At 37.1% G+C, this 65,849-nt stretch overlaps 2 protein-coding genes across 2 annotated transcripts; one reads left to right on the forward strand and one right to left on the reverse strand.

Moving 5' to 3' along the window:
• Window positions 1-11,680: 11,680 nt before the first annotated feature.
• Window positions 11,681-14,906, reverse strand: Znf214 (zinc finger protein 214). The gene is given in 4 exon segments (XM_074084856.1): window positions 11,681-12,366; window positions 12,369-13,295; window positions 14,632-14,757; window positions 14,894-14,906. Coding segments are annotated over 4 exon segments (1,752 nt in total).
• A 20,046-nt stretch (window positions 14,907-34,952) lies between these two features.
• Window positions 34,953-60,433, forward strand: Nlrp14 (NLR family pyrin domain containing 14). The gene is made up of 11 exons (XM_074066989.1): window positions 34,953-35,344; window positions 36,002-36,079; window positions 38,274-39,867; window positions 41,355-41,525; window positions 44,005-44,172; window positions 48,391-48,561; window positions 49,027-49,197; window positions 51,014-51,184; window positions 53,446-53,616; window positions 59,479-59,649; window positions 60,250-60,433. The coding sequence occupies exons 1-11, from the start codon at window positions 35,053-35,055 to the stop codon at window positions 60,383-60,385; spliced, it is 3,294 nt and encodes a 1,097-aa protein (XP_073923090.1). The 5' UTR covers window positions 34,953-35,052; the 3' UTR covers window positions 60,386-60,433.
• Window positions 60,434-65,849: the final 5,416 nt, after the last annotated feature.

Consider the following 65,849-nt stretch of genomic DNA (forward strand, 5'->3'; position numbering starts at 1 on the left):
ACTTTCAAACTTTTTAAGAATGTTATCTTTATATATGAACAGCTACATGGGTGGCTGTTACCTATATTAAAAGGAAGAATCCTTACATTAAATTATGTGAGCAATTCAAAACAAAACAAAACAAAAACAATTTAAGAGATCAGAATCAGCCCTCAGAACCATTCAAAGGGCTCCCAGTCAACAAGGTGATCAGACAGTCTTTGCAGAAAAACAGAAGTGAAATGTGGAGACAGCTCATTTGATTACAGCTGAATTAGTTAAAATGTTTTCTACAATTAAGTAAAGCTCAAATGCTATAAATACTATTGGCTTGGTCTGTTTTGTGCAGGAGCCCAGTCCAAACAAATGGCCACCCACAAATTTTATTTAACACCTAATTTATCAAGTTCAGATCCCCAACACACACACATACACACACACACACAGGGTATTTTGAAAATGGATGTGTATTTACCCTTCCTGGTGTACATTCACAAGATAAAGCTACAATTATTTAACCTTTTGCAGATGATACATCTGCAGAAATTCAAAACACAAAAATATAAAACAAGTAACAATGATAACTTCTTACCAAAAAAAGAATAATGATTGGGAAAGTGGCTAAGCATGTGGGAAAAGGGGGAAATTAAATTAGCAACACATTTGATATCACATACCAAAATTAAAATCAAATTCACAGTTTAATTTGTAAAATTGATGCTGGTTTTTCTTTTTTAATTTATCTTAACTGGCAAGGTTCTAAACAAAAGAGCCAATAGAGTACACCCTGAGTTTTTTAAGTATTCAAAATTATTGATATTTTCAAGGAGTAAAATAAGTATGGTTAGAAAAGAGGATTATAGCAGAACTCAAGAGGCGATTCCTTGCCTGGCCCCAGACCTTTCTCCACAGTTCTGAGGACTGACTGAGGATGCCTTAGCTGGGTGCGCCCATGGATGCTGGGATTCTCCATGCCTAGGGGCAAGGAGAGCCTTCAAATTTGTTATCATTGGTAAAGATGTTAATAACGACATTCACATAACGACAATTCTATTGTTTAGTTGTGGTTACATTTTTCAAAACCTTTCCTGAATCTCACCAGGTAAGGAAAGTGGCTTCCATAAACAATACCCTAAGAATACCCAGGAGAAGGTGTCTAGCAGGTGGAAAAGGGCGCAGAATCGGGGCTCACTCCAGCAGCCTCGCAATAGTACAGCCTCACAATCCTACAGCCTCGCATTCTGCATCACTGCCCCTGCTCTGAGCAACGCACAACCCGGCAGGTCCCAGCGCCCACCTGCCTCCTTCCTAGGCCCCGCCCCCACGTGTGCGTGATCCTTGTCCATTACCGAACCCCTGATCCCAGCCAGCCCTTTACGGGGTCAAATGCTGCACCCACCATCTGCTGGACACAGCCCTTCCCTTCCCGGCTTACTTGGTTTCCTCCCTCACCCTGCGTCCCCCTCGGACCATCTGTCTACCTTTTATATGATGTTATTTCTCAAGCTTATTATTTGTTGCTTTTTTTTTTTTTTTCACTGATGATCCCAAACCCAGATATCTAAGTTCCAGACCTGGGAGCCACTTTGATTTGTGTGGCTCACAGGCTTTTCAACCTCAGTGCAGGGAAGGGCACTACAGTTCACGCAGTTGTCCAGACTAGAAAACATGCCTTCTCTCTCCTGCCACAATCTGTATCCCATTAGTGACTAAGACATTCTACTTGTTATTATTCAATTTACTAGTTTATTCATCCAGTTTTACTGTTACTGAATTTTAGTGGAGCACACAGTCATCTAACTTGAGATAATTTCTCCCTTTTACTAACTACTGACTAAAGGGCAATGGGCAAGAGTGATATGTCACTTCCAGGCCTTGCCCTTCAAACAGGCACTCAACTGTTCCATTTTCTTTGACATTTTCACTCCCCGTTAACCAAGAAATAAAAACTGTAGTAACTACGTTGGACCACAAGGGAGAGCCAGTGTGAAGGATGAAAAAATCTGCTAATTTTGGACGGTTTTTTTCACTTGCTAATGAGAATGAGAAACTTCAATCTTATATAAACTGCTGGGGGTTTTCCCCTTCAATTTCTTTGGTGCCACATGCTTGTGCCTTAATCAGTACATTCACTAAACCATAGTCTCTCCTACTTATCTGCATATATTTCCATCATTACACTTGTGAAAAATATATTTGAGGCAGGCTAGAAGTAGGGAAAGTTTGGGACTCACGAAGGTTACCAAGGGACGGCCCAAACCACCCTCACCTGGCCGGAACAGCCCATGCCCCTCCCTACTCATTGAATTCACCTGGTTCCTCCCTTCCCATAGATTAGCATAAATTTTTAAAGTACCTGAGAAAGAAAAGCTCTCTCTCTGCTGGCAGACTCTGCCTGCACCCACCGGGCTCCCCTTTGTATTTTCCTGTCCTAACTTTTAATAAACTCCCTTTACACCTATGTGTCCCACCATGGATTCTTCCCGGTGGGTCACAAAGAATTTGGAAGTCTTCTGATCAAACCGCACCTGTGTCGTTAACATTATTACTATTATTACTATAGTTGTGCCGATTGCACAACTGCACTTGCTGTAGTGACTCATCGTGTTCCAATTGAAATTTGAGGTGAGTTTTCTCTCGCTGAGTTAATTTTCATATAAAAAGGCACAGGAAATATTTCCTTATTTGACATCTACAAAAATATTAATGGATTCTTTGCTTCTAAGTTCCAAAACTATAATTTTTTTTCCCTCTAGGAATTTGAAATCACTTGAGGATGTGGTGAAGTTATGGAGACACCGTCTCTTCAATAGCATCCATCCTTTAAGCATTTAGAGTACATCCAGGCTGTGCTATAAGCTGGAGAGTCAGAGGAGGCCTGATCCAAGGAAGATAAAGGAGAGCTGGGACCCACCCTCTGGGGAACTGAAGAAACAACTTAGGTAGGATAGAGCAGGTTTAAACCCACCATACTCCCATCCAGTCTGGAGATAAAATGACTCCCAAAGCATTCCCACCAGCTCCCAGATAAAATCAGCTTACTGTTTGTGACCCCAGGAGGTGTGGGAAGTTCAAAAGTCTGAGCCCAAGAACTCAGCATGTACTAGATACACATTTCACAGCTTCAGTCCACTAATAAACAAAAACAAAGAAGGTCAAGCCTAACACCAATGGCCAAAAAAGAAATGGCAGGCTGGAAGTCTCAATTGCCAACAGCAAGAACAAAACAAGTGTCCTTCGGTAAGAAACCCCCACAGTTGGATACAGTGAAGGCTTGCTGCAGCCTAAGGCACCTCGGTGCCTGCCCAGGAGTGGGAGCTCCTGGCACCCATGTGCACATGCAGCGGGTATCATTGGCCTTGAGGTTCACCAGCTCTGTCTTGTCCACTTTGTGCATCAGAGAACCCACAAGCTTTCTAAAGAAAACTAAGTAACCTTTCTTTCTGGGCTCCCCTTTCCTCTACTGGAAATGTAAAGTAACCTCCTGTCCCCAATACTGTAAGAAGTGCTCAAGCTGCTTTTGCTGAAAAGCACTGATTCTTTACGTGGACCCACTAATTAACTAAAAGCAGGAAGAAAACATGGCAACTCCATCTTCATTTTGTATCTTCCTTTGCTCTAAGCCATTTTCTCTGCAGGAACATTGCAATCACCTTGGACACCAGGAAGGACAGAACTGATAACATCTTCATGACAAGGAACAGTAACTAACCCTAACAATAGAGCCTCCTCAGGATGGACCACCTGCCAGGCAGCAATGACTCTGGTTATCAATCTCCCTTGGAACTCCTGAACAATAAAAGCCCACACCTGTGATTGGGACTGTTTAACTATGCATAACTTTTGTCCCCTGCTCCCAGTTCTGTTTAAACCTATAGCTGCTGTCTGTACCCCAAAGTGCTTACTCTGCCTCTTCCCACAACTTGTAATCTCCTTTCTCTACCTTTCACTGTGTAGCTTTCTTTGGCATATAAGGGCGAGTGGACCTGGCATGTGGAACCCCAGGAATTTGGGTCCAAAACTCCAGTTCAATACCATTTATGTAAGACCCTTGGCATTTGGTACTTGAAGACCTGGGGAGATTCCCCACTGGGCCTGTCCACTTTGTGTCTTCTGCAAATTGCAAAACTTTCCTGGCCACTATTTCCACGACTAGACTGTACTTCATGACACCTTTCTTGAGGATTGTGAAATTAAAATAGCATTAAATTTTTGAGAACACTTTGCAGAATCAGTGTGCTGTGAAAATTGATACACTACTTTATTATGTGCAGGCACTAAATATGTAGGGTGCCACAGAACTCATTTCAAACTCTTATTTCTCAGCTGAGACTTCTCAGCCTAGAAAGGTCAAACGGTTATCCCAGTCCCATTCCAATAAAACACATCCTGGGCTACGGGTATGGCTCAGGTGGTAGAGTGCCTGCCTGGCAAATGTGAAGCCCTGAGTTCAGACTCCAGTACTGCCCCTGCCCCCCCACCCCATGCCCCAGAGTCTACCTTACATATTCATCATACTCAATATATATTCAGAATTTGGTAATTTCTCTCACTTCTGCTATTGACACAGTGTCAGTTTCTTTTAGGGATTGTTGCTATACTTCTGAATTGGAATCTCTGCTATTTCTAGTCCTTATTTTTAGTAAATTCTTAACACGGCTTTCAAAATGAACCTACTAAAATTTTAGGTTATATTATGTCACTCTAAACCCTCCAGTGCTTCTCATTTTACTCAAAGTAAAAAACAAACGTCCTTACAATGACTTATAGGCCTGCGTTACCTTTAATCTCATCCCCTATTTTCCTCTTCCCTTACTATGCTGTGTACTTTCTGGGAACTCTCTGCATGGAATTCTTTTTCCCTGGATAGCATCATGGCTCATTTGCTCCCCTCATTTATTTTAAGTCTTTCCAGAAATATATCCTACTGAAGCCATTCTTGACCACTTATCTAGAAAATCTGCAAACTTCCCACCATCTGGCACTTTATTTCCCTGTCTTTCTTTTTTGGGGGGAGTGGGTGGTGGGGTTTGAACTTGGGATCTCCTCCTTAACTGAGCCTTCTACTCCAAGAGTCATGCCCCCAAGCCCTGTTGTTTTGTTTTTAAACTTTGTTTTTGGAGCAGATCTCATGCTTTTGCCCAGGGCCACCTCAGAATCATGATCCTTTTACGTCTGCCTCCATGTAGCTGGAATTACAGGCAAGCCCACCATGCACGATCCCTGATCTGACACTTCCAATTCCATTTAACAGATATCCAATTAACATTTATTAAATGAATTATTGAAATGGGATCTTTGCCAAGGTTTTTGAGATGAAGATGATAACAAAGGAGACAAGCCCCTCTAAGTGATCTCAAGGAAGATTTCCAATTATTACCTTTTAATCACCAAGACTGATTTTGCAGACTAGAGAGGGAGGGGATCTTTCCCCACACCATTCCACGTGTCCTCATAAAGCTTGGAGAACATGATTTTCTCAAATTGAAAATCATTCTTGAATGTAAGCTACTCGGTGAGTTATATTCTCTTTCTGGAAAAGCTAGTACTGATGATGTCTGTGTAGGTAGAATCAAGAAGCTAAAGCCTGCACTGCATGATCTAAAAGATAGTAAAATCTCAAAACAAAACTTGTATGTTCAATGTTTCTGCAGATTGAGTAGGTGTTTTTTTATTGTTTATAAAGCAATCAAAGCAATGCCTGTAGCCTCTGACTTAGCTACCAGTCAACCAGATCCTTCCTGTTCTCATTCAGCTACCACAAAAATACTCTTTGTTGGCAATAATGGCACTGATATGTTTCAGTTCTTACTGCATCCTTAAGCTTCTGTTTTCTAGGGTCACGGTCCTGCCTCAAGTCTAGCTTGAATCCTCCTTCTGCCCCAACTTCCAATCAGCATGAACCATAAGATCCTAACCAATCCGATCATGCTGAGTCTCACTGAGGGGTATTTAAGCCCCTGTCTCTCTCTCTCTCTCTCTCTCTCTCTCTCTCTCTCTCCTCTCTCCACATGGTCACTTTGGGCCTACTTTTTCAACACTCTTCACTTTCTACATCTTTCTTCTTTCCTCTGTTCTTCCTTTGTAATAACAAAAGCTCTAAAGCCCTGGAGTGTGATCCAAGTACAATTTGAGAATTATCTCTATAATTTTTACATGTAATATTCTTTTTCAACATTTTCTGAACAACACTGCTGTATTGTTTTAAATCTCTCCCATTGTTTAATATACAGTGATGAGAAATATCTTGTATATACGCATATTTTCCTTGCTGTCCAAATAATTAAAAATTCCTTTTGGGGGTCAAATTTCCAATATTTTCTTTTTCTGTATTTTTGTGCTCAGAGACTGTAACAAAAAGCTTTAACTTCTGATGATCAGCGGTTTTCTCAGTGCTTTTATACAGGATCAGATTCTGGACTTGTCCATGAACACTTTAAGACTTTTCATATTACATGTGCAGTGCAAGTTTTGGAGTTTAGTCACCACTTAAACTATTGACTCAAATACAGCCACTACTAGTTATTGTAAAGCTGGAGAGATGAGTGGCTTTTTCCTTATTAAATGGTTAAAAAAAATTGAAAAAATATTTCAAGATTTGTAAAAATTACATGAAATTCAAAGGCCTGTAAGTTTTACTGGAATGCAGACATGCTTATTCACATATATATTCTCTACAGCTGTTTTCACTCTACAATAGCAAAGTTGAGTTGTTGCTACTGAACCTTAAGGTCCACAAAATTGTATTTAACTGTCTTGTTTTTAGCAGAAAGTTTGACTCTAGGTTTAAATCTCATATGACTTGGTCTCTCACAATCTCAACAATTACTTTCATGAGTTATCTATTTTCCTATCATTTACTCCTCACAATTGTTTTCATGTATTTTGCTATTACACTATGTGATATTTGAGATTTGATAGGTAATTTAAGCATATTTTTTTTGCAGTGGCACGGGCTGAACTCAGAGTCTCATGTACATTAGGTAAGCACTGTATCACTGAGCCACATCCCAATCCTAATTTGAACTTTTTTTGGCTATCCCAGGGTTTAAACTTGGGACCTTGCACTTGCTAGGCAGGCAAGTGGTCTGTCACTTCAGTCACAGCCCCAATCATTTTTTGTTTGGTTATGTTTTGGATAGGGTATCTTGTTTTTTGCACCCCCCCCAAAAAAAATCACTGAATAGAAGTTTACCTATTTTAGAACCACAGTCATGTCTCCCTGAAACTCAAGTATAATTACCTCATATAGTTGTAAAAACTTGCCTTTAGCAAGCTTAGACATTTGGTTGAAACAACTGGGTTCCAGATATAATTTCTGACTATGCCAACAGTGACATCTTGCTTCCTTGCAATAGGGAAAAATAATGTGTTCAGTTGCATTGCCATTGTCTAGTCTGTGGACATACACAGTCTGTCTTCTCTGGTGTTACAGGGTTCAGGACAGAGTAAGCATGGGAGGCCTGACCAGTGCTTGCCAAACCATCTGATGGTTCTTTACTCTTTGTACAAGTTAAGAGACCCAATTGTTTAGCATAATTGAATTGAAGGCCCTTGGATGGGTCACATACTGTCTACTCATCACATCTGCTTCCCCACATACACATACACTGTGTTTATCACATTTATGGGACATTCTGGCTACTGAAGGCATTTCAATTCATATTAACTGTAGTGCTGCAGAATCAATGAAGGGTTTTAAGCTAAGCATCCTTTTCCTATTTTTGCCTGACTTCCAATTTTTTGCCATAGTTATAAAATTCTCATGTCATCAACATGTCCATGGAACACAACTTGATTGGAAAGCACAATGTGTGCTTTAATCAACATGTGTTTTATTCTTATGTAGATCATGAGATGAAGGACTAATTTTGCTTTTCACCACAGTTAAATAATTATCTGAGTACCATCTACAGAACTATCATCCTTTTCATAGATCTTTATCATATGTGAAGTATTTAAGCATATGTACTAAATATATACACATATATAATCCATAGGCTGGTATGTTTCTAAGCTAGTTAGTGATTTAGAATCTTAAAACATACAATCATGTTCTCCATTGCTATTGCTTGCACATGGCATTTACTCTGTCAGGGCAGTCTCATCAATCATTTGGATAATTATTTTTGCTTTTCTCCAATGTTGATTTTTAAAACCCAGAATTTTAAGTTTAAAATCTTATTGAGATTTGAAATAAATCTATAAATTAACTTGTGAATATTTCCTGTAGGAATTAGACTTTTCCTGTTCAAATACATTAACATTCTTTTTTTTTCTTTTTGGTAGTGCTGGGGTTGAACCTAGGGCCCATGCATGCTATGTAAACAGTATTTCTGGGCTACATTTCCAGCCTAGTTAAAGTGTTTTGGGTTTTTTTTTTCAATATTTTCATTTTACATTTTTACTTGTTTCATTAAAAAAATTCTTTTTGAGACAAGATCGTATAATGTGGTCCATGCTGGCCTTGAATTTGCTAGACAACCTAGGCTGGCCTTGAACTAATGATCCTTCTTTCTTGGCCTCCTGAGTGCTGTAATTATCAGCATGTACCACCTTGCCTAGCTTTAAAAATATTTTAGTAGTACCAGGTGCTGGTGGCTCATGCCTGTAATCCTACCTACTTCAGGAGGATTGTGATTCAAAGCCAGTCTGGGCAAATAGCTCATGAGACCCTATCTTGAAAAAACCCATCACAAAAAAGGGCTGGCAGAGTGGCTCAAGGTGTAGGCCCTGAGTTCAAACCCCAGTACTGCAAAAAAAAAAAAAAAAAAAAAAAATTTACTGGCATTATCAATGATTTTCCCACTCATTACATTTTTGGGTTTTGCAAGAGTTTAGGAAACTATTGATTTTGTATTTTCACCTACCTTAATGAGTTTAATTAGTTGTATTTTTAAAATTAGCTTTAAAAAACACATTATAGGTACCCCTATATATTTGCCTAATAAGCCTTTATCTAATCTTTAATCAATATTTTATTTTTATATTTTCATTTGTAGTAGCATATAATTAAAATTTTAACCTAGTGTTTTCAAACTTTCTTTTTAGCCATCTTGGGATTTGAACTCAGGGCCTCATGATACTTGAGCCATGTATCCAAGCCCCCTTTGCTTTATAGTTTGTTTTTCAGATAGGGTCTGGGACTTTTGCCCTGTCCAGCCTCAGACTACAAGACGAGTACCACCACCAGCCTGGCTTGTTTCATGAGACAAGGTCTAATTTTTTGCCTGGGCTGACTTTGAACCATGATCCTCCTATCTGTCTCCCAAGTAGCTGAGACTGCAAGGGTAAGCCACCATGCCCACCTCAAAACTTTTTAATAAGGCTTTTGTTCATTTGGTTTTCATCTTCTTCCATGGTCTCTAATTTGCTTTTATGTTCTCTCCCATTATGCAATGTACATATAGTTATTTTTAGTTCAGTTAATTGAATTTCCTAAGTTTGTACAAAAAGTTAGACCTGTTTCCTAAATTGTTAAGATCAAGAAGAAAATGTTATGAGCTCTGCTACTTGAGATCAGAAAATAGCACCACTTTTTGCTTTCTTCAAAGGTTGCCAGACTTAGCAAACAAAACACAAGACACCTGTTTAAATTTGAATTTCAAATAAATTTTAGTATTGGACCCATAGAGCATTTGGGACACATTTAAAAATTATTTTTTGCTTATCTGAAATTCAAACTTAACTGAATGACCTGCATTTTACAACAATCTTACTCTTCCAACCAGATTTTCATACATAATCTGCATTTATATTCAGCATTTGTATATTTTGAAGTTTTGTAAACAAATTAACTATTGAGACTAATTTCAGTGCTCGCCGGTACATTTATACCATGGTCTCCAGATTCTTGACTCTCAAGGCACATATATGGTATGCTGTTTCTTGTTTATATTAAATGTTTACTTCCTGTGAATGTATATATTTTTAAAAATCATTGATTATAATGATAGCTGATACTCTGGTTGTAATCTCAGAATTCTGAAGGTGTTGCTGCATTGTCTTCTGAAAGTTACTATTGCAGAGGTCTTTATTTCTCCCTTTATGCTTTTGTAGTTCACTAGAATTTTTCTTCCTACATGCTTTCAATTTTTTTTTCCAAGCTAAAATTGCTTTTATTTTGCTTTTGCCTAAAACCTAGTGAGTGTATACTTTTTAACTCAGGAAAAAATTCATAATTTGATCATCAATTTGATTCCAAATGTTATTTTTTTGTTTCAAGACAGGGTCTGCTTGCTCAGGCTGACTTTGAATTTGGATTCCTCCGGCCTCACCCTCCCAAGTTGCTAGGATTACAGGTACATCACCACACCTAGCTCCCAAGTGTTCTTTTTATCTTCCTCTAGAAACTGTTAATTCCTACATTGGATCTCTGTTCCCTGCTCTTTATCTGTCTTTTCTTATTTTCCATCTCATTATTCTTTTTCTTATACATTTAAGGTGAGCTCATTTATTCTTGACAGTACATAATGCTCTACAATGTTAATTCAGTTCCCTCTTAACTTTTACTTTGATACTACACTTAAGAGTAATTTTCCTAAAGCCCTTCTCCATTGCATCTATTTCTCATTTTACTTTAGAGGCTCTTGTCTACTTATGGATTTCTACACCAGATCCTCTGGAGCCTGAAAGTGCTATTTCCAGGGCTGTACACATCTGAGGCTTCGGATGATATTCCTTTCTTTGGTATTATAATTCCCCTGTTTCCCTAAATAGATTCACTTAAAGTTTTTCCCCCTGGGAAGTGCTATCTAGACATACTTGTGTATCAACAATTAGAACCTGTATATTTCTAATTATTCCATTTTTGTATGGATTTCTTTAAAGGTGCTGGAGATCAAACCCAGGGCCCTGTGCATGCTAAGCAAGTACTGTACCACTGAGCTGTATCACCAACCAACTCCATTTTCATAATGGCCAAATTATTTTCTTACATAATTAGCTCGAGGGTGCATTGTTGTTGAGTTCAATTTTGTTCCTACAGGTATTTTTCTATTACTACCTTATTCTACTGAGATTACATAAAATTTCACTCCTTGGACCTCTGATTCTACACAAACAATTATGTTCAGCTTCTAACATTCACTGTTGTTAACTTTAATCCATCTCTTTCTTAAAGAATCTGTATCTGTTTCTTGTCATTTGATGTCTCAACCTATGAATAAATGTGGAATGAGAGTACACTGTGGTTACCTCAAAGTGCAGCACCCCTGCAACAGAAGTCTGGTTTCTGAGTTTCCTGATTGACAGAAAGAACATCTCTAATATATACTGACTTAGATACAAAGTCATATAGTGTTTTCCTATCTTTTACTTTTGTTACATAAGCAATTCAATTCCACTGGTCTTAGATGCTGTTTCAAAGACAGCTAGCCAGTTTCAATTCAACCCAAAACTTGAATGTTTTGAAGTCAATGGAAATACAATAATTGATTTCATGTCCATTAAAATATACTGAAAAAAGGAGTAGAATGAAACAGGATAAAGAGATTTTTTCCTTAATTTTTAATATTTTTATGATTATTATATTTATAGTAAAGAAAATACACTTTAATTTTAAATATATAGTAATCTTCCTCAGGCTCTCCTCTTGAAGGAGATTATTCTTAGTGGAGTTAGGGGAAACCGTAATTGCTGCTTGCTGTAATTTGTGTTACTTGCAGGATTTCTTTCCCAGCAGCACTTACTGAGTTTAAAGTTATAAGATTTGTAAGGTCTCTCTTCTGTGATTATTGTGAAGATGTGAATTCTGATCAAATCCCTTATCATACCCATGGCAATTAAAAATCTTCTCCTCCATGTGGACTCTTTGGTGAATTCAAAGAGCTGAGCTGTGACTGAAACGCTTATCACATTTTGCACACTGATAAGGCTTTTCTCCTGGATGGACCCTCTGGTGGATGTGAAGATTAGAACTGTGACTAAAGCCCTTTCCACACTCTTCACATTTATAAGGTTTCTCTACAGTATGTACTCTTTGATGAGTATGAAGCTTTGAACTTTTGCTGAAGCCCTTCCCACATTTATGACAAGTATAGGATTTCTCCCCTGTGTGGACTCTCTGGTGAATGCGAAGATCTGAGCTGTGACTGAAGTCTTTTCCACAGTCATCACATTTATAAGGCTTCTCTCCTCTGTGCACTCTCTGATGAATTTGAGGATTTGAGTGCTGGGTAAAGCCCTTATCACAGTCATCACACTTACAGAACTTCTTTCCTGTGTGGACTAACTGATGAATTTGAAGATTTGAGCTCTGACTGAAGCTCTTACCACACTCATCACACTTGTATGGTTTTTCTCCAGTGTGGATTCTCTGATGGACATGAAGTACTGAGCTCCGACTAAAACTCTTACCACACTGATTGCACTTAAAAGGTTTCTCTCTATGTGACATCTCTGGTGAATGTAAAGTAATGAATTTCTACTGAGGTCTTCATCACACTCAAATTTATAAAGTTTCTCTTCTTTGTGGACTCTTTGATGATTGTGAAGACAAGAGATTTGACTGAAACTCTTACCACATGCATTACAGATAGAAATCTCCCCTTTGTGAACTCTCTGGTAAGAGTGAATTCCCAAGCTCTGCCTGAAGTCACTGCCAATTTCATCACATTGGTACAGTTTCTTACCCATGTGGATTCCTGGATGTCTGTACAAATGTGGTCTTTGAGAGAAGCATGCTATGCTGATGGAATATTCACAGAGCTTTTCTCCAAGTTGATTTGTCTTATGGAGAACACCCTGTAAGTTCCAATAATAAGCTTCTCTACATTTATTACATCCACGGTATTTCTTTTCCAGGGAATCTTTCCATAGGTCATTTTGGCATACCTGTCCAATGTACTTTGGAAGCTCTTCCTCCACTGGGATGTAGGAATGCTGAACTATGAACTTCTGTTCTTTTTCCATAGAGAGATTTTTCCTGGACATGCCAACATGGCACCTGTTCCCTTGAAAACCACGTGAATCACACATGTAGACTTCTCTATTACATTCTTGAATATTTTTTGTTGCTGAGGACTGGCATGGTAAAATCTTTTTGCATTTTGAGCTCCTGGGGCTTTTACCTTCAAAACTTAGTTCACAGTTCCCATACTCTGGTACTTGTGTAGAGACCATTAACCATTCCTGACACAGGGAAAGGTCTCGTTGCTTTATGTCTTTGGAATCTACCCTTTGAACAAATTCCTTATAGTTCTGATTCTCATATATCTGAGGACCAGTGTCCTTCCAGGTTTTCCAGCAGGAAAAATTTTCATATTCCAAGTATTTAGATCTTTCTTCTTGCGGCAAATAACTATCATTCAAGTTTTCTAGAAGAGTAAGAAGATACTTCAGTGATGAGATCAAGGTTGTGCTTAAAAAATTCCAGATATAGAAATCAACACTCTATAGAATGACAGGAATATATGTGAGGGTAGAAAAATGAACAAAAGGTTATAACTTTGGCTGCTCCATTTGGGTCTGAAATTCACTTATTTTGTTCATTCATGCATGTATTCATTCATTCACTCGATCATTCCACAAACACATCTTGAGCATCTAATATTCACCAGGCACTATTAGAAATAAGAATAAGGCTAATTGTTTTATAGGATTAGTCTTAAAGACTGAGATTTCATTAATTATTTTATTTGGGATATTATTATTAGAAATAAAATATATTATTTCAACTTTTCTGTTCTAGAACTGTGTGATAGATTATGTGGGGCAACAAAAGACCACATTAGCTCTCTAGTTTATCTTCAACTTTGGGTGTTCTCCTTCCACACTGTTTCTAGGTTTGACTATACAATTTGGTCACGTGGATAATAGTAAGAGTCACAAGCAGAAACTTGAAAAGGGCTTGCCCTGTCTCTACTTTTTTAAAACCCTGTGACCATCACTATGTAAATGAAGCTAGGCTAGCTATATAGGATTATCCCCACTGATATTGAGCAACTGCCAGACATGTGGGAAAGGCCAACCAGCCTCATCTTAGACCAGCCAGCCCCAACAAAGTCCCTCTGTGAAAGAAGATCCATCCCAACAACAGGAACAATGAAAAATATAATAAACTTTGTTTTAAGCCACTAAGATTAGAGTAGTTTGTTATTCAACGAAAGCTAACTTGTACACCTAATATGAAAAGAGAAAAATTTGGGACCACAGAAAACTGAGTATGTATGGAGCTATGTGTCTCAAGGATAATCAAGATAATAACTAAAACAAAAAATACAATTATCTAGGTGATTGCATAGACAAGGTGTCTTGGAATATGTTTTGCTTTATCTTTTATAGGCTGAGCATACCTAATCCAAAAAGTTGAACTCTAAAATGCTCCAAAATCCAGCAGTTTCTAAATACCAACATCATGGTCAAAAAATTTCAGATTTTGGAGCATTCTGCATTTTGTTTTTCTGGGTTAGGGATGCTTAACCAGTAGTGTCTATACAAATATTCCAAAATCTAAAAAAATACAAATCTAAAACATTTCTAACTCAAAGCATTTTGGATAAGAGATACTCAAACTGTACTTGCCAACTGATTTAAAACACAAATTTGAAAATATTTCTTCTACCTCAATACAAGCACCCAGATGAAGAACTGAAACACTCAACCAAACTGGTTCTAGAAAAAGCTATTCCCTTGGAGCTGGAATAACTTTACCTATGGAAATGACATTTGTGTAATTCTCCCACATGACCTGCCAGTAGAGATTTCTTTGGGAAGAATCCAGAAATTTCCACTCCTCCCAGGTAAAAATAACAGTTACATCTTCAATGTTACTGCCATCTGGTCAAAGTTCAAGTTTTCCAGGAAGAAGAAATCTAAGTGAAAAAGATATTCAGTAAAAAGCATAAGTGGCAAACACAAAGATAAAAGAAATTTCAATAAGAAAACCAAAGACCTCAGAGTCATCCCTCCTCACCCTGCATTATCATGGTTTCTCTCCTTAAAAGGCCAAGATTTTACTCAAATATTTTATTATTCTTCTATAAGCTATATAAGTGATTTGAATGCCAGAATTCTCCAGAAATGTTCAAGTACTTCAGAAAAATAAATGTCTAATTTCCAGTTTGGGGGGATGGGTGTTTGCCTGCATCTCAACTTAACCCTCTATTTATAGTATGGACACAACCTCAGCCTTGGTGAAGCTCACAGGGTTTATCAGTTCTTGCTTGTATTCTCCTGTGTGAGAATTCTAGGATGTAAGTTCTTTACTACATGGCTCTTGCCACATATTCCTCCTGTTATCTTCCAGATTTTTTATTGAAATTTCCTATTTATTTATGGCTTTTCACTCAGTTATTCTACATTTATAAACTTTTCTTAGTTTTTAATATCACCATGCAGTTTTAGAAAGGAAAAGAGGCAAATATATGTATTCCAATTGCCTAAAAATACTTCTTTTAGTGAGTGGAAAGAACAGATTACAAATTGGCTACCTAATAAATTCATTTAATTTCTTTGATGATGCATTCTCAATTCTAAAATTCAATGAGAAATATTCAGGAAATACTAAAAATAAGGGACATAGATATTTTAAAGAAGTTTACAGTAACAGGGAAAGAAACTAAAATGATGAATATCATCATGATCATAGCAAAAGCTATATGTCACCAAACATTAGTTGTGGTAATAAGACTGTGGTATTTCCTTTACTTTCATAATACTTCTGTAAGGTATTATTACCCATAGCAAAGGGATGAGGAAAGTAACATTCAGTGATACTAAATAGCTTATACAAAGTCATATGGTTAGATAGTAGAGGTTTTTATATCTAGGCCTACCTAGTAAGTAAATGTGAGAGAAGTTAAAACATTTGGTGAAAAATCATAAATTTGAATTCCTACAAACTGTCATAATGTGTTAATGTAGAAAACCAAAGGGAAGGCTTACTGAAATATTTAAGGATTTAAAATAAACCACCCAAGTACTGTTTAAAAAAAAAACTACAATGAAACATTAATCACAAATAAGAACTCAAGAATGAGAAAATTCAGAACTATATATTTAAATATCTAGAGGTTTATTCTTAAGTACTTATAAACTTAATAATTTAAAAACATAGTATGTCTAATTTTAACACATAGAAAATGTATTTAAAAATATGGGATGGTCAGAGGCCTAAATTAGAGGACTGCAAACTAGTGCTCTAAAAATTGGTTTTTGTGTTCACATCACATCAGTCACCAAAAAAAAAAAAAATTGGTTTCTGTCTGGAAAATAAGTGAGTTCACTAATCCTTCATTTTAGAAAAGTACAGTAAAAATAAAACCCAGTCTGCAATTATTAGCTTAAATTGTTATTTTAGCAAAGATTTATGAATTGCTTTGAAAAATATGCTAGGGTTCAACAGTCTAATTTTTTTAAAAATAAGTTCATAAAATTTCTAAATGCTGAAATAATGAGTAAAAATTAAAATCCCTCCCTTATGTAACTTGAGAAATAACTACTATAAACAGTTTTCACTGTGGTCTTTCTGACTTTGATCCATGCTTACACACAAACACGCATACATACTCCATAATGTTTACTCTTAACCAAGACATGATAATCCTGCAATTTTTTTTTTATCATTTAATATATGGTCTACAACGCCCCACTTTAGTGCATACAACTTCTCATTTGTGGTGGTTTTAAAAGATGTCTGTAAATTATCTGATACCCTTCTGTTTGAGAAATGGAGCCTGTTCCCCTAATCCCTCCTTCAATGTGGACTGGACTGAGTCATTTTGATGAACAGGGAAAAAAACTAGACAGGGAAATAACAGTGTGTAACTTTGGAGAGTAGGTCATGGAAGGACTAGGTCATGACAGCAAAGAGCATCCTCCTTGCTCTCTCTCATGGATTACTTGCTTTGGGAGAAGCTGCCTGTCATGTCATGAAAACATGCAGGCAGCCCTGTGGTGAGAATCTGGGAGCTTCTACCATCCTTAAGAAATGAGGCATCTTGCCAACAGCCATGTGAATGAACCAGCTTAGAAGTGGCTCCTCCAACACCAGTGCAGCCTTTGGATGAGAGTGGACACCAGTAACATTTTGACAGGATTGGCAACCCTCATGACAGACAGCCCTGAACCCACCAAGCAGCTTCCAGATTCCTGACCCTTAAAAACTGGGTGAGATAATAAACATCTGTTGTTTCAAAAGACTCAGTATTGGGATAATTTGTAGGCAGTAACAGACAACTAATATATTATTGTTTGTAAAAGTTACATTTCATTTCACTTTATGATATTTAAGATGTTAATAGAAACAGTGATTATTTCCAGTTTCTTGGCTATTACAATACAGCAGTGACAAACTCTCTTAAATATATCATTTGAAGTCTCACTTGTAACATTATTTCTAAAACACAAATTTCTAGAAGTGAAATTCCTAAGCATGTTCATTTCAGTTTATTAAAAATATACTCTAAACCTCTCTTGAGAATGCTTTTTAAAATATGCTCCCATTAGGAAAAAAGGACAATACTCAAAACTTGTAAGTACAATAAATCTCAACAGGAAAAAAGTAAAGGAAAGAGTACTATAAATAATAAGTTATATGACAAATAAGCCTATGTTTAATAGAAGATACAACAACTGAACTTCAAACTATCGTAGTATACTCTTCATAAGAGATAGATACCCCAAACTAATGGATTCTAAGATACAAAAAATGAAAGGATAGACTAACTCATAATAGAAAAATGTGACCAAAACTAAAGTAGGTTTTGCAAAATGAATATTAGACAAAGTAAAAGCAAAGGAAAAAATATCACACTGGATAAGCAGTGTCATTTTATGAAAAGTAAAGTAATAGCCTGTTGTGCCACAAACTACAACTTATTACACTTTAGTCATAACTGCTTCAAGAATTTATATAATTATTTTAACAAAAAATTTCAAACATTCATGAAAGTAAAGAGAATTGTAAAATGAGCTCCCATGTAAGTATTCAACAATTATGAACTTTTTGCCAATCTTGTTTTAATCCTTTCACCTCCTCCATTATTATTATTATTATCATTGCTTCATAAATTTATCCTGTCCTTTAATGATCTCCTCCTATATTCTCTTTAATGATGTCACTGATTTGTTAAGCCTAGAAATTTATCCTGTGACACAGTGGTTCTCTAATTTCTGGTTGAACATCAAAATCACCTGAAGAAGTTGTGAAAACAGTTTCCTAGGAGCCATCCCCAGAGATACTGACTCAGTTTAAGGTGGCAGTCATGAGTCTGCATTTGAGCCCCCAGTAATGTTGGTGCTGCTGGTCTGGGGACACTCTGAGTAGCTATTTACTTATTTATTCATTCATCATTCATTTTGTTGGTATTGGGGATTTAACTCAGGGCCTCACACTTGCTGGCAAGTGCTCCACCACTGAGCCATGCCCCAGTCCTTTTGCTTTTAGTTTGTTTTTCAGATAGGGTCTCATACTATGGTCTGGGCTAGTCATGGCCCGCCATTCTCCTACCTCTGCTTCCCACGTAGCTGGAATTACAAGTGTGTACCACCATACCTGGCTTCTTTTTGACACAGAGTCTTGCGAACTTGTGCCTGGGCTGGCCTTGAACCACAATCCTCCTATCTCAACCTCCTGAGTAGCTGGGATTACAGCTGTGTGCCACCACACACAGCTTGAATAACACTTTTATAGAATATTCTACACCAATGATTTGCCTAATTGTTTCCTTGTGATGTTTAAGTTGCTCTTTGTTCCTTTACTGTTAGCTGGTTCTTTTGTTTTAGAGACTTGATTAGACTTCATTGCATTCTGATAGGAATATCTGCTGTACATTTCCTAATACAAAATTTTAGGGTTGCTAACTGAGCAATGGGTTCAGATGCTATCAGGCCAGTCCTTCCATTCTAATAGTCCCCTAAATCACTTACCAAAAGTTTTAGCAGTAAGCGGTGATCATTTCTAAATGTAATTTCAATAGGCACTGCAAACTGGTTTTCCAATTCTACTACTCATTATGTATATATATAACTTTTTTCTATAATGAAGAACTTGCCATCACAAATTTTCTATTTTATCCTGAGTAATCAGATGGGGTAAAGTATTCACCGACCATGAATATTAAGATTTACATTTTTACTTTTCATCATTTTTATGAACTCAACTGATTTTTACAAACTTGATGTGTTTCAATCAAATTTCCGTCATTTTTCTTTTAGCTGTTTGATACTCCCTCAATTTAGACTAGTGAGAACGACTTCAGGTTTGCTCCTGGATTTGTCACATGATTATTTAGTATTTGAGAACTTCCTTACTTTCTGCCACAACCAATGTCCCACATCCTTGTCTATATTTTAGTTCGTCTTCTACAATACCAAAGCATACTATAGTATGATGAAACAGTTGTTTATTCCAGAAAGTAAAGAAGGCTTCAAAATGAAAAGCTATTAACTTTAAACCTTCTTAAGGATAGGAAAAGCCATATAATTTCAATGGATGCCCTTAAACATATCTCAAGTTCAAAGGTAAAACATTAAAGGCATTCCCATTAGAATACTGCAACAAGGATACTGCAAATGCACTATCTTTAAACCATAAATGTGAAAGTACATGCCAATGTAATTACACAAGATTATTTGTAGAGGGTATGACTGAACTTCTAGGAAATCCAAGAAAATCAGCTGAAAACTATTAGCAGTTATAAGAAAAATGAATGTCCCCTAAAATTCCATATGCCCTGTGGAAGCTTAAACACATATATCTATATCTATCTATCTATCTATCTATCTATCGCTGTCTATATAAAGATATACACAGAATATTTATAGTATAATAATTGCCATAATAGCAAAAAACTAGAAATAATCTAAAAAGATTTAGCAACAGTATGATGGATAAATTGTTCATGCTATGAAACAGTACACAGTAGTGAAATAAACTACAGCTACATGAATCAACATGGATGTAGAAGAAAAAAAACCCTAACATTGTACAGCCATTCACAGAAGAATATATTCAGTTATTTAATTTGTATAATGTTCAGAAATATTCAAAACTAAATAGCTTCTGTAGCGATATAAGCTTAAGTAGAGCTATAGCAAAAAACTAAGGAATACTAAATGCAACTTTTAATATAGCAACTGCCCTTCCTAGATGGAAGGGATGGAAATTAAATTGTGGAGTTATCAGGAGGCTTTTAAAAGTACGTGTTGGCCCCAATGGTGAGTAACCACGTTACTACTGTATTTTCAGTTGTACATATGTTTTCACATACTCTTTTATGTGTATAAAATGTATCATGATAAGACTAAAATTAACACATAAAATCCAACTTAATAACACAGAAAAAGAATACAGACACAAATTATAAATTATTTTTACAAGGTATTTACAATAGCAATAAAAACATGAAATCCTAATAATAAATTTAACAAAAATACTTAACACCTATATAACAATAGTTCCAGAATTCTGAGGGATAAAAGAGGGTTGAAAAGGTACGAAGACTCCATTCAATCTTAGGTAAAAGAAATAAATATGATTTTGTTCTCACTAAACTTCTCTCTTTTGCAGTGGGATCCAATTGAGATATTAACAAGATTTGATGTGGGGGATGGAGATCTAACAAATTGACTTTCAAGTGCTTTTGTGAGAAACAGTAAATTTTAAAAGAGGAAATTAATCCAAAAGCATATCAAAATTTTAATAAGGCCTCCTAACAATAATAGCATGGGTCTGATTTTGGAATAGAGATTAATTAAAAAGACTAGAAACCCAAAAATGGGCCCAAGTACAACAGTGAATTTTAAACATGATAAAGGTAACATCAAATCTGTTGGAAAAAGATAACTAATTTAATTAATGATGTTGGAACAACTGAATAGCTATTTGGAGAAAAATTAAGCTAGATTCTCTGCCTTAAATTTTAAACTTTAGTGACTAAAAAGAGTTACACCAGACATGGATTATATTTTAAACAATGACGAACATAATAGCAATCAACGGTTAGTGAATTCTTTCTATATATCAAACACTGTGCTAAGTTTATTTTCCTTTACATGTATGACCTTACTTAATTTTCCTAGCCCTACACAGTAGGCATTAGTTCCCCACCTTAAAGGTGAGAAACTGGTTAATCACCTCAATCTAGTTCATACAACTAAGAAGCAGTAGATGTAAAACAAGTCCAAACTTGGCACTAGAACATGTATCTATACTAATAAAACACCCTGACTGAAATGTTAATATATTCAATCCTAAAACTTATTATATGTAACTTTTACTTCATTTTTCCCAAAATGGAAATCATCAAAATGTCATTCTAGATGGAACTGGAGAACATCATCTTAGGTAAAGTTAGCCAGATTCAGAAAGCCAAAGGCCAAATGTTTTCTCTCATATGTGGTCTACAGGCCCAATACAAATAAATGCAAGCAATATTATGAAGAACAGGCCACACTAAGAGGAGGTCACTAACGGGAGGGATGGGTAAAAGAAGGAAGTTAAGAAGGTAAATATGGTTGATACACTTTCTATACAAGAATGAATATAGAATTTTTAAACCTGTTGAAATGACAATAAGAATGGGACTAAGGTAGAAAGGAGAAAAATAGAGGGGATGAACAAACTCAGGTTATAATACATGGCATTATGCAGGTAATACATGGAAATGTTACAACAAAATTCCCTGTATAGCTTCTTAAACAAAAACGTCTTTTTTTAAAAAAAATAGAGAACAGGAAGGTGGGGATTGGCACCAGTGGGAAGGGGTAGGATATAAAGAAATATTATGTACTCATGTATGAAAATGGAAAAATGAGACCTTTTCAAACTATTCCAGGAATTGGGGAAGGCCAATAATGGAGGGGATGAATTCAACTATGATATATTGTAAGAGCTTTTGTAAATGTCATAATGTACCCCCAGTATAACAGTAATAAAAAAAGTTTAAAAATTTCATTCTATGGAATATTTTGAAATATGTTCCATCTTCCTTCCTTTTATCCATACTGAGTGAAAAGGGCTACATTCCTCATCATTGCCCATTAAATGCACTACATATAAAAGAACAACAATAAAACACTATGATACTAATGTGAGAACTGAAACATGGGTCCATGAAACAGAACAGCCCCAAGTGATACGTGATGTGTAAAGAATTTAGTAATTTTGTACATGAAAAGGAAGAACCACAATCAGCAGAAAAGGTAAATGTACTAGGAAAGATTAAAAAACTATAGAAAGTTCTCCTATCATGTCTCACATCAAAATAAATTTTCAGTAGATTAACTTATTTTCAGTGAGATGTGGACTCTAGGAGTTGTTTCAAATACCTGATCACTAATTAACAATACTAATCCTATGGCCTTTTGCTCTCATACACACTAATATCTTCTCCTTGCCAAGGTTGGTAAAATGTGGGGAAAAGCAGGACTTTTTCTCTATGTAAAAGAAAGCGAATGGTCTCTTATTTTATAAGGCCAATCACAAAAAGGGTTCTGCAGAGGTTCTGTTAAAAATAAGTGTGGAATCTGGGGGAGATCTTAAGAAATAGCTCTCTGAATGAGCTCCTCCATTCCTAATCATAGTGTCTATCGCTTCTTCTAAGCCAGAGAACTGGGACTTATAGAGAGAAACCTTGAGATTAGAGCATTGATTTAGAGTCCTACTGTGAGAACTCTTCCCATCCCCTTCCCCATGGGCTGGATATAAATGTGGAGAACAGCATGAGAACCTAGCTGTAAGAATTTAAATGTGGTGTTTCTTAAAAATGGCCTGGACTCCAGACTTGTGAACCTCCTAGAAGACCAATACAAATTTACTGGGGTTCCTTAATTCCCATGAGACCAAGAAGAAGCTGAAGTTGTAGGCTGACTATCCCTGTGAGGAGCCTGAGAAATTATAAGGAAACTAAAGAACAGGAAGTTTTAATCCAAGTGCCTCTGTAGGAAAGTGTGCTTTGTTCTCCTATTCAATGGCTGACAGAGGTAAAGACTTCTATTTTTACCCAAGCGCAGAACTGCTGACGCCGTTAACCAGACATGTACCTCTGTGAACTGGCTGATAAGTAAATAAATATATAAAGCAAACCTCTAAGAGAATCCAGCTGTCAGAGAAATAAACAGAATGTGCATCTGAAGAAATATAACTGCTAAAAGGCAGAAGACAATATAAATAACAAAGCGCATCATGGATAGCATAAGGAAGCCTTCTTGGAGTCTAATTCTATATGAATTCCTAATTAATCAGTTTAGCAATTGAATTAGATAAGATGGTTACTTTTAACCCAGAAAATAGCCTATAAGCACACAGCCCAAAGCACAAAGGGAAAAAAGGTAGAAATGTGAACCAAGGAGTTTAAAAAAAAGCTTAAAGGATAGATCTATGAGATATAATGTATAGCCATGAAGTTCCAGAAGGAGAAAAAGGAATTGAAAGAAGTGAGGAAACAAATGAACAACAGATAATAGAAACTTTCTCTTGGTTGAAAAAATTTTAAAAGGCCGTAATCTGTAGTTCTAAAGAATTTGCTATATTTCAGTGTAGATTAATGAACTGAATTCCTTTCTAGACATACAAAGGTACAATTCCTACATTCTAAGGATAAAGAGAAAAACTTAGAAGCTTTCAGTTAAAAGGGTAAGTTATTTAAAAAGAAAAGTGACATTGTACTTCTCATTTGTAATGTCAGAAGCTGGAAAACTGTTCAGTGGCAGTAGACTTACAGAGTAAATACACTGCACCCGATCAACTAAAATGCAATCACCTGATTGAGGATTTGCAAGAAATCAGAGTCTGTATCACTCGGGTTTCCCTAACCTGAGGGAACAATTCAAGAAAAGACCATAAACAAATAAACCAAAACCATATATCCCACAAAAATTATGGGAAAGGAAAAAGAAAAATGTATAACACAAAATAAGTAATAAACTTAAGGTAATATATGGAAATGTAATAAATTTTCAATCATCATGATAACTGTGTAAGGACTGAGTTTTCCTATGTAAAGGCAGAAACCATCAGACCAGGTCAAACAATAAAATTCAGCATTTTTCTATTTACAAACACTTATGAGTTTGATTTAAAGAAGACACCAGGCAAACAGAAAGTCTAGAAATTTCATCTAATTGAAGGTTAATTTAAGAACCAATGAAAGAGATAGATTTTATATACTGATAAAAGACACGATTTATGAAGTGGTATAATGGAATCAACCTACTAAATACATAGAACAAAGACATATAATTTTTAGAATTTGATAAACACAGTTTTGTGAGAAAATCTGATCATTCATCTCAGAGCTAAGAGATCAAAAGAGGCAATACACAAATTGAATAGTATAGTTACTATTGATGTAAGAGGAACATAGAAAATATGCTCCTACAATAGAGAATATATTTTTATATGCACAGGATATTTACAAAAACTGTGAGCTTTGCCATTCTTATCCCCAGATGGTTAATATATTTTTAATTGCCTTGAGGAAACAAGCCATCAAAAAGAACTGCTAGCTGAGCACCCACCTATATTTTGGCTTTTCAGGAGGCAGAGATTAGGAGGATTAAGGTCTGAAGCCAGCCTGGGCAAATAGTTTGTGAGACCCTATCTCAAAAAATGCTATCATAGAAAAGGGCTGATGGAGTGGCTCAAGGTATAGGCCCTGAGTTCAAACCCCAGTACAAAAAAAAAGAATTTCTATACCTCCCCACTCCCCACAATAAATCTACACACCTTTGATCTGTCTCTTACTATGGATGAAAAGTCTGTGCTCCTAGCTTAGAAGCCTACCCACTTAGAATGTCATCCATTCCTGTTTACATGTAGTCCTAACTCCATTTACTCCTGTCTCCTAAAATATCAATTTTCTACCATAGTGGATCTTTTCCGTCAACAATCAAGTATGCTGTCCTTTAAAAAAAAAAAAACAAAAAGTAAAACAAAACTCTCTAGGTTCCTCTTCTTGGGCTGCTATAACAAAATGCCATAACCAAGTAACTTATAAACAACTCCTCTTGGTTCTGGAGACTATATGTGCTGACAGATTCTGGGTCTGGTGATGGCTTGTTGCTTGGATTATAGATAACTAACTTCTTGCAGTGTCCTCAAATGGCAGAAGGGGCCAGGGAGTTTTCTGAAACCTCCTTTCTAAGGGCACTAATCCTAAACTTTGTTGTGATATGTTGCAGAGCCCTCGTGACCTAATCACCTTTCAAAAGTTCCACCTCCTACTTCTATCATACCAAGGATTAGGATTCAACATATGAATTATAAACATTCAGTCTATAGCAGACCCACTTCCCTCCATCAATGACTGGCTCTTTCCTTCCTTTTGACTCAAACTCGCTGATAAAGGATATATTGATTCAATTTTTTTCTCCTTCTAGTCTTAAACTTACTTCAATTAAATTTTTACTCCACCATCCCACTAAACTGCCTTCTTTTAATCTCCACATCACTAAATCCAATGGTTCATCCCCATTGTCACCCTATCTGCATAATTGGGTGTAATTGCTCTCTTGATACACTTTCTTTATTTGGTCTTTTAGACAACACAGTCTGTAGCTTTTCCTCTCTGAATGTTTATTTTCAGGCTCTTTTGAAAACACTTTTACCGCCCTCTCCACTCTCTCCTATAAACAGTAGCGTAATCAAGAATCAGACTTTGAATGTTCGTGCTTGGCGATCTCCCATGGCTTTAAATTCCACCTTCCTAGTAGTGTCTTCCAAGATTATATCTCCAGTTCAAACTTCAAATTCTGACTCTGGACTTCTTGGCATCTCCACTTTGATGTCTTAATAGATGTCCCCAATTTAGCATGTCCAGAATTGCACAGAGATTCTTCTCATGCTTGCTTTTCTCACAGTCTTCTCCATCTCATTTTTCAAACCAGTATCTTGAACTTACCTTTGATTCTTTTCTTTTTCTTATGTTCTGTAGCCTGTCAGCAAATTCTTTCAGTTCTTTTTTTGGCAGTATAAGGTTCGAACTCAGAGTCTTATACCTGCTAGGCAGGTGCTTTATCATTTGAGTCATGCTAGCGTTCCTTTTTGCTTTAGTTATTTTTCAGAGATGGCCTCACTTTTTGTCCAGGTTGGTCTGACTGTGGCCCTCCAACTCCACATAGCTGGTGTTACAGAAGTCCACCACCATGCCTGGCTTGTTTTGTTGAGATGGTGGGGGGGTCTCACTAACATTTTCTACTGGGCTGGCCTTGAGCCATGATCCTTTTATCTCTACCTCTCAAATAATTAGGAGTACTTTACTACTTCCACTGCTCTCAGCTTCATGCTAGCCATCATTTTCTCTCATATGGAAAATTATATCCTCTTTAACTGGTTTCCTTGCTTTTACCATTTCTCTACTCTAGTCTATTTAATCACAATTCAAGATTATTCTCTTAAAACATAATCGTAATTGCTCACTTTGCTCCAAACCCTGAACTGACTTCCTAGCTTACTTAGAATGAAAGACAAAAGACTTACAGTGACCCATATGTCCCTACATAATCTCTCCTTACTTATCATTTTCAACCCTTCCACTCTGACACCATTATTCTGCTCCTTCATTCCATATTAGCCTTTCTGGCCTCATTGTTGTTCCTTCAACTTGTGCATCTTTCCACCTAACTTCCTTGTTAAATTCATAATGTGCTGATTGATGTTCTAGGTGCTGGAGATGAAAACAATGAATTACATAGTTAAATGGTACTCATTAAGGAGACATTCTCTTGGTGGAGTGGAATGGGGTGGTGAGTGAACATCAATAGTAATAAGTAAAGCTGTTTATTGGATGAGAAAGAAGCAAAAATGGAATAATATAATTCAATTTTTGTAACTCAATGTGCATTTTGTGTGTGATTATGAGCTTAATTATACTGCATAGAGAAATAAATGTGAAACAACATATACCAGATAGTTAATATACATAATGTGGATTGTTTGTTGGGAGAGATTGATGTTAAGTACAGAAAGGATGAGGTTGAGGGCCTATAACACAGCAAAAAAACTTACTGAAAAAGAAATTCCACCACTTTAATTTCATTTCTATGCTTGCGGGTGATGAGGGAAGTGACAAGTTCTTACAATTGGACAGGGAAACCTTCCAAGCATTTTTTTTACCTTTAGTAACACACAGGTGTCTTTTCAAATAAGTACTACAATCACTCAAATTGCTGTTTATATCGTAAAAATCTTTCACAAGGCATCACAACAATTTCAAAAATCCAGGCACCTTATAAGCATCCTCTGCACTAATAACAATTCCAAGTATAAATATATATAAACAGATAATAGAAGAGAAAATAGTGCTATCTATATTTATGCAGGCCTTCTGTGGGACAGTCAAACAAGGTGGGGATTGTGTTCCTGTTTTCAACTTGGCATCTTATTATTCTATGAAATATGAGCAGAAATCTTTAAATTTTTTCTGAGATGCTTTTTTGTTCATAGTTATTAAGAAGACTTGCATTTTCATTTTTGTTATATTGTATTAAAAAAAGAACAAACAAGTTAAATTTTACTTTTACTTAATGTAATAAGGAGAGGCAAGAAGAATTTTCTTTAATAATACTGCATGAGAATGTTCTTCCTTACAGGAGTTGCTTTCAGTAGATTAAAAACCAAAGGGAAAAGAAACAAAAAAGGTTGTACTAAAATTTATGATATTATAATAAAAACTTATGTAAAATTAAAATGTAATATGTACATTAAGTAAAATTTTTTAAATTCCTAAGTCATTTTTATTATGGTGCAATTTCAGGACCCTCTAACACTTAAACTGTCTCCTCAAATTTTTTATTTTTCAAAGAATAAATTCTGTTTCATGGTTTTGTGTTCATGTTAGCAATATCAGAACCAAAGCTTCTAACATTCATACCTTTTTAAAAATGTATGTACTTGTGAACATAATATTCAGCACATCACTTGAAGGCAATTATTTAACTAATTAATGTAGTAGGTTGGAATCAAACCAAAGAGAGGAGTTCACCTTTTCTCTTCCTCCTCACTTTTCTCTTATTCCTCACTTTTGAATTTTGTGTGTGTGCATACGGTGCTGGGGATGGAACCCAGGGCCTTGCAGAGCTAGGCAAGTGCCCTGAGCTATATCCCAGTTCTGAGTTAGTTTTTATGTGACTCTTTATAATCTAAGCTTCTGATCTCTGACTGTGATTGAGGTTGTGGGATTCATCTTGCTAACCAGCATGCCCAAATCTTCAGTATTAGCTGTCTCCCGTGTGTATTTGATTAATGCCAGTGAGTACTGGTTTCTACTTTGCCAATAAAGTTTAAAGCTTTCCGTGAAGATTCTGCCTGGAGAAATACTATCTGAAACAAAGTGATGTACATCTCCAGATGCTCCTAAATCTTGCTGCTATATAAATAGGAAAAGGTCTTTTAAATAGATTATCCTGAGACAAAGGAAGTCATCCTAGAGAGGCAATTCTAATTCCTGAATCTGTGAAACCTACTGAGTTTTAAGCCAACTTTAAGATCCCTGGTCTTCAGGGGCGAAGACCAAAAATTTGCACAATAGCAGTCTAGTTATGTAAGATTTGGATGAGGTTATGTTATCTAAAAAACAACACAGAGTCATAGTCACCATTATGGTTGATTTGACTCAGATTTTCCTCAAATGTGTTAGTGAGGGCCTGAGAGCCTCTGCACTTGGGATTTTCTTCTCCTGGAATACTTCATCTCTCAGATATCTGCATGAGTTATACTCTCACTTTCTGCAAATGTCATCTTAACGGTGTCCACCCTTTACATTTAAAGAGAAATAGGACCCACTCTCTACTCCACTCCCAGAACTATCCCTCTTACCCCACTCTGCTTTTCTTCATATCAATGATCACCACCTGACATACTACAATTCTTTGTTTGTGCTCCTTTAATTAAGAATGTAAGTTCCATGGAGGTGGAGAGTAGGAGAAGCCACCATTGGATATTTTGCTTACTGCTAGAGAGAGCCTAGAAAACTTCCAGGCACAAAGTAGAGCCTCAACAATTACAGTGATTATTGGATGGGGGAGTAAAGAGATACAGCTTATTGGGAGTCAGCCAGTCTGGGGAAGGTCATTCAAAGGTAGGGTCCAACTCCCAGGAAGCCTCCTCCTCCTCCTCTGCCACGTTAGTGGTCATTAGGAAAATAAGGAGAAGATGTGCACACCCAGAGGCTGTTAAGTGTGTTCTCCTGGGGGAAATGGCCCCTTGCCCAGCCAGCCAATGGGAAGAGAGACTCGCTGGGCGGGGCGGTGGAGCATCTAACCAAGCTGTGCAGCCAACAAGGCTCTCGCATCCGTCTTGCTGCGCTCAAAGAGGGAGGAAGGAGAGGAGGCCTTAAGGGCCAAACGTGGAAACCTCCTTTTCTCCTCCAACAGTAAGTACCCGTTGAGCTTTCCGTTTCAGGTTTTCCTTTCCCTATGAGGTTCCTGGCTTTCAGCTCTGGGATTTAAGCTTTGCCACCAACGCCCATTGGGGTTCCAAGGTGTGGAATGACTTCCTTCTTGAACGTGTTTTGCCGGCTCTAGAATAGGAAAGACTCCGTGGGAATCCTTCTGGCACCCATGTTCTGTGTGAAAACGGAAGGGGATGTCTCCCCTCCCCCCCCCCATGAGAGTCAAGAACAGCTGAGGCCAGGACCCCCGGGGTGTGGGAGGCGAGCGCGCTGGAGATGCGGTGTTCAGGCGAGGGTCTGCGGTCTCCAGGGGCAGGAGCGGGCGGGAAGTCAGAAGCGGAGTTCACACGTGAGTAAAGAGTAGCTTTACTCATTCACTTACGTACTTAGCTTGAAGACCTGGTATCGCTTGTAACTCGTAAATAGCGTGCTGAGGCCACTCCTTTGATCTCCGGAGTTAAAGTGCCAGGAATAGGACCAGCTCTGATAGTGCCCAACTGCTCAAGAGGCAGAGATGGGCCAGCTGCGAATCCTCGATGGATTCAAGGCCAGCGGCGGTGGGGAAAAAGCCCAAGACACTGTCTGAAAAACAAAAAGGTCTGGGGGCATGGCCCAAGTGGTGAAGCACCTGCCTAGCAAATGCGAGGCCCTTAGTTCAATTCCCCTTGACTCCCAGTACTGCCCCAGCACAGTAGTATGAATGATTTTCACCTGTCTTGATGAATTCAAGCAGCCTCTTTTGTCTGTGCAGGAAGCAGATGTTTGCACTTCATCCCATGCTATTCCAACTACCTGTACTCGGCTGCCATTCCTCCACTCTTCCTCAGCACTCATTTCCCTACTAAATGAAACAACCCGCTTAAAAATTGCAGTCCTGTGCTCCTCAATATCTCTTCTCTTCCTTCCAAGTTCTAAAGTTGCCTTCTAACCCATAGTAGTGAGGCTTTATCACCTCCACCACTCTATCCCAACCTAAAATTGCTCTGTACAGAGGTTACCAATGATCAGACACCCACCAAATTCAAGTACAGGTTGTAGGCATTAATTTCTCTTATCTCTGAGATTTGACAAATGCGTACTGCCTTTTTGCTGTAATGCTGCACGAGTTCCCTGTTTTAATGATTGGAAAAAATCAAGAGTGAGCCATAATTTATACATTTGTTTCATTATCATAATTTGATTATTCATTGAGAATTATTCTAATTAAGCACCCTTATGCACAAAGTATTTTTTCCTGTATTTCTGATTCTTTGCATTGGATAATTTTCTAGAGAAAAAAGTACTGATTGAAAAACTATACATGTTTTTAAAGTTGTGGACATTCAGCTTTCCAAAGGTATAACAATTGTAATTTATCTGCTAAATCCCAACTCTTATCAAATGGCATTGTTTTTTAAAGCTTATTTTTGTCATTTTAAAATGGAGAAGTTATATTTCCTGATGTGCATTGGTTAGGTTTGAACATTTTCTGAAACTTGAACTTGTTAGTCATCTGCTCCCCCCCCCCACCCAGTCTATTGAAAATGTTCTCTATCCTGATCTGTTTGTCTCATGCCTTTGTGGTGACATAATCTAAAACAATCAAGTTGCATTCGATTTGGATTTCACTGGTGGTTTATTATTTGTTGTTTTGTGGTTTTTTTTTTTTGGTGGTCTTGGGGTTTGAACTCAAGGACTCACACTTGCTAGGCAGGTGCTCTACACTTGAGCCACTCCAGCAGCCCTTTTCTGGTTGGGATTTTTTGAGATCGGGTCTCATGAGTTATTTGCCATGGCTGGCTTTGAAACACTACCCTCCTGATCTCTGCCTAAGATTATAGATGTGAGCCACCGGTGCCCAGCTCATTAGGTTTTTCGTAGTGTTTTTTTTCTATTCCTGGATCCTGTCCAGGATCCCATATTGCAATTAGTCTCCTCTGATCTGTGATGATTTCTTAATTTTTTCTTGCTTCTGATAACCTTGGCAGTTTTGATACCTACAGGTATTTTGTAGCATGTTCCTCAACTTGATTTTGTCTCAATTGTTCCTCATGGTTAGACTGAGATTGTGGGTTTGTGAGAGGAATAATATCACAGTGGTGATGTGCCATTCTCATCACGTCAGTGATACGTTCTGTCAACAACTTATGCCTGGTATCAACCTTGATCAAGGGGCTGTTCAAAATGAGATTTCTTGCTATGAAGTTGCTTAACTCATCCCATATTCTACTCTTTGAAAGTAAATCACTAAGCATAATCCATTCTTGGGGGGGTGGTGCAGAGAGATGGAATGGGGTTAACACATACCACCTGGAGGAGGGAGTGACTACATAAAGTAGTTCTTTTATAAGGGAGACTTGCCTCTTGCCCCACTCATTCAAACATTTATACCAACATGGACTCATGGATATTTTTTTTTCTTTGTGCTACAATCCAAATATACATTATTTACTTTGGCTATTAAGGGCTTTTTCTGGTTGGATCCTGTGTCTTTTGAGTATACCCCATCCCTTTCCTTTCTGTTCTTAAAAGCTGCTCATCTTGTATAATCCTGGCCCCAACCCTACAATCAGCAGTTCCTCTGAGGAACTCTTTTTCCTTTTACTGGAAAATAGTATTAGAAACCAAGATTTGGGTCTGGGTGCACAGCTCCAATTTCTGTAGATAATGCCAATAGTTTTGAGGTGGTTTTATTTACATTTCAGTTGTTTGCCATATTTCCTGTTAACTATTTTTGCTGTTTCTAATTTACCTTTTATGTTTGTATTCTCATGGACAAGAGATTTTAATTTCAACATACTTAGTGTATTTCCTAATAACCTGATTCATTTCCCTTATTATACCCAAACTGCTTATTCTCTGATTTCCTAAGGTATGGTGAATATGCTGTACTATTTTCTCCTCAGGTTTTATGTATTAATGATTTAACAATTTACCATATATGGGCAATGCACATCTGTGAAAATACTGACTTAGTTTTGTATATGGCTTGTAAGTTGTCCTACTAAACTGCACTGAATGCTTCCCTATCCAATTATGGGATCTCTCCTATCAAATGTTAAAATCTCATGGGAATGTTTCTGGTATGTTTACTTTTTTTTTAACTTATCATGGTTGTGGTTGTACTAGTACGGCTTTTGGAATTGATTTCAACTGCAGACAATTTGCTGACTTGTAGACACTTGGCAGTATATGGAGCTATGGTTACATGTCACAGCTGTGAAAGATCAGAGTTCTAATGGTAATAAACATATAAAAATGGCCCTCAAAGAATTATCTAGCCAAAAATGTTAGTAATGTTGAGGTTGAGAAACTGCTATGTGAGATTCTACTAGACCAACTAAGAAACGAAATCAGGAAAGAGTGTATGAAAAGAATTAAGAATAAGTTGTGTTATAGGTTAAATGTCACTTCCCTCAAGACCTTCTCATCTGTACCTTCTCTAGTAAAGAGTCCCTCCTTTGTAGTTTCCTGTAATTAAGGTAGCTCAGATGGCTGACATTCAGAACGCTCCTTTTTTCAGTAGCCTAGTACTAGACACAGAATCTAGTATCATAGAACATAGCCACGCAGATTTCACATAACTCCAGTGTCTAGGAAAATGAAGTTAAAAGGAAGTGCTACATAGACAGTGAGCTTTATATTTTGATAGACCATTTTTCGATTCTGTGACCTAGGTAACTGTCTTAATTTCAAAGTGTCTGTATATGTAAAATGTGGATGAAACAAAACTTTTGGGACTACTTTTAAAACTAGAGAACAATTGCTTAAAGAACAGTAGGCCCTTAACATATATAGTCATTATTGTGAGCTGAATGAGTAATTTATTTTGAACAAATGTTTTAATTATCCTAAGTGGTAAAATTCAATGCCATAAATTTGCAAATTGAAATCTCCTCAGATCATGGGTTCTCATTTTAGTTGAGAACATTTTGGGATAAATGAATGCCTTCTCATAAACGAAGCTGTACCAAATATGTTTTCCTCTTTCTATAAAAAAGGCCACTAAATAGCAAAAATAAATTAAAAAAAAATTCCATCATGAACAATATAAAACCTTTAGGAAGGAAGTCAGAGTATATTGTACTTTACCGGAAGTGTAAGAATCAAACTCAGTAGGGTTCAAATCTTGATTTGAAAAGGTACCCAGGAAGGCAAGAGGAATGTGAAGAAAGTGTGGGATTATGAGAGTAGAGGAGAGAAAAAATATCAATATGTAAAGCATTGTTAAAATTTATTAAATCCGGAGCTGAGGCAAGAGAATCATGAGTTTGATCACACAATGAGATCCTGTCTCAAAAAAATGCATTATTAAGCTTATGGCACCTTGTAAATTAAGTGCATGCATTAGCTTCTTTAATCCTTGAAAGGTAGGTACTCTTGGAACTCCTGTTTACAGATTAGGAAAATTCCAAGATTTCTTTTGGGTTTTGCAATAGGGTGATAATTAGTATGGGGTATCTCAATGGAATCATGTCAAAATGAGATTGCAGTGGATTGAGGATGTATAATGGAAAGTAAAATATAGAAACCTCTGAAGTTTGACTGTGAAGATGAGTATGTGGAATAAAGGAACCGTTTGTTAAAGACCTTATCAGTTTTGAGCATATTTAAATGCTAATGAAAGACCTAGAAGAGGAGTTGCTGATGCAGATGAGATTAAATTACTGGTGGAGGCATGAATTCTATAGTAAAGGGGAGAGGATTCCTTTGTTACAGGAAAGAAGAGTCCTGTAAGCAGTAATATCAGTAAATTGCTAGGCAGGAAGTTGAAGATACTGTGTTCTATAACTTTTCTTCACTTGTATTCTGTATATTCTAGAGAAATTTCAGTGTTCTTAAGTTTTCAAATTTGTTCCCCTTTTTAAAAAAATTACTTAGAACTTGTTTTGTCATATTTATCTATAATCTAGAATGTTTCTGTAACAGTTTAAAAACTAAAATTGCTAATAACTCATTGGTATCTGTCAGATAAAATCCGGATTAGTATGTAAGTTTTGAGATAATTGACCATCCATTTAAGAGGTTAAATTTTTCCTTTTGTACATTTTTATTTTCACCATGTATCTTTTCCAATATCATTAGCAAGGAGATGGGAGTTGATGTCAAAAATGTAAGAATGCTCTTTCAGATGTCCTTTAAAATTGAACTCACCCACAATAACAGCTGTGGAGGGAGGTGGCAGGAGCTTGTGAACTAACAACAAACCCATTATGCATGGATTTGTGACTAGAAATGACATGAGGAGATGGTAGCATATTCCTATTACTTGCATGTCCATCAAGAATAACAATGCAGGGGTGTAAATATAGGCTAGATACAGGTTAAGTGTTTGTAGGGAAAAGAAGGGATGAGGAAAATAACCAAAACTTAGTGTAAGCCTGTTTTGGGCAGGGTGATGTATGAACCCTTATTTGATATAGTTCTCTGAAATTGACTCTCATATCACCACTTTAAAGAGGAGTAGACTGAGGTTCAGAGAGATGAATTGCCTTTCTTAATATGTATTTATAGCTCGTAAGTGGCAGCACTGGGAATAAGCCCTAGGAGAGTGGAAGAAATACAGGAGTCTATATTAGAGGAATGTTTTATGATAGAAAACCACTACAGAGGATACTAGGTCAGTACCAAGTCTTATATAGTGGGTTTCAACAACTGCTTATTAATCTATATTTCTAGAGCTATTTCATTTCCATAAGTCTCACTCTGTTTTCTTAAATTATTTTTCCCCATGAAGTTTGAATCCTGACTTGTGGACAAGATGGAAGATTCATCATTGTCATTTTCCTTCTTTTCTGATTTTGGGCTGCTATTGTATTTGGAAGAGCTAAATAATGATGAATTAAATAAATTCAAGTTACTCCTAAAGGAAACTGTGGAACCTGGGCACTGCCCAATCCCCTGGACTGCAGTGAAGAAGGCCAAGCGGGAAGAACTGGCCAACTTGATGAACCAATATTATCCAGGAGAGCAGGCCTGGAATGTGACACTCAAGATCTTTGGCAAGATGAACCTGAAGGATCTGTGTGTGAGAGCAAAAGCAGAGATCAAATGTGAGTGAGACTAGGGAAGGAAGTGTTTCTTGGAACCCACTGAATGATTCTGTAAAAAGGACTTAGGGATTAAACCATTCTGAGGGTCACAAACTCTATGGTGGTCTTATACATGGTGAACTTGTTGGATCAATTGAGGAACACTGAAGAAACAGCAGGATTTTGAGGGTTTTAATTCGCCTACCTTGTACCTCTTAAAATGATTTAAGGAATTAATTGATAGGAATTATCCTATGTAATGTGTACCTTTACCTAAACTGCAAATAGTATAGACTAAATCTTGAGGCATCCCTAATGATTTAATATATTTGCTGAAATATGAGTAATTGGGTAAAAATTACTAAAGGACAAAGCCAAGCCAATATTTTTAGTCAATCCTAGGTAAAGATCAGGGAAGCCATGGAAACTGAAATTTTGTGACACGTGTCCCAGAGTTACAGGGTAGGGAATGGCAAGAGTTCTACTCCAGTGTTATTTGTACCACATCACTTCTTTCCTTAACAAAGCTAGTGGAACATAAGGCTCTGTTGGCTCTAGTTTTCTTAAATCTAGATGGTTGTAGAATTGGCCCCCTGAGAAAAATGCTGACTTCTGTTCTGGTCATCACCAAAGCTCTGTTTTCCGTAAATCTCATGATTCTGTTGGAACCTGTTGCAGGGGCAGCCCAGACCATGAAACCAGAGAATGCTAAGGCCATGGAGGTGGAAGCACAAAGAGATCAGGAGGCAGTGATGGGTGAGTAGATGGGCCTTTTGTCAGGATCTGAGCTTTTGAAGCATGATGGGCAATTTAGCTCCCAAGGGATGATTGTTCAACTTAACTTTTTTCTAATACCCCACCTGTCTCCTGAATTATTATTCAGGAGAAGTCAATAAAACTGGCTCTCTATCATCAGTCAGTATCAGGGCCATGTTGACTCAAGGCCTCAAGAAAGCAGTATTTGGAAATGTCCAGTTACAAGTTGAAGTCTGAATAAGGTATATCCTTCCATGTTAATGTTTTGTGGATTAAAACATCCCTGACTTGGCCGGGACCATTTCAGCTTATCACATGTATTTCCCTTCCTTTAGAGATGGTACAGTAATTGAGTTCCAAAGTGGTAGCTACCTAGTGCACATAAAATACCTTTAGAACAGGCCTTCTCAGTCCTAGTTCAATACCATTTCATTTCCCTTACTTTGTTTTGAATCCCTTTTATAAATGGAATATAACGAAAACAAAACTGGTCCAAGTGATGAGTGTTTATTCTTAATCCAGCTATTCTGCTTTCTAAAGGAACACATTATTGAAGAAATAATTGAGAACCTACTTCATTCCAAGCACTAATAAATACAAATCACTTACAGTTTTATGTGACCGTGAATATAACTTCCCACTCTGACCTTACTTTATAATTCACCAGAAGGAAGTTGATTTTTGTGGTATGAGAAAAGACTAAAGTTTTATTATTTCAAACCCAATGTGTAGTTCTCTCACATGCAGAGATTTGCACACAATTAGCTAAATACCTCCATATTATTTGGCAATCTGTGGTAAAGGTAAACTGTACTTAGTATAGAACCTTCGGAAAGCACAAATTAGAAAATATGAACAGTAACTTACTGATTCTCCTCCCTCTGAGCACCAACTGCTACCGTTTCTTCATAGGAGTTGGTTGATAGTGTTCCCTTCCCTTCTACCTGGCTAATCATGGTTTTTAAAAGATTTTTGGCTAATGTGTTTATTAATATCTTTGTTCAACTTCACACAAGTAAAATATGCTTTCAAAAGTATATTTTTAATGGATTCAAGTATTGTAAAACTACCATAAAGTGAGGTTCACACTCTTTCCATTTCCTATCTCCAGTCCTGCAATTTTGAAATAACACACCTGTAAATTGGCACTCAAGAGACTGAAGCAGGCCAATCTGGGCTACACAGCATGACCCTGTCTTGAAGAAAAAAGCAAAACAAAAAAAACAGTACTAACATTTTTGTGCATATCCTATAGGTTTTGAAAAATTTAAAGTTTATTTACCTTTTGTAGGACAGGGTCATAGTGTACATAGTTCTCTGAAGCTTGATTTCCTTTTTAGCTATGTAATTGACTTTTTTTGTATTTATTTGTGGTTTATTTTATTCAAACATTTCATAGTATTCAATTACATGGTTGCACTCTCTTTTTTAACTCAACAAATATATTTGGTATTTCTCGTGCACAAGAAAATGTGCTAGACTCTGAGCATATAATGATGTAATAGTGATATAGGTCTAAGTAAATAATTTCTTTAAAAAGTAAGTAGATAGTAAAGCTTGTGATATATGCTGTGAATGAAAAGTACAGAGTATTGAGAACATATGGGAGGGAGAACTATTCTAGAACTGAGGTTCAGAGAAAACTTCCCTAAGATGGTATCATTTTAAATAGAGACCTGAAGGAGGAATTAGACTTCACCAGATAAAGATAAAACTATATTTGCATTCTACTTGGACACTTGAGTTTTTTCCTCTCTTCATAAATATCTAGGCTTTTCTTCAATATTCATTTCTACTAACTCCATACTTATGTAAAGGAGATTATTTGAATCTGTTGGTTCAAGTATTAGAGTCTTCCCTGGTTAATAACCGTATGTCTATTTTTTATCTGGATGATACTCTATTCTCCATATGTTTTTCTTTGATAGTGGAAAAGTACAAAGAAATTTCTAGAGCAAGTCTAATTTTTATATTCCGTCACAATTTTTTGGCATTAATTCTGGCTGTTTTATTTTAACTGCTTCTAATGCAAGTTTTAAATCTACAGGAATATTCTTATTTGTGCATTCTTCTAAAGGCTAAGCCAACTTTGATTTCAGCCTATATTAAAGCCCTATATTCTTATGATGGAAATGAATAGAATTTGTATTGATTGTGTCTATTTTTCCCCCCTCCTTCATTCTAATTGACTTAGGTGATGGAACAGGATATAGAATGAAAATAAAGGAAAAATTTTGCATCGTGTGGGATAAGAACTCTTTGCTCAGAAAGCCTGCAGATTTCCATCATGGAGTGACTCAGGAAGAGCGAAAACTCTTGGAACATTTGTTTGATGTGGATGTCAAAACTGATAAGCAGCCACGGACAGTGGTGCTTCAGGGAGCTGCTGGAGTTGGGAAAACAACGTTGATGAGAAAGGCAATGTTAGACTGGGCAAAGGGCAGTCTCTATCAGCAGAGGTTTGCCCATGTTTTTTATCTCAATGGGAGAGAAATTAGCCAAATGAAAGAGAGCACCTTTGCCCAGTTAATATCAAAGGACTGGCCTATCACAGAAATTCCCATTGAGCGGATTCTATCCCAGCCAAGTAGTCTCCTTTTTATTATCGATAGTTTTGATGAACTGAACTTTGCCTTCGAGGAACCTGAGTTTGCACTGTGTGATGACTGGACACTGGTACACCCAGTGTCCTTCCTCATGAGTAGTTTGCTGAGGAAGGTGATGCTTCCTGAGTCGTCCTTATTGGTGACAACGAGACTCACAGCTTCTAAGAGACTAAAGCCTTTGTTGAAGAGCCAGCGTTATGTAAAGCTACTAGGAATGTCTGAGGATGCAAGAAGGGAGTATATTTATCAGTTTTTTGAAGACAAATCATGGGCCATGAGAGCACTCAGTTCAATAAGAAACAATGAGATGCTTTTTAGAATGTGCCAAATCCCCCTGGTGTGCTGGATTGTTTGTACTTGTCTGCAGCAGCAAATGGAGAAGGGCAGCAATATCACAATGATCTGCCAAACAACCACATCTCTGTTTACATGCTATATCTCAAACTTATTTTCACGAGTAGATGGATGTTCTTCTAGTCTACCTAACGAAGCCCAGCTGAGGAGCCTATGCCGCTTGGCTGCCAATGGTGTGTGGACCATGACACATGTGCTTTACAAGGACAATCTCAGAAAACATGAGTTAACCAAAATCGATATCTCAACGTTTCTGGACATGAATATTCTTCAAAAGGACACAGAGTATGAAAACTGCTATGTGTTCACCCACCTCCACATTCAGGAATATTTTGCAGCTATGTTTTATATGTTGAAAGTCGATTGGGAAGCCAGAGACCATTCTGTCCAGTCTTTTGAAAGCTTGAAGCTGTTACTTGAAAGCAAAAGTTATCAATACCCCCATTTGACACAGATGAAGTGCTTTTTGTTTGGCCTTTTGAATGAAGATACAGTAAAACAACTGGAGGAAACTTTTAACTATAAAATATCTCCAGAGATAAAATGGGAGTTACTTCAGTGGATGGAAACATTAGGGAACAGTGACTCTGCACCATCACAGCTGGGACTTCTGGACTTGTTTCATTACCTTTATGAGACTCAAGATGAAGCATTTGTAACCCAGGCAATGCAATATTTCCCAAAGGTTGTCATTAATATTTGTGAAGAAATACATTTGCTTGTGTCTTCCTTCTGCCTTAAACACAGCCAATGTTTGAGAACCATGAAACTATCTATTACTGGAGTATTTAAAAAGATGTTCAGTTCCAGCCCCACAGCTAAACCTGGGTAAGTATATCTGGGCAGTTTCCTGGAATTAACTTCTGGGGGAGTAAGGGAAGTAGATTTTATGAGCGGAGAGAGATACTTTGCCAAGGTCCCAGTGTTGGGATATTTGTTGAGTCATCTGTGGCAAGGAGGCCAGGCTTTTAAACCCCTTATTGACTAGTCATGGCTGCTGGTAAGCAATAGGCAAAAAACTTGCCCGAGAAAGCTTTCCTGGCCTAAAGGCAATTCTAGAGGAGGGACTGGGCTGAGAGCTCTCTGCTGTCAAAATTCTCAGCAACTCGAGGGGAATGAATGCTTTAGTCCTTAAGGAAAATTATGGTGCAAAGCATAAACTTGTGTCTATCATAGTAAGTAAATTTTTAAAAACAACCCCCTCCAGAAGAATAAAGGATCAGAAACCTTTTGCTGAAGCTGGTGTACATAGCCAATATATTTGTCTTATCTCCTCCACCCTCTAATCCCACCTTCCCCCCCTCCCCTACTCTGCTGACCTAGCTCAACTTGCCATTGCCTAGACAACTTGCCTAGACAAAGGTGGGCCTTGTTTTGTAGTTTATGAAAGGTCTCAGTTCTTTAATCTTTATCTGGAGACTTGCAGAGGTTAGAAGTCACTACCAGGAAATGTAGAAGAATGAACTTTCTGCATTTTATATAGAATACATATAAAATATATAGAATATGTATGCCGTGTAGTTTATCTCATCCCTTTCATCAAGTTGGCTTTTCTCTGTCCACGTAAATCTGGAGGAAGAATTGAACTATAGAATTCAGTTCCAGATTTAACTAAAATGTGATAAAATTATATAATCAGATACTTCACATATTTTCCAATTTAATTCTGATGGCAACATAACTGTAATATACATACTCCATTTTTAAGATTCTGAAACTAAGATTCAAAAAGATTTACCTAGAAAAATAACTAGATTAAGAAGTTAACATTTACTGAGTGCTTATTACATACCTGACCTGAGTCTTTTGACTCATTTAGACTTTAGCTCTCCTATGAGGTAGATAATTTTTCAGTTTTACTTAAGAAGAACCTGAGTGACCTCATGTAACATCCCTTATTTATGTTGTAGAGTTATCTGTGGCTAGGATTGACTTTGTTGCTAAAATAAAAGTATTTGAGAGCCCAGTGCTTTAAAGGGATATTGTAGGTGACCTTAGTTGTCTTATTCAAAATAATTAGATTGTGAGCTTCTATTTTTGTCTCACTCACCATTTTGTATGTAGGAAATGGGTGAATGTTTGAATGATTCTTTCTTCAAAAATTTAATACTTCAAGTGGTAGGTAGATCACCATTCTGTAGTATCACTAAAGTCATTACAATTTAGTTAAGATATAGGAACCAATATTGAGTAACATGTTATTGTTGCACATATTGAGCAATATGTGCAAGGTAACTTTTGTTTTTACCCCTATTCTTTGAGAGTTGTCTGGCCTGAAGTAGATTTACTGATCTTTTATTTTTTAAATTATATAGGAAAAAGGATGTTTATCACATTACTCATTGTTGGCAAGAACTCTGTACAGTGCTTCATAGAAATGAACACTTGAAAGAACTAGAGCTGTGTCACAGCAACCTTAATGAATTAGCAATGAAGATTTTTCATCAAGAACTAATAAATCCAAAGTGTAAACTACAAAAACTACTGTAAGTCTGGCATTAGAAATTTTAATGGGTTTTTTTTTTTATTGTTATTCCACCTTCCACTCTTACTTGTTAGGGGAAACCATTAGTAAACAGAAAGTCATGAAACACATAAGGACATTTTAGTCAACAAGACTTGATGGTGGTCCCATAAGATTCTGTGCCTAGTGTCCTTATAGCCATTTTTGTGTAAGTAGTCTATCATGTTTACACAATGTTGAAATTGCCTAATGATGCATTGTTCAGAACATATCCCATCATTAAACAAAATACTCATAAGAATGTGAACAGGGAAAACTTCTGAGGATACAGGAGCATAACTAACTTGTTCCGGGAAAGAGTCCATGAGTGCAGTATCTGTTGCTGTAGGTTTTTGAGACTTGGTTATGAATTTTCTGGAGTCAGACGCGCTGCCGTTGCGCCACGAGGTCACGGTTATGAATTTTCTAGATGGTAAACACAGAGCTAAGATACTCTAGGCAAGTCAGAAAAGCACTTTCAAAGACATGTTGTGGAACTTACTATTTTCTTAAACTTTTTCCTATTAAATACTTTATATTCTATAAAATGCATAAATATTAAATGTGACAAGTTTAATGACAAGTGTAAACAACTGGATCAACAACCAAAACAAGACAAAAAGATTTTCATCTCAGAAAGCTTCCTTGTTCATTCTTCTCATGCCACCCAATCCCAGAAGTAATCATTTTCTAATCTCTGCCATCACAGACTCTTTCCAAGAAGAGACTTGGAAATCATTTAGGTTGAATAATACAGTACATATTTTTGTCTGCCTTTTAGTCAACAAAATGTTTAAGTTATCTTTGTTGTGTGTTGTAAGTTTCTTTTTATTGCTGATCAACAGGTCATTGTATGGATATACAATTTTTTCTCTCAATAGATCCCGGGAGGGTTTTCCAATTTTTAACTTTTATGAATAAGGCTATGAACATTAGTCTTTCTGTGATATAATTTTCATCTTTCGTTAATACTTGGCACTGAGATGACTAGTTCATAAATGTATGTCTTAAGAATATGCTAGTTTGGCAAGTGATTGTACCACTTCATAGTTCCACCAAAAAAATATGAATGTCTCAACAACTGCTCATGCTCTATAACATTTACTGTTGTCAGTCTCTTAAAATTTTTATCTTAATTTAATCCTAGATACCCTCACTTTTTAAAGTATACTTGTTTGCATAGCTACTTGTCCTTTTATTGGCTCTCCAAGGAACTGTTTCTACTTCTATGTTCATTATCTATCATGTGCTCAAGGTCTATTTGGTACTTAGGAATATGTATTGAATGCAGAACAAATAATAGTTTCTTGTTTCCATTATCACTGAAAATGTTCTTTTAGGGGGAGACAGGCTTCTCACCAAATACTTTCCTCAGAATCTCAGTGGTTTTATTGAGTTCTGATCATAGATTTCAAATAACTAAGTTGATTCTGGTCTTACAGATAGATGGGATGAGAACATTGGATATATGTTACAATTAAGAGGTTCCTGGAAATTCCTTTTACCTAGCCCTGAGCATCTTCCCCAGGTTGTCCCTTCACTGAATGTCACCAATTCAAATATTACAATCAAGTGCCTTCTTTTGGGTCAAATGGCTTCCACTTTGAGAATACAAGGGTCACTCAGAGGGATGACATCATGGAGACAAGTCTGTCTTTGCCACCTTGCAAGTGAGACTGTGCTTCCAATTTATATTTACAAAGTGCCTTCAGCTGAGGATGGTTAGTGATATAAGTGGGTGAAATTTAATTTTCATGTGGGTACTTGCCTAGGGGAACAAGGACTAGAGGAAGAGAGTGGGTAGTGGGCAGAGAGGGGTGGTGGTATTACAAAGGGAGGTTTTGAACTGTTAATGAGACTGAAAATTTAGGGCCAGCAGAAGCACTATCGAATCAGATATGTCTAATATTGGTGTAATTAGGAGATGAGAAACATTGGAAGATTTATTTCTTACTCTTAGAACTGCCTCTCTGTACCCATCAAAAGTCACAAGATGACAGCATATTTGCAACAATGTATTTTGTTAATGATGCACATCAAATAGTTGAGGTCATCTATGTACTTATTTTGGATTATGTAGAGAACTTAATTATTGTGAATTCATGTTTTAGTTGCAGTATTTGAAATGTTCTTGATCATTTTGATAATCATTCCTAAAAGTTCAGAGGCTCCTCTGTGCATTTCCTGATGTTATCAGCTTTTCCTTTAAGGTCAAAAAGATTGGGAATATGAGTTGTCAGGATATAAATTGAAATCTAAGTTGTAACTTAATTGCATTTTTAAGCAATATCCTGAAACTTGGATTTATAGCATGACCTGGACTATGAGAAAGCCAGAGTCGGATAAGGGTAAGATAAGAGAATATTCACAAACTATCCAAGACTTACATGTGAAAAGACAGGGATGCTATAACCAGAGATAGAGATGATTTTGTAACCCCTCTGAATATTTTTCTTCTGAAGGTTGACATTCGTCTCTTTCCCTGATAATTATCAGGCTGTCTTTAGTTTTTTGCCTCACAACCAGAATCTGATGCATCTTGACCTGAAAGGGAGTTGCATAGGGGATAATGGAGTAAAATCCTTATGTGAAGCCTTGAAACACCCAGAGTGTAAACTGCAGAATCTGAGGTAAGTCTTGAGGTTTTTGTTAGTTTATACTTGCATCTGTCTAATAGACTCTTGTAGCCTAGACTTGTTCATAGAGGTACCTTAAAAATCTACTTTAGAGATAAAATTGGAGGGATCAGTAGTCAGGCTGATATTCCTCCTGATAGAACTTTTCACTCCCCTTATTCCCCACTGAAGACTTTTCATTGTATAATTCTATGTCTTCATCTCCTAAATATGGAAAAAATGAAAGCAGACCAAGAATTTATAAACATTTAACATTTTTCATATTTCAGCATTGGGATGTATTCATTGTATCTTTGAACTCATTGAAAAGAATGCATTTGTAACAGGCAGCGATGCTGGGTCAGGCTCAGTTTTACTTGATTTGTGATGATAAATCCCCCTCAACTTGTAACTGCAATTCAGCAATGAGCCCAGAAGGTTGAGAAAGAACAGTGTGGCAACTGTCAACTGTCAAGGTGCTTGGTTGCTGGCATGTACCATTGATCTCGGTGGTGATCTTCTAGTTGATTTTCCTTATGAATGTGAGGATTCGTAGTCATTTGGTCACCACAGTGTCTGATAGCTTTGTTAAAGATCCTTTTTTTCCAATAAAAGTCAGTTAAATCAGTTTGACAAAACAGAAAAAAGTCATTACAGAAGGTTTTATCTTAGAAGTTTGGTAATTCCTGAACTCAGTTCAGGGAGTCAAAACTGAACCTTGATGCATAAACAGCCAAGGTAGGTCTTATTTGTGGGAAGCAAAGTGTAATGCAGGCACTGGAGAAATAAGTGACTAGGCTTAAATGAGTATCATTTAAAGGTATAAACTCTTAACTTTTCTTTGAGACAGTCTCACTATGTAGCCCAGGCTGGCCTTGAACTCTCAGTTCTCCTGCCTTAGCATCCCGAGGGCTGGGATTATAGGTTCGTGCTACCATGCCTGCTCTAAACTCTAAGTTTTAAAACAGAAATAACGGAATGTAAGACTATGTACTGATTTTTGCTATCTTAATTTGACTAGCATGAAGAACAAATTGTAATTTTTTTTCTTTCCCTTTTTATTTCTTCTCTCCTCTCTCCTTCTCTCTCCTTCTCTCTCCTTCTCTCTCCTCTCCCTCTCTGTCCTGCTGTTTCCCTCCTCTCCCTCTCTGTCCCTCTGTCTGTCTCCTCTCTCCCTCTCTGTCCTCCTGTCTGTCTCCTCTCTCTCTTTCTCTCGCGCTCTCTTTCTCTCGTGCTCTCTTTCTCTCACGCTCTCCTCTTTCTCTTGCGCTCTCTCCCTCCCCCTCATCCTCTTTCTCTCCCTTGTCCTCTCTCCTCCCCTCCCCCCTGCCTCCCCCTCCCTCTCTCCTCTTCACTCCCCTCTTAATTAACAGTACCATGATTTAAACTCAGCCTTGCACTTGCAAGGCAGGTACTCTACAACTTGAGTCACAACCCTAGCCCTTTTTTTACTTTAGTGATTTTTTTTTTATAGGATCTTGTGTTTTTGTTTCATTGTCCCTCCCACACACCCCCAGGGCAAGCCTCAGGATCTTGATCTACTGTAGTTGGGATTACAGAATTGCAGCACCACACCCAACTTAACGTGTGTGTGTGTGTGTGGGGGGGAAGGGTTTTTTTTTTTTTTTTTTTTTTTAAATGGTATTGGAGTTTAAACTGTTGGGCTTGCAAGAGAGGCCTGGCCTGCAGCAACTTTCTGCTTTGTTTTTCAGGGAGGGTCTGAGACCTACTCAAGTCATAGAGTGCTTGCCTAGCACCACAAAAAAATTTTAAAAATACTTAGGCATATTAACCCCCAGAAGACCCTAAACATAAGCTATGAGTGAATCTATTTCCCTGTTTTTCTGGTTCATATTTAGTGATCAGTTTGGAGTCCAAATCCTCAACTCCCAGCTTTCCTTTTGATTGACTTCTCATTTATATTAAGATATAAGATATAATACATTAAAACTCTAGGAAAACAGGAAACAGAATATCTTACTCTGTTTTCCGTTCCTAATAATTACAGACAGGGTTAATTTTGGAGAGGTTGTGATAGGTACTGGTGGCTTATGTCTGTAAACCTAGCTACTCAGGAGGCAGAGGTCAGGAGGATTGTGGTTCAAGGCCAGTCTGGCGAAATAGTGCACGAGATCATATCTCAAATACCCAACACAAAAGAGGGCTGGTGAGTGTTTTAAGTGGTAGGTAGAGCACCTGCCTAGCAAGTGTGAGGCCCTGAGTTCAAACCTCAGCACTATCAAAAAAAATTTGTTTTGTCTCATGCCTCTGGAGGGGCAAGGTTGTGGGGCTGTATCTGGTAACATCCTTCCTGCTAAGAGTTCCCAGGTAGTACACAGCCACTACCTGGCAAGAAATAGGGCACATGTGTGTATACCTTCAGGTCAGTCACGAATATTCACCTACCTTAATGACCTTATCTAATCCTAGTCACCTCCCGAAGAGCTCACTTCTAAACACACAGTCAGATTAAGTTTCCATACTCTTAATACCTCACAATGGCAACAAAACTCCAACATAAGTTTTGGAGGAGAGAAACCATATCCAAACCATAGCACAGAGATATTTTTTATTACCTTATGCATATGAGAATGCCAATTATCTTTTTTTCTGATTTCTCAAAATATTTTCACTATTCCTTAAATTTAGGAATTGAATTTATTTGGATGTTATAAGAATGATACATTATTAAATGACAATAAAAATTCCAAACTTAGTAGTTAAGGCTTTACAATACATAGCAGTAATTTCTTTTTTTTTTTTTTTCATTTTTCTTTTATTATTCATATGTGCATACAAGGCTTGGTTCATTTCTCCCCCCTGCCCCCATCCCCTCCCTTACCACCCACTCCGCCCCCTCCCTCTCCCCTCTACCCCCTCAATACCCAGCAGAAACTATTTTGCCCTTATTTCTAATTTTGTTGTAGAGAGAGTATAAGCAATAATAGGAAGGAACAAGGGGTTTTGCTGGTTGAGATAAGGATAGCTATAAAGGGCATTGACTCACATTGATTTCCTGTGCGTGGGTGTTACCTTCTAGGTTAATTCTTTTTGATCTAACCTTTTCTCTAGTACCTGTTCCCCTTTTCCTATTGGTCTCAGTTGCTTTAAGGTATCTGCTTTAGTTTCTCTGCGTTAAGGGCAACAAATGCTAGCTAGTTTTTTAGGTGTCTTACCTATCCTCACCCCTCCCTTGTGCATAGCAGTAATTTCTAAAGTACAGTTGGAAGATTTCTTTGTTATAATGAAAGTAAAACAATCTGGTTTTCTTTCCAGCTGCAAAAGAGAGAACATTTTACACTTGAGGCCTATATTTCAATCATGTTGATTTAGGGTGCTCTGTAGCTGAAATTCCTTAATGCTAAGTAAAAGAATCTTGAGAAACACAATATGAAAAGGATAAGAGCAAAATAGATTATGAACAAATGGGTTATAGTTAAAAACACTTTTAAAGTTTTTGGTACCATTTGTATTTTCTCCTTTATAACGAGATATATCTTATTTCATGCATAGGTATGTCCAGAAATTTGCAATAAATGCCTGTTTTAACTGGTGATTATAATAGGTTCCCCCAAATGCTTGGATTATCAAATCAAAAGGTTTCGACAATTAACCTTATATAAGGCAATACATTTAGCCTACTTCTATCATAAAGTTCCAAGAATATTAACTTAATCTGGAATTATAGGGATTAGATATTTTATAATTTTGGACACTTGGAAAATTTTAATCATGGCAACATGAATACAGTCACTTAGCCTTATTTCTACATACTTAATTTTTGTCAATATATAATACCTGGTTTTTGTTTTCTTAACCTTACTATTGCATAAAATCTTAAGATCTTAATTTTGGTTCATTGCATTCTAGGCTGATGCAACTTTAAACTAATGTTTTCATGAAATGTATGTGAATTGTATCATTTATGACTCTATGACCTTTAGTTGCCTTCACGGATGTCCTTCTGTCTTCCTCCTTTCTCCACTTCAGGGATTTAAAAATGCTTTCACATGTGTTTTCTTAGGGAATTGGGAGATAAGAATGGTAGAGACAAGCTTCTGCTCTTCCCCTACTTAACTCTCAGAGCCTTAAGCATTTATTAAATAACTTGTTGTATGTAGGGAAGCTGGGTTTTTAGGCAAGGTCTCAAAAACTGAGAGATCCCCACAATTTGGATGAATGGAGGTTATCCTTTTCTGGGGTATGTCATTCCTGTTTTTCTGTATTTTCCAGGTTGGAATCCTGTGACCTAACTGCAGTTTGTTGTCTAAATATATCTAAGGCTCTCATCAAAAGCCAGAGCTTGGTATTTTTGAATCTATCGACCAATAATCTTTTGGATGATGGAGTGAAGTTGTTGTGTGAGGCCTTAGGCCATCCAAAGTGTTGCCTAGAGAGAATGTCGTGAGTCAATTTGTTTATAAATTGATTTGAATGGGGAAAAATGTTTGGGTCTTGACAATAACAGGCTCATTTTTCAGTCCTAGATGAATTCTGCATGTATCCTCCATTTGTTCCTCTACCTTTTTTTTTTTTTTTTTTCATTTGGTACTGGGAATTAAACCCAGGACCTTAAACATGCTAAACACACCCTACCACTCTATCACTGGGTTGTACTCCCAACTGTACCTTCCTCTTATACTCTTAAACACTACTTATTGACCTTATTTTCATTCTTTTCTAGGCTTCTATGTTTATTTCATCCTATCCTATACACAGCTGCAATGGAATTCACAATTTAAGTAGGTTTGAGGTTTGTTTTACAGCAGAGGTATAGGAGTTGTAAGCATCAGCTAATTTCCTTGTGAAGAAGAGGGGCATGAACTTTGGGAATTGATGAATCCCTTTCCATCTGTGTTTCTCCTTCAGCTTAGAAAGCTGTGGCCTCACAGAAGCTGCTTGTGAGGATCTTTCTGTGGCTCTCATCAGCAATGAGAGGCTGACACATTTATGCTTGGCAGACAATGTCTTGGGAGATGGTGGAATAAAACTTATAAGTGATGCCTTGAAACATCCACAGTGTACTGTACAGAGCCTTGTGTAAGTGTTTTCATCTTTCCAATATAATGCATATTTTAAAATATATTTAAAGTGATGCTATAGTTCACATGTACCTCCCAGGGTTCATGTGTTGGAATCCTAATCTACAAAGCAGCAGTGTTGAGAGGTGAGACCTTTAAGAGGTGATAAGGTTATGAGTCAATGAATTACTGCCATCCTCAGGAGTAGGTTATCACAGTAGTGACTTCCTAATAAAAGAATGAGTTCAACCCTTTCCCCTTCTCTCTTGTACACACTTGCCCTTCTGCTTCTTACTGTGGAATAATGTAGCAAAAAGGCCCTCAGCAGGCCCAGCACCTCAACCTTGGACTTCAGAACTGTAAGAAATACATTAGTTTTTTTAAAAATAAATTTCAGTCTTATTCTGCTCCAGCAACACCAAAAAGACTAAGGTAGACTGAGACCTATTTGGAACAAATTCTGTCTCTTGATTTTTCCCTACAATGACCATCAATGGTAATAGTATTAATAACTCCCATTCATTGTGTCACCCTATTTTGGACCCTGTGCTAAATTGGTTTAATCTACATAATAGTATGGTACCAAATTGGCTACCTGTGTTCTTGGTGCCTCACTGCACAGGTCAGGAACATGAGGCTTAGAAAGAAAATGCAGCATCTTGTCTAAGGTCTCACAAGAAAATGAATTGAGAACTAAAGTCTTCCAGCTATCCAACTGTATAGTCTGATATACAAATACCATTAAACAGAAATAAAACATTCCATTGTATGGCTAGATCACAGTGTGATCTTTGTTCATTTTTGCTAGATAATTTCCTAGATGTAAAACTCATAAGTTAGTGTTTTTATCAAATATGGTTAAATTGCCTTCCAGATAGCTTATCTCTTCCCTGCAGCAGTCTAAGGACTTGCATTTTATCCCACTGGATAAAGAGTTGAGAAATATTAAATAATCAGTATTAAATAGCTGAAAAATAAGTTTTAAAGTAACTGAATGTTGAGCATCTTTTCAAATGTTTTTGTCTTTTTATATTTTAGGAATTACTTCTTCATAGGCTGTTTCTGGATATTTTCTGTTCTGTGTGATTAATATAGCACATTATTTTTATATATTACAAATTATTTTCCTAGCATGTTTTATTTCCAACTTCCTTTATGCTTATTTTCAGAATATAGAATTTTAAACTTTATGTGAAGTCTAATCATGCTTCATGTCTTCTAGAAGTTTTATCATAACTGGAAATGCCTGCCTTTCAAAAAAAGCCCACTGAAATCATCTCTCATAATCCTTATAGTTTAATTTTTTTCTCCTTTTATTTTATCGTTTTTACACTTACTTACATGTGTATAGCTTGTTTATGCCACCTCCCCCTATAGTTTAATTTTTAACATTTACATGTTAAATTACTCCAAATTTTACCATAAGGGTTATACTGTTTCCCCCCATGTATGATGTCTGTTGTACAAAAATCATTAATGGCACAATATCTTTTCCTTACTAATAGAAAATACCACTTATCTTACTACTCCTAATCCCTCTGCCTGCTCCTCTATTCCACGTAGCTACTTATGCAGCAGAGTACTGTATGTACAATGTAAAGAGGTTAACATTTGATTTATAGTAAGACAAACTATAAAGAATGTGAATCCAGTTTGGAATCAATTAGATATAGTCCTAAGTGTTCCATATCAAATGGGCTGGCAATGAGGGTGTCTGATATGATATAGAGTATTGTGAAGTAGATGGGGATCATAATATGAAACCTTTTCAAAGACATACATCTCAGGGCAGTAGAGCAATGGTTCCATCTTCCCTCCTATTGTCTTTCCTGTAGGCTGAGGAGTTGCCATTTCACTTCAGTTAGCAGTGAATATCTTGCAACTTCTCTTCTACACAACAAGAGCCTGACACATTTGGATCTGGGATCAAACTGGCTTCAAGATGATGGAGCACGTCGTCTTTGTGACGTTTTTCGACAAACAAGCTGTAGTCTTCAGGATTTGGAGTAGGTTTTCTGTAATTTGACTTTGGATAATTTTTATTTGTAGACTATCTGTGATGAAAGACAAAGTATGAAAAAGGCTGAGACATAAGTATCAGAGAAAGAATATAGAGCAGATTCTGTCATTCTGTCTGAGAATGGGGAACTATGTCAGATTAAAAGAATTCTCTAGTAATTATAATTAGTTTCCCTCAGTTAGGGGTATTCAGTGGCATCAGGCTGAACAAAAGCCATTTTTCTTTTCCTTGGTCGTGCCCTAGTGAGTCTGTTTGTCCTCTACTTTATATTCGCAAAGCTGAAATTGCTCTACTAGTTTTTATTTCAAGTTTATATTTAATCTAGGTTTCTAATTAGGTCAATGTTCAAAGAAACTGGGAAGGGGACTTAAAAATATATCCTATAGTTTACTTTTACAAGAAATGGTTTTTATTCCTATGTTCTTTGTCAGTGAGTACACATACATATGCATGCCCTGTGTATGTCATTGTGACTGTCGTGTAGGCATGACTGCAATTTCCTTTCTCTTGATATATCATTTCAGAAATACATTTGAATACTTAAATCATCTTGTATGAACTTAGGATATTAGTATTTAAGTATTGTGGCTAGAGTGGAGCAAGTTAGAGGTGCCGCTTAGCAGCCTTAGGTCACTTTCCCACTAGTGCTTCCCGTGGGACTGGTATGAGTAAGTCATTAAGGTAGACCCAGTATTTATTCTTTAGAAGTATTAATTCCAGCACTTAGTATACCAAAAAGTGATTGTTTTCACTGCACTGGATCATGATAACTACTGTAGTTTAGATACAGAATGTGCCACCAAGGCTCATGTGTTGATAACTTAGTTCTAGTTAGTAGTGCTGTAGGGAGGTGATGGAAACATTAGAAGGTGAGGAAATAGATTACTGGAGGTATCCCTTTGAAGAGTGTATTTTGTTCACTGCCCCTTTCTCACTTTTTCTGCTTCCTGGCTGCTATGAAGTAGCAAGCAGTTTTTCTGTTCCACACCCATCCACCATGATGTCCTGCCTCACTTCAGGCCCAGAAACAGTGGAACCAAGTGATCATGTGCTGAACATCTGAAACCATGAGCCAAAATAAACATTTCCTCCTTTTCAAGTTGCTTATCAAAGGTATTTTTCAGAGCAAGGAAACAATAACCAGACTTCCAAATGAGTTTAATAGTTTATTGTGACATCTGTAAACACTAAAGGTCACTGAATTCTTCAGTACAATATGCACTTGCATGTCCTTCAGGAAAATGTATATGATATAGGTTACTAGATGATTCTTTGAAATCCTTGATCATTATTCAACCAGAATGTAAAGTTGTACTTAATGGAAACTATTATTAAATCTAATGCCTCCATTTCCACTACAGAAATCTAATTTCTAAATGCCCTATGTGCTCAAGATTTTTGCTCTGCCAGCCTTTTCACTGATAAACATAGATAGGTTTGTGCTTTTAGCTACCTTCATAGTCTCTAAGCAGTCCATGCTAGTAGAACAAATAGGAGCTAGAGACTGAGTGACTAAAGGTCATTGAGAGATGCTTTCATCCTCAAGTATCAAAATGCTGATGACAGAAAAATAAATATAAAGCCAATTATATATTCCATATATTGGTATGGTATGGCAAAAGCCTTATAGAGCAAGGAGTAGGACTTCACAGTAGAGACAGTGACTTGAGGCTTGAAAGATAGAGAATTTTGCCTCATGGGAATACAATAGGCACAATGAAAGAAGATTAAAAGGGAATAGCAACAGATGTGGTAGAGTTGGAGAAAAATGCATATATAAGGTTAGAAAATAGGGTGGAGGAAAAGCATGGAGGCAGGTTATGAATTCTCTTGAATGCCACACAAAGGAGCTGGAAGAATATCTTTCTATGTGTACCTTGTTTGAAGATAACTCTTTGAGATGGAATCCTAGAAAGGTTTGTATTGCAAAAGTATATTAAAATAGAAATCATAGAGACCTGAAAAAGCTTATATTCAGTTTTTAAAGTATTGTTAGAATGTATTTATACACCTGACTTTGAAAGTTTTATAGGTAACAGCTTATTTGTTGGGGGGAAAAAAAGTTTTAACCACTGGTTTCTTCTGCTGATTAAGAAATTCCATCTGTTTCTGCCAGTAATTAGACTTTCCCATGTGCATCCTATGGTAGATAGAAAAGAGATTCAAAATGCCTGGTCAACTCTTGTGAGGCTTAGTTTGTTTCTTCCTACAACTGCAGGGCTGACTTCTCTTTTGTATTTCTTACAGATTGATGGGCTGTGTTCTCACTAGTGCATGTTGTCTGGATCTGGCTTCTGCTATTTTGAACAACCCAAACCTGCAGAGCCTAGACCTTGGGAACAACAACATACAGGATGAAGGAGTACAAATTCTGTGTAATGCTTTGAGACATCCAAACTGTAGCATCCAGAGGCTTGGGTGAGATCAATTTTCCATTATGAAAATGATAGCTAATTTGATGCTAGTATAGATGGAAGTTTTGTATATGTTAAGAGAACAAAAAAAATGGGCTAGACTGTAAGTTCCTCTGGGAAATAAGAATCTGAATTTCAAATATACAGATCAATATATTGCATGTTCTTTAGTATGGAAGCCATATTTCTTAGTCCTCTTAGTGCCTTGGACAGAACTATATCAAGTTGATCATTTGGGTCTTCCCTGTCCTATCATCTTTCAGATATTCTATTCTTGATTTTTTTCTTATTGAAGACTTTACTAATCACCCTTATCTGTAAAATACTGTATCATCTGTCTAGGAGATTCTGGGTACTTCATAAGTTCAACTTTATTTTGAGTTTTACTTAATCTTAAACTGATTATGGCTAGTACATTTTCACCTATCCAATATGAATTAATCGCTTCTGAGTCAATTGTGCTTTATGTGTTGGAAACCTAGATTCAATGATATATTTCAGACTTTAGGTATTTGGTCTCCCAGAGAAATCGTCCCTGACTCTTATAAGAAAGTGCTGCTGTTCTGTTTCCACTGACTATATATTTTTATTACATATTCTTATTTCATAACTGTTATAACCTAGTAACTTCACCTGTTACTGTTTCATGAATGCTGACAGGAAATGCAAGACTCCTATCAGACAAAGGATTTTATTACTTATAACTTAGCAAAAACATGAGCATTAGTATGTTTGTGTTATCCCTCTTTGTCCCCAAGTCTCACAGGACTGTCATGGAGAGTCTGGATGGATACCTGCATGTGCCATTGTATATTAAGCAATAAGTCTGCTCATTGTCCCACAGGGAGATGTTACTTTTTTCCTAAAGGTAGCTCCTTACAAACACAACTCTAGGGGATTGCCCCAAGAAAAAAGTTGTCAGAGCCTTGCATTTTTGTTAGTAAAATGTAAGGCAGTAAAAGACCCATGAAAGAATATTTCCTAACAACATTCACCTTTTGTTTCTACGTAGTACAGTCTCAACTTCTGGTGAATTTTCATGTGAATATGTCACTCTGTTGGCCACTCTTTGAGAAACTGGTACAAAATCTGTTCAATTAATGGCATATGTTTCTGAATTATGGTGATGTTTAATAAGACTCTAAGCACAGGATGAGGCAAACTTGTAGTATTGACTTCAACCATGCCTTTAGGGTTCTGGACTGTGTCAGCTGAGTCTCGAGAAAGACTTATATGTCTCTTATCCATTACAAGCCATATAAGGGAATTAAGAATGGCCTTACCTTTGGTGTCAGTGACAATAAATGGGAGACAAAAGATTGTTCAACAGCCACTGACATTCCCAAAAAAGAGACATTCAGTGATCACTGTTCAACCATACAAACATGTAACCCAAAGAAGCCACCATTATACTGATTTGGTTAAGCCCAGTGGGCAGTCATGCTGGTAGGTACAGCCTCATTGGGTATACATGGTATAACCCAAGACTGTTCAGGCATCAGGACAAGCTTATAATTTTGATTCATTGATATGAAGTGCATGTTGTACATACATGATTGAGGGTACTCATGGAGGTTCCCATTATGGGCTTTGAGGCACAGGAGACTAGTTCAGTATCTGCTGTGTTCACATGAGAATGTTTACATTGAATGTGAATGGACATGACAAACCAGGGATCAGATTGCTAGCCACAGCTGCTGTTCGACTTACAGACCACATAGTTTTGCCAGTCTGCAATATACTAGGAGGGTTCTAGGGGAGAATATGACAGCATTATTTTCCCAACTCTGACCTCCCAGATTAATTCTAAGGTGTTCCTTCCCCAAGTACTATTGTTGCTCTTCCCTGAAGTCCCATCCCAGTGGCTGTCTTTACTTACCGTCCAGTCATCTGAACCTGCACCAACTCAGCCCAGTGGGTAGTAGACAAAATGTCTTTACAATAGACTCTGTCTCCCACACACTGTATTTCATATTCTACTTCTTATATCTAAAATATCAAAGACAAGTTATGAAGCTTTGGAGTTTTTAATCTTTTAAAAATATGATTGGAGGTAAAGTCTGTTTTAATATTTTTCCTATAGACTCAATTTTTCCAGCAAAATTTACTGAATTTTTTTCTCTTCTTACTGCTTGGCAGGGATACCTTTCTTATTAGTCATGTTTTTCACAGGAAGATGAATCAGCTACTAGGTTTTCTATTCTTTTCTATTAGCCTATTGTGATTCTCCAGTCCCCATAATGCACTGTCTTCATTCACATAGCTCTGTAATAAGCCCTGACATCTATATTATGCTTCAATATAATTTTGGCTTTTTTTCCCCTTTACATTTCCAAAATTTTAAAAGTCAGATTATCAAGTTATACATGTACCTGCCCCATTCTACCTATTGGCATCTTGACTGAAATTACATTAAATCTATCAGTGAATCTCTTGCTTGACCTTATATTTTGTTGTTTATTTTGAAGTCCTTGCTACATTTTAATATTTTCATGTCTATTTTTTTGAGACAAGGTTTCATTGTGTAGTCTAGGCTGATCTTGATCCACCTGCCTTAGCCTCCCAAGTGCTAGGATTATAAGAATGTAACCCATGCCCAGCATGGGTTATACAGAAACACAGTTGGGTTTTGTACATTGATTTCATATCCAGTACCCTGTCAGTTCTCTTGTTGACTTTAAATAGTGATAGATTCTTCCAGATCTTCTAGGTATGCAGTCATTTGGGAATTATAGTTGGTTTTTCCTTTTCTGTCTTTATGGATTTTTTTCTTTTTATTGACTTAGTATCTGTTAATGTATGTGAAATTAATATGTTGGGGATAGTGAGCTTCTGTTCCCACTGTCTAAAACAATATTTCAATAGTTCACATGTTTATCAATATAAGGAAATTCCCTCCTATATCTAACTTTGGAAGTTTTTCTTTTAAAATCAAAGATGTTGAGCATAAGAAATTTGCCATATTTGGTGAATTATGTTGATTTATTAAATAACTTACGTTTTTTGGCTAAAACCTACTTGCTCATGATATCTCTTAGGTACATGGTGTGATTCATTTTGTTAATATGATTGTTTAAACATGTTTGCTCATAATAGATACTAGGTTATCATTTTTTTTGTGTAGTCCTCAGAAGCTTTTGTATCTAAAATACAGTAATCTCATAAAATGAGTTCAGGAACCATTCCTTCTTCAGTATCCTGGGAGAAATTTGTAAGGCTATAATTATTCCTTCAATTTTGCAAAAATTTCTGCTGAAGCTCTTTAGTTTTCTTTGTGTGTAGGTTATTTTGACTTCCAATTCAATTTTTTATTTTAATTTTATTTTATCATTTTTATTTACTTACATGTATATACATTATTTGGGCCACCTACCCCCCTCACCCCTGATTCAATTTTTAAAGTAATCATATGCTCAGATTTTATTTAGTGCTTTTTGGTAAGTTACATTTTAGATTCATTTTATCTAAACTATACAATTTATTGGAAAGTTTGTAATATTTTTATTTGCTTAATTGCTAAATCATCTATAGCATCACTTTTCTCAGTCCTAATATTGGCAATTTGAGCCTTTTTATACTTTATTTTTTCCAAGGAATATAACACTGATGCCTTTATATGTATACTTTCTATTTCATTAATTTAAAAATATTTCTTGTATTTTACATTTATCATTCTTTTTCTAAGTTTTTCTGTTGGATGCTTAGATAATACATTTTTCCTTTTTTGTTTTCCAAGACAGGCATTTAAGGTTATGATGTCTCTTCAAGTCAATTAATTTCATCCTACAAGTCTTTATATGTACTGTGTTTTTAATCTAAAAAATTATACATCTCTTACATCTTTTCTTCAGCACATGGGTTATTTAAAAATGTGCACCTAAATTAAGTTTTTTAAAATTGTGCTGGGTGGAGGTACACTCTGGCATTTATAAAAGTTCTTACAATATATCAAATATATCATACTGTTTTTTGTATTTAATTTATAGCATTGTGGTTTCAGAACATACTGTGTGTGATTGTAATTTTTTGAAATTTGTTGGCATTTGCTTTGTGGCTATGTAGTCAGTTTTTATATGTTCATAGTGCACTGGAAAAGAATATAAACCCAGGTAATGGTGGCTCACACCTGTAATCCTAGCTACTTTGGAGTCTGAGATTGGGAAGATCCTGGTTCCAGGCCAGGAGCAGGCAAAAAAGTTCTTGAGACTCCATCTCTGCCTGGGGTGGCAGGATCTTGTCATCGCAGCAACTGTGGGAAGCATAAAATAGGAAAATTGTGTCCTAGGCAAAAAAAAGAGACCCTATCTCCAAAATAACCAGAGTGAAAAGGGCCAGAGGTATGGTGCTCAAGTGGTAGGCACCCCTGAGTACAAATCCAGTCCTGCCAAGAAAAATATGAAAAGCTGTTGGTTGCAAGATGTACTATGGTTTGGATATTATTTGAATGTGTCCCTCAGAGGTTCATGTGCTGGAAGCTTGGTTCCCACTGTGGCAGGGTCGAGGGAGTTGAACTTCCAAGAGGTAGGATCTAGTAGGAGGTAATTATGTCATTGGGCACATCATCCTTAGAAGAAATTAATGTAGTTCTTCATAGATCTTGGTTCCCTCAAATGGGTTATAAAAATATCAAGTCTGACCTCTGAGTATTTCCTCTGGCTTCCTTATGTGATTTCTTCCTCTTGGTATTCCTACCAGTATGCATCTGCCATGTTGTGATATAGCAGAAAGCCTTCATCAGGTCATGTGCTCATGGACCTCCAAACTATGAGCTTAATAAACCTCTTTTCTTTGTTACCCAGCATTGGGCATTCTTTTATAGCAACACAAAACAGATTAACATACTGTTTTCTATATCAGTTAATTAAGATTCTAAATTCTGTTGGCCAAGCTACAATTTTAGTGCTTTTTTGCCATATAATTCAGTTTATTATGTTGGCTATTATGTTAATATCTCTATTATAGTACTAGATTAGTGTCTTTCACTTTAGTTCTGTTAGTTTTTGCTTTCCAGATTTTGGAATGTTATTAGTGACTGCAAACTTAAAGTGATTATGTTTCCTGATGAATTTTCTTTCTTACAATGCTTTTGCCCTAAGGTATATTTTGATATTTATGTGCCTAGTGTCAAAATTTGCCCGACTAGCTCTCCTACCTACATTGTGAGTTCCATGTGGACAGCAACTTTTTAAAGTTTTATATACTCAGCACCTATATATGCATTCAATTATTCAGTGGCTAGTTAAACAAAACGTGAGAATTAAACTCAAATTACTAGGCTGGGGGAATATCAGGTACTGAGATTAAGTTTATATTTCCAGTATTATAGTATGATTGGCTCTTGACTGATTGCTTGGTTAAGTGGTTAATTTATCTCCATTGGCCATTCTTCTTTCCACCTACAGGCAACTGACTTTAATGAGTTTAAAATATGCCATAGAATTTTGACTATCCTTATAAAGTTTGTTTTTATTAGCATACCTGGCACCATGCCAAGAGACCTCATTATATTCCTTGCTTTTTAAATACTCAGTACCAACTTTCTAAAATCTACTTATGATGATATATTTTTAGTGCTCTTTGATTCAGCAATTCAACTGCTTCATATTATTTGATAGTACACTTGTGGTTATTACCTGGATTGTAGCTATGAACTTGTAATCCATCATTCAGGAAGTGATATGTTCACCTAGAAACACATAATTTCATTCTGGCCAATTTAGGTATCTAAATATCTACAGTCTGTCAGTTTACTCTGTGTTCATTCAAGTTTCTGGAGTTATCCTCCACTCCTGGCTCACAGATTTCTTATGTGCTTGCTTTGTGCAATAGGATAGTTATTTTCATCTTGTGTCTCTCCTCTGTACAGGTTGGAATACTGTGGTTTGACGTCTCTCTCTTGTGAGGATCTTTCCTCTTCTCTTCTCAGCAACCAAAGACTGATAAAAATGAACCTGACACAGAATAACGTGGGGTCTAAAGGAATCAGGAGGTTATGTGAAGTCTTAAGGTCTCCAGAATGTAAACTACAAGTTCTAGGGTAAGTCATCAATGGCTTCTCTGGAAGAGTATTTTCTATAATAACAGAGTTAGGGACCCACTCATTTATTTACAGGCCTCAGAATCAACCTGATTGTGAATCTTTGGATAGCCCAGAACACTGAATTTTGAAGGACAATATGGAATAGTGCTTAAGAGTTAAGCACTCTGGAGCCAGACTACCCAAAATCTGGCCCTGCCTCTTATTAGGCTAGAGGGGAATGGATTAAGGAAAATCTCTGGGTTTTGGTTTCCTTATCTGTAAATGGATGAAATGATAGCTGTCTTACAGTGTTAGTGTGAGGATTGCTAAGTACTTGTAACAGTGTCTGGCATAAGTGTATTAGAATTATTTTTGCTTTGATAGAAAAGGGCTCTTGGAGGAACTTTAATTTTAATCTACTTCTTTCTCTTCTATATTCCATTCTCCTTTGTATCTCCTTTACTGTCTCTCTGTTACCATTCCTACTCACTATTCATGTTAAATTGACTACTTTAACAGGTTTTTTTTTTTTTTTCATTGTTTCACTATATTTAAAAGAGAAAGTAGAAGGCTAGGGGGAAATAGTTCAGGAACAAAGAGGTTCTTTTGTTTTCTCAGGTTGCACAAAGAGTCATTTGACAAGGAAGCCCAGAAGCTGCTGGAAGCTGTGGAAGTTAGCAACCCACACTTAGTCATTAAGCCATTTAATAGTGATCACAATAATGAAGATGCGTCCTGGTGGCGGTATTTCTGATTGAAAAAACCTGATACTCCTCTAAAAAATAAAGTCAGTAAAACCTCAGCATGAAAAGGTCTTGGGTTTTTGGCTTACTCTATACCCAGAGATACTGCACTTAACATCTTTAGGTATAGTTTAGTTTATAAAAACACCCATTTTACTTAACACATGGGGTGAGAGAATAAAATAAAATGAAAACCACAAAGCTCTTTGAGAAGTGTAAGGTGTTTTTAATTTGATACAGAGCTTAAGAACTCATATAGGAGAAGCCCAAAAATGAAACTTGAGAATGGGACCTGAGAAGATCCAAGTGCCTTGTTTTCCTTCCCAATCCCAGGGCCATAGCTTAATTAACAAGCCTTGCTCTAGCACATTGGTGAAAACAATCTAGGCTAGTCCATATTCAAGGGAGGTTAATCCTTGATGGGAATAGTTTTTAAAAAATTGTGGCTTTCCTTACTGTACCCCAAATTCTATCAATTTTCTTTTCTCTCTCTTTTAGCTGGTTAAAGGGAAAAGCAAACTCCTCTTAGAGTCAACACTCACTCTCCTGGTCACCAAAATGTAGATCATTCTCACACCAAACAATTTGATATCAGCTGAGTGTCCTGTAATTCAGTTCTGACACTTATCTACTTGCAGATAGCACCAGATCCCATAGATTGGCAGTTCAATTCCACAAGACTGTACCCCACTTCAGGTGCCAGTGGCAAGTCCCAAGTTATGAGCTGTGCTAATTGGCTATAAACTGGGGTTCCTGCAACCCCTTTTTGGGTTTGATAATTTTCACAGTAGCTCAGAGAGCTCACTTATGTTGACCCTTTTGTTACAAAGAGTATTTACAAGAGTTGGGCATGTGAGGATAATACAAACACCCTCTGCACTTGTCAGAGCTGGGGCTAAAGGTTCCACCTTTCTTCTAATCCCATGGTTGGTGCTTGTGGCCACGAGACTATTCCCAAGGCAATCCAGGAATTGCCAGTCATCTCAGTAGAATAAAGATCACTTCAGAACTCCCAAACATTTTGGAACTGTGTGCCAGAAAACAGGACACAATATCACACTGGTAAAATAGCCACGGGTCAGTATGCAGATGTGGACAGAAGGTGCCAAATAGGAATTGTTGGCAATAATGGCGCCGATATGTTTCAGTTCTTACTGCACCCTTAAGCTTCTGTTTTCCAGGGTCAGGGTCCTGCCTCCCAGGGTCACAGTCCTGCCTCAAGTCTAGCTTGAATCCTCCTTCTACCCCAACCTCCAATCAGCATGAACCATAAGATCCTAACCAATCAGATTATGCTGAGTCCCACTGAGGGGTATTTAAGCCCTTGCCCTTCCTGCTTCTGTCTCTTGGCTCTCTCCCTCGCCCACCCGGCAATAAAGAATCTCTTGGCCAGATCACTCCTCTCCACATGGTCACTTTTGGGGCCTATGTTTCCTTACAGGAATCATGTGAAAATTAGAGGGTAAAGTTAAGCGTAACTGCTGAAACTTAGCAGAGTATCACTTAGTAGTGAGGACAGGGCATTGCTGAGGTTGATTCCTAGAGGACAGTCTTGCTGGTTAGAGAAAGCTGACCTGGGTTGTCAGAGTAGGTGCTCCTTTCAGGTGGCAGCCTTGCTGCAGTGCATAGCTCAACCTTAACAGACAAGATTTTCAAGCTGCAAGAGGAAAATACCAACCCAGGTAAATGCTTTGTATCAAGATGGCTTCTGGTGGGTTGTGAAATAAAAGAAAATTCTTGTTTTTGAAAACATTTCTGAGCATTAAAGAAGAAAGTAACTGTAGTTCATTTTATAAGGCTTGAAATTTTTTTTATTCATATGTGCATAAAATGTTTGGTCACTTTGAAAATTTTTGATAAAATTTAAAGATAGCACTACTGAGATTTATAGATGACTGTCACAACTTTGCAAAGACCCAATATAAAAATTTCTCAAACTCAGTTCCAGCATTCAATTAAAATATTACATGATCACTGATTTAGTACAGATGTGCAAGTGAGGACTAACATGGCTGTCATAAATATAGAATGTCAAAAATTTATGAAGACAAAGTTAGATGCTAGTTCAAAAGGCATTTGCAACATGAATTTATATATCCATCAAAAAAGGATTTTTTTAAAAAGACCATTACTAAGTAAATACTCAGCTGATTAATGTCTTAAGTCAATAAATGAAAACTTGGATACTGTCCTTTCTACGGTAATAATCTGTAGTGCTAGCCGAGTAGGATTACTTGCATTTTTATCAGTTTCCTAAAAATTAATCTCTACCCTTATAAGGTCGTAAATCTAATCAGTAGCAAATTGAGAATTAGAAAATAAGATAATTTCCAGCCTTCTACTTCAACAAAAGAATAACCAATAATGTCTTACCTATTTTTAGGTTTTGGATAATTTTTCTTAATGCTTACCACTTAGAGCACTGGCTCGTAACTGGGACTGGAGATTTGGCCACCAAGGGGTTAATTTTGGTTGTCACAACTAAGATAGCTACCTGCATCAAGTAGGAAGAGGCCAAGGATGCTAAACATCCTACAATACACAGGACAGGCTCCTACAACAAAGCCTCCATCCCAAAATGTCAGTAGTTGCAAAGCTGAGAGAACTAAATTTGAATAAGCACTGTGGCCTGGAGTGAGATTTAATTGTTATGCTGGGTGTGTGAGGGGGTACATTGTAGCATTTATAAAAGTTCTTATAATATATCATACTTAAATTCACCCCTTTCACCATTCTCCTTTGTCTTCCCTTTCCCCATTCCTGGAAATTTTAACAGACCATTTTTCCACTTACATGGATGCATAATATTTGCACTATATTCATCCTTCCATGCCTGTTCCCACATCTCTTCCCCTCTCCCACAGATAAACCAACTCCCCCTCACTCCCAGGCAGAACCTGTTCTCCCCTCCTATTCTGATTTTTGTAAAAGAAAATGACATTTTTGTTTAAGACAGCTACACAGGGAGTTTACTTGTAACATAGATAGATGTATGTATTATAACCCAAATTGGTTCATCTCTATTTTTCTTTCTACCTTAGTCCCCTTCTTATGGTGGTATCAGCAGGCTTATGGAGTTGAGATTTTTATGATGAGTGTAACTTGTATGTGTGGAGGGGAAGTCAGAATTACCCACAATCATTCCGTAGCCCTCAATTCTCCATTCACATGGAGTGAGATCAGCACTATGACTAGTTTGAGAAGTACAATTACAATAGGTAAAATAAGGGAAGGGACCATGAAAAAAAAAATAATAAACTTGGAATCAAGAGACATGGAACTTAGTCATATTATTAGAAGTTACAAGTTCTGGGATGTTGGAGATAGTATTTCATATCTCAGTTCAATAAAATGGAGATTAAAATGTGCCACTTTTGTCTCACACCCTTGATTTTTTAGCCTGGAAGAAAATGAATTTTAAAGGCCAGGCAGAGTGGTTCACACATGCAGTACTAGCTATTCAGGAGGCCAAGATCAGGAGGGTTGTTGTTTGAGGCCAGCCACCACAAAAGTTCATTGAGACCCCCATCTCAATAAGCCAGGAGTGCCTACCATCCCAGCTACATGGAGTGGCCACAGATGGGAGGATAGGCCAGATTCGGGCAAAAAACCGATCCTACCTGAAAAAGCAAAAAGGCTAGGGGCATCACTCAAGTCATAGAGTTCAAAGCAAATTAAAAAGAACAAGGAGGAAAAAGAAGGCAGTACCCTTCTGTCATCAATACAGACTAATTGGAAAAGGTCTCATTTCCAATGTTCTTGCCACTGTCATTTTCTGTCTAGTCTCCAGGTCTCTCTGTTGTAGCATTCTAGTCAAAGAAGTTTTCTTTAAAAACAAAAAAATCTATCCTTCCACCTCTGCTGCTTATATTAGCTTCATTTCTTGTTCCTCAACTATGATGACACTACTTTTAAACAGAATGAATCTGTTCTCATCATTTTGTCCCTGTCTCCCTTTACACATATTGCTCTTGCTGTGATATTCTTTCTTGTTCTTTGTTGCTTTTTTCCTGAGGATCATCAGGAATACTCTCCCAGCAATTAAGTGTCCTTTAAGAGCAAAGGGTGAAAACTAGCAGGTTCCTTTATAACGACAGGGGAAGGAGAAAGACTATTTTTTAATCTCTAGTGTATTTAGCCCCCTGTTCTAACTGACTTCACACTCTTCACCTCAGTCAGTGCCTGTCATATAGTAGATGCTGAGTATTTGTTGAATGAATAAAAGTGGGTTATGTTAGAGCTGGAGGGAGTTCTCTTTATTCAAAAGTCTATGCAATTTGTTTCAGCTTTCCAATATGTCACTCTCTGCTTACGTCCAAATTCCTTGAATTCTCCAATCTTATGACTCAGATATCTCTGCCCACCCAGAACTTCTTCCCATTCCTCATATAGCCGGCTCTGGATCATCATTTATATTGCAATTTAAAAATCTCTCCCTGGGAAAAATTGAACACTATCTTACCACCATCATTTCCCTTTTATAACAAAGCATCACTTTTGCTTGCTTTCCTCCCACGCTTACCGAGGTTCAGTTATTTTATTTCCATATTACATATCTCTCTCATTGCTAAAGTTTCAGGAGGGCCAATGCATGGCTGTTTAGTTCACTGTTGTATTTCCAGCCCAGTGGGTTTTCATTCAGTAATGAGTGAGTGAATGGATCTACAAATACCCAACTCTTCCTGGGACCATCTGTATTACTTTATAAACTCATGACAACTCCTGGATGGAGGTGATCTTATCTCAGGAAGCTGCTTGAGAATGTGGTACCTAAACGCCCTGCTTTGGAGAATTTGGAATTCCAGACTCTGCAGCCAGAGGGAGTTTGGGAGTCTATTTCTGTGATAGTCTCTCATTTCTGGCTGGCTTTTGGGGTTTATTACTTAAATTGGGTACAGCGAATAGGCGCTTGGATCCTCAGTCAAGGCCCAGAAAGGTTGCGGAGTTGGAGAGTCGCACTGAGCTTCCGCAGCTATGGTGCAGAAGGAGGAGAGAGAGAAGAGCGTTGGGCACCTGGCCCGCCAGTGCGGGCTCTGGGGCTCCGGGGACCGAGACACAGACCCTTTGCTCCGCAGCAAAGCGGGTGCCGACAGGGCCTGCTCTTCAGTTCCCGCAGGCTGTGGTCCGGAGTCAGCCTCCTGCGAGGGGCAAGCATGCAGCTAAAACAGAGGTGGCCTCAATCCTGGTATCCAGCGTCAGAGAAAGCAGGACCCTGGACAGCTCCTGGACGCAGCGCCTGCTCGCTTTCCTGATCCTAGTTCTGAGTTCCTTGCCTGCTGTGGGCAATCTCACCATTTAAGGGCACTGAAGTTCCAATCTCTGAAGCCACTTTCCTAAAGATGGGCAAAAATGGATTTCTCCAAAGTGAATCCTTGTTATTTATTGAAATAAAATGAACATGTGTGAATTAAGGGAAACTTTAAAAGGTAACGGTTTTCAGTTCATGTTTGAATAAATGAGAAGATGCCCAGTAGT

This window comes from Castor canadensis, chromosome 1 (assembly GCF_047511655.1).
Source record: "Castor canadensis chromosome 1, mCasCan1.hap1v2, whole genome shotgun sequence".
Taxonomy (NCBI): Eukaryota; Metazoa; Chordata; class Mammalia; order Rodentia; family Castoridae; genus Castor; species Castor canadensis.

Excerpts from the sequence above, each read along its gene's own strand:
- Nlrp14 (XM_074066989.1), top strand. The coding sequence starts at position 35,053 with ATGGAAGATTCATCATTGTCATTTTCCTTCTTTTCTGATTTTGGGCTG. Across the intron at positions 35,345-36,001 it reads AGCAAAAGCAGAGATCAAAT|GGGCAGCCCAGACCATGAAA; the intron begins GTGAGTGAGACT and ends AACCTGTTGCAG. Across the intron at positions 41,526-44,004 it reads TGTAAACTACAAAAACTACT|GTTGACATTCGTCTCTTTCC; the intron begins GTAAGTCTGGCA and ends TTTCTTCTGAAG.